Below are 63,504 nucleotides of genomic sequence, written 5' to 3' on the forward strand. Positions count from 1 at the left end.
AATGTACATTTGAAAAATCTCAACAGAACTTAAGTGATGCAGACTTAATACTACAACCATTACACACAAATTTAAGACATGGCATTAATTCACATAGTAGTAATTCACATGTTTGGGCCTGAACCCACAAGCTGGGAAACAACAACTTCAGCTATCAGACACATGAATAATAGTGGCTCTTACGGATCAGACGGTATCCCTTTTAAAGTTTTAAAAGACGCCCTTCAATGCACACATTACTTGCATCATAAACACCTCAATTGTAAGTGGAGTTTTCCCCACACCGTGGAAGCACTCCATTGTAATACCTATTTTTAAGTCTGGCAATGAAAACGAACCTATAGCGTCCCATCCCACCCATTCTTTCTAAAGTAACTGAAAAAAGAGTTGCATCTCAGCTTACTAAGTGAATGAGAAGGATAGTCTCCAAAATACGCATTTCCCCCTCGATTTGCAAGGTTTGCAGTGAGAACTGACGGAGGATGGCCGGAGCCAGAGCCGAGGCTGACTCTAGACGGGAGATGGCAGAGTGAACATGACCCCGAACTGTGGCGTTGAGGACTTCCTGATGGAGGTTAAGCTGACGTCTCTCTTCCGCCAGTAGAGTGTAGAGATGGGAGATTTTCCCGTGTATGACGTCTATCTGGGCCTGACTGGCCGTACCAGAAAGGAGGTGCAAGCGAGCCAATGAAATCAACGGCTCCTCGCCGCTGGGGAGTCCAAAACGGGCTCTCATCCCTACCACTCCTAGCCGACAGGAAGTTGTTGAGATCCTTGAACAATTTTGCAAATTCAGTGTGGAAGGAGTCTAGAGTCCGCCTCAGCAGCCCAACAGTAGGGACTGATTGATTCATATGGTCAATTGTGTGTGTGTGTATTTACCTAATTGTATTTACCTAGTTGTGACATACGGGAAAAAATCTACGCTCATGCTGTCCGGTCTCCATATCCTCTCTTATCCAACTTTTCCTTAATATCCTGAATGTTTCTTGCACAAACCACCTCCTCCTCCAGTCCGTTCCACAGCTTCTGTTTGGGAAGCTAAACTTTTTCACATCTCACCTACACGTGGTCGCCCTAAACTTCTTTCCATGTCCTCTCGTTTCTCTCTCGCTCCACACACACACACACACACACACACACACACACACACAGGTCCTCTCTGTCCACCCCGCTCGCCACCCTGTACACCGCTATCAGGTCTCCTCTCTCTCTTCTCCTCTATCTATATGTGTGTGTGTGTGTGTGTGTGTGTGAGAGAGAGAGAGAGAGAGAGAGAGAGAGATGGGGGGGGGATTTGACACCTCATTGACAAGAAGAGAGAGAGAGAGAGAGAGAGAGAGAGAGAGAGAGAGAGAGAGAGAGAGAGAGAGAGAGAGAGATGGGGGGGGATTTGACACCTCATTGACAAGAAGAGAGAGAGAGAGAGAGAGAGAGAGAGAGAGAGAGAGAGAGAGAGAGCAGCCTATTTCCTCTCTCTCTCTCTTTCTCTCTTTTGGGGGAAGGGACACACCCACACAGAAGCATGGAATAGACTGGAGGAGGAGGTGGTTTGTGCAAGAAACATTTTAAGGAAAGGTTGGATAAGCCTAGTGATTATTAGACAAAACTTTTGCAACCACACAGAACACACCCTTGCAACAACACCCCTATACACCTTTCCTTCCGCCCCCCATAGGTACATGCCGCCCATTGGGTAGCGGCAGCAGTGGAGAGCGGAGTCTGGAACAGCTGCAAGGTGTGGCAGAGATTGAGGTGGAAATGATGAAGCAGGAATCTTTATTGGCACACCTCCATACTCAGGTGTGTGTGTGTGTGTGTGTGTGTGTGTGTGTGTCCATAGATAGATAGATAATCTGTATATATTTATCTATGCTAAATGTAAGTCAAATGCTCTTTTATATTATTATCTGTCAATTGATATTTACTTCTCTCAATATTTTAATTATGTATATATATATTTAATGACGAGATTTTCTATTCTCTTTTTTTCTATTACTCTCTCGGTCCCACACGTCCTCTGCGTGTATCCAAACACACGAGAAATTAATCACAACAAGGAGAGGGTATTCCCCGGCTGCCTGGGACTGAACCCGCGACCAGCGTGACGGGAGAGCCACTCCTTGCCGAGTCGGCCAAAGAGGTGCCCCCCTGGCTAAGTGGGTTATGGGAGGCTCGTTCATCAGGCATAGTCGCCGCATGGGGAGAGAGACAGATTTATTTATCTATTTATTTATTCTCAGGTAACCGCCGGGCAGGTGTCTCGGAGCAAGGAGGAGCAGCTTTGGGAGTCTACAGCGGCACCCCACTCAACCCACCACCACCACCACCACCACCACCACCCATAATGTGACAGTTATTAGCACGGAGGAAGTGCCGACTAGTGAGACTGGTTGTGTTTCCGACACTGTGCCACTGTTGACGAGTGCAGTGCCGTGAGTGCCAGTGTTAGTGTGGCACCTCAGACGGAGGGTGATTCGGCACTCCAGGGTGATGTCAGAGTGCCAAGTGACGAGCCCAAAACCGAGGAGGAGAAGGAGGAGGAGGAAAACAAAGCTAGTCAAGTGATCAAACTGGAGGAAAAGGAAGAAGAGGAGGAGAAGAAAGAGGAGGAGGAGGAGAGAGAAACACAGGAACAAATAGATGGAGAGAGGAGAGAAGAAGGAAAAAGGAGGAGGAGGAAGAGGAGGAGGAGGAGGAAAAATTCACCAACTTCACCACCAAACTTTCCACCAATGAAAGAGGACCCCAAGATACTGTCATACAAATAGTGCCACAGGGGACAGCGGGGGTGGCACAGGGGGCCTCGGGGGTGCCGCAGGGGAGGGGAGAGCTGCCCCCGCCCCTCGACTCGGAGCCTTGACGACACTAGGCCTAAGGGTGAGTGCAGTAGTAGTAGTAGTAGTAGTAGTAGTAGTAGTAGTAATGGTAGTTCTTGCTTAGAATATAAATTCATTGATCTCTCTCCATATTTATTTATTTATTTTATCTATTAACATATGCACTGTCTTCATCTGTCTATCTATTAATCTATCATTTATCTATTGACCTATCCTCCCTCTCACACATGTATTTATCAGTTTATCTATCTATCTGCTTCTCCCCTTCTCTTTCTTTCCCACATGTATATATTAAAGCATGTATTATATTATCTATCAGCCTTTTCCCCCCTTCAAACATGTATTTCTGTATTTATCAGTTCATCTATCTATCTGTCCTTTCCCATCTGTCTTTCCTTCACGCATGTATTTCTCATTCATTCATGTCATGGATGCTTGCTCCTAGGAGCTCCCACCAGGGGATGGCCACGGCAGAAGAGCTTCCAACCTTCTCTATCCAGACACTCCCTCCTTGCCTGCTCAAGGATCTTTCCCCCCTCTCCCTAACGTACTCTTGCACCCTATCCCTCCATTTCACTGGAGGTCCAACATTCCTCAATGTATATTTCCCTGAGATTCATCAAAGACGCTCTGCCAGCAATTCTACCATATATCACATGCATCATAAATACATCTATTACAACAGGTATAATGCCTGGAAACATGCTATTGTCACACCAATATTTAAGAAAGGAAATCCAGAAGAAGTAGCTAACTACAGGCCAATTTCCTTGCTCCCAGTTGTATGGAAAATATTAGAAAAGATAGTCGCAACTCAATTGGCCCAATTTATGGAACGGCATTGCCTCTTTAGCAGTACTCAACATGGCTTCAGACCAAACTTATCTACTGAGACGGCACTCTTACAAGTTTCCAAAAAGATTTATGACACCACGGACAAAAGAGAAATATGTCTTTGAACTCTTTGCGACCTATCTAAAGCTTTTGACAGTGTCAGCCATAACATTCTACTTAGAAAATGTAACAAATTAGGAATAGATATATTTTGGTTTAAAGATTATTTGTGTAACAGGACTCAGTCTGTGTGAATCGGGGGAAATTTGTCCTCTACACTAGAAGTGCCTTTTGGAGTCCCGCAAGGATCTATTCTCGGCCCTCTGCTATTTAACGTCTTCGTAAATGACCCGCCACAAGAAATTAAAGAACGTTTTGTTATTCAATATGCTAACAACACACAATTCATTCATACTGGTAATACTGAAAATCTACCTGAACTAATTCTCAGAACAGAACAGACATTAGGAAAAATTAAAAACTATTTTAACAGGAATGGTCTCTTGCTGAACTCCAAAAAAACTCAATGTATATTTCTAGGCACAAGAGCTCTGATGTCACGAATACCGGATAACACCACTATCAAAGTAGGGGGTGCCTTAGTAAAACCTTGTCAAAATGTCAAAAACTTGGGGCTACATTTCGACAGTAACATGTTGTTTGATATGCACGTGACAGAAATCAGTAAAAAGGTATCTGGCATGCTTATGTACATCAGTCGTTTTCAAGACATGCTCAGCAGAAAAGCCAGGCTAATAGTGGTTCAGACACTTGCGTTAAGTCACCTTAACTATGGGATGACTGTTTGGGGCACCACAAATATCACACAGCTGAATAGAGTTCAGAAGCTACAGAAGGTTTGACCATGTCAGCCCACTCTTAAAAGAACTACAGTGGCCAAATGTTACGCAGAAGTGCATTTTTGAACAGTGCATCACAGTGTTCAAAGCACTGAAGAAGCATTTTCCTGAATGGCTATTCTCTTTTCCACAAGTAGGACAAATAGTTGACATAAACACAAGACAACAAAATCTCCTCTGTGTACCCAAAACACACAGTGACATTGGGTCCCGATCTATCACAGTCAGAGGGCCAAAACTATGGAATAACCTCCCCACAAAGGCAAAGAATTGTCACAGTCTGCATACCTTTAAGGTCAATCTGAAGAAACACCTCTCGCAAGATAGCTCAGGAAACTAATCAGACTGAATACTCTTATTACATTTTATCATATAATGTTCTGCATGATGTCCTAGATATTAGTCCACACTTTATCTTTAGCACCAATTATATACTACTTATATTTTAGGGATTATCTGTATATTTTATCGCACTCCATATACCGTGTTCAATAGTTTTAAGCCAGTAAAGAATAACCATTGTATAAATGGAAATAAAGTTTCTGATTCTCTCTCTCTCTCTCTCTCTCTCTCTCTCTCTCTCTCTCTCTCTCTCTCTCTCTCTCTCTCTCTCTCTCTCTCTCTCTCTCTCCCATAACTTACTCACTTGTGCCCATAAACTTACTCACCAATGCCCATAAACTTACTCATCTTGCCCCCAAAATCTTACTCACCAATGTCCATAACTTACTCACTTGTGCCCATTAACTTACTCACCAATGCCCATAAACTTACTCACCTGAGCCCATGAACTTACTCACCAATGCCCATAAACTTACTTGCGCCATAAACTTACTCACCTTTCCCCAAAAACTTACTCACCAATGCCCATAAACTTACTCACCTGAGCCCATGAACTTACTCACCTGCCCCCAAAACTTACTCACCGATGCCCATAAACTTACTTGTGCCCATAAACTTACTCACCTTGCCCCCAAAACTTACTCACCAATGCCCATAAACTTACTCACCTGAGCCCATGAACTTACTCACCTGCCTCCAAAACTTACTCAACAATGCCCATAAACTTACTCACCAATGCCCATAAACTTACTCACCTGAGCCCATGAACTTACTCACCTGCCCCCAAAACTTACTCACCAATGCCCATAACTTACTGGTGCCCGTAAACTGACTCACCTTGCCCTCAAAAATTACACACCAATGCCCATAAACTTACTCACCTGAGCCCATGAACCTACTCACCTTGCCCCCAAAACTTACTCACCAATGCCAATAAACTCACCTGAGCCCATGAACCTACTCACCTTGCCCCCAAAACTTACTCACTAATCCCCATAAACTTACTCACCTGAGCCCATGAACCTACTCACCTTGCCCCCAAAACTTACTCACCAATGCCCATAAACTCACCTGAGCCCATAAACTTACTCACCTTTCCCCCAAAACTTACTCACCAATGCCCATAAACTTACTCACCTGAGCCCATGAATTTGCTCACCTTACCCCAAAACTTACTCACCAATGCCCATAAACTTACTCACCTTGCCCTCAAAACTTACTCACCAATGCCCATAAACTTACTCACCAATGCCCATAAACTTACTCACCTGAGCCCATGAACTTACTCACCTGCCCCCCACTTACTACTCACCAATGCTCCCATAAACTTACTTAGCTCATAAATCCGCCTACTTTGCCCCAAACTTGCTCACCATGTCCATGTCCATACCTACCTGAGCCCATGAACTTACTCACCTTGCCCCCAAAACTTACTCACCAATGCCCATAAACTTACTCACCTTCCCCCAAAACTTACTCACCAATGCCCATAACTTACTTGTGCCCATAAGCTTACTCACCAAACCCCATACACTTACTCACTACCAGGGCAGCACATTTGAATCTTACCAGGGCACACACACACTAAGAATTATTTGTCCTGGTATAGTGTGGCTAATTCTTATGGCTCCGTGGTGTAGTGGTTAGCATGCCTACCTATGAATCTGCCGGGCAGGGTTGGAATCCCCCTCCCTGGACAGTCATATAATTGTAGCCCACTTATGATTTTTTTTTACTCTGATTGCCTCACCATATTTAAACATTTTGTGTTATATTGTCTGACTACATCATACTCTGATCTTAACACTTTAACCTTTTATCATGATAACGTTTTAGCTTTGTATGTTTAATACTTTTTACCTTATAACTCACGAATGTTGTCTAACTCAATTTTGATATAGGTATTTTCTTTTGTGTATTAACTTCATTTTAATGTTCTCGTAAGCGTAGGTCTCATGGAAAAGAATAACCATTGTAACAATAGAAATAAAGTTCCTCTCTCTCTCTCTCTCTCTCTCTCTCTCTGTTACGTACTTATTGAAGACATTGTGCATCGGTCTAAGGCATTCTCTCTCTCCCTTACTGTTCGTCTCCGCTCCTAAACACACAAACACACACACACACACACACACACACACACTCAAACACACACACACACACACACACACACACACACACACACACACACACACACAAACACACACACACACACACACACACACACACACACACACACACACACACACACACACACACACACACTCAAACACACACACAAACACATACACACACACACACACACACACACACACACACACACGTATTCTCCTCTTCCTTCTCCTCCTCCTCCCCATCATCGTCCCCTCTAAAGTTTCCTCCACCTCCTCCTCCCCCTCCTCCCCCGCCCCCTGCGCCATGTTTAAATGTTTAAAAGGCCTCGTCTAGCCACCATGTCCCCAGGTTTAAAGCCCCGGATACCCAGCGACCTTGAAAGTGTCCTAGAAAACGAAGCAAGGGAAGCCAAGCTGGAGGGGAAGACAAGAGTATGGAACGCCTTGTGATGGGACGGTTAATGTTCTCTGTTACTACAAGTATATAACAAGTATAGGAAGAGTGACCTGAAAGTTGCGTTACCTTCCAGCCACCGCCACCCAAGACCACGCCCGAGCCCAAGCCCCGACCGCCAGCCCGCCCCAAGGCTCCCTCCATGGCCTCCTGCAGGGCTTGGGGTGGTCAGGCTCCCCACAGTGCTGCCCCTCGCAGTGCCAGGGCAGTGCCACACCTGTAAGCTGCGGCGCCATGCCCGGTCTGAGGGCGCCGCTGGACTGTGAGTGTTGACCTCGTGTTTGACCTAATTTTGAAGCTACTAATTGACCATCGCAGGAATTATTACACGTTTCATTAGTCTTCATTAATGACTGAGTGCCTGAAGTGTCTGTTTTGGCTCTGGGTGCCGCACATAACCTATTCCCAAAGCTTAAAAAGGAGGTCAATCAGGCCTTCACGAGTGTTTTCCAGGTTCAAGGTGCAGAGGAAGGGTCAAACTGCATCTAGGGTCACTAATATACCCATGCTAGGAAATCACATCAACACAAACCAAATTACTACAGAATCACACCCAACACACACTGACTTGCTCCAGAATCACACCCAACACACACTGACTTGCTCCAGGATCACACCCAACACACACTGACTTGCTCCAGAATCACACCCAACACACACTGACTTGCCCCAGAATCACACCCAACACACACTGACTTGCTCCAGAATCACACCCAACACACACTGACTTGCTCCAGGATCACACCCAACACACACTGACTTGCTCCAGAATCACACCCAACACACACTGACTTGCCCCAGAATCACACCCAACACACACTGACTTGCTCCAGAATCACACCCAACACACACTGAATTGCCCCAGAATCACACCCAACACACACTGAATTGCCCCAGAATCACACCCAACACACACTGAATTACTCCAGAATCACACCCAACACACACTGAATTACTCCAGAATCACACCCAACACACTGACTTGCTCCAGAATCACACCCAACACACACTGAATTACTCCAGAATCACACCCAACACACTGACTTGCTCCAGAATCACACCCAACACACACTCAAACACACATGATTGCCAGTTAGCTTTGTGGACTGATTCTGGATAATGCGGCGGGCAGCTGTCAGTTGCATGAAAGGCATATTTGTGTTGGCTGTTCGGGGGACCGGGGAGCCGAGTGTGCAGGGGAGGGAAGTGAAGGAAGTGTAATTGTTACTGTTGGTGTGTTGTGACAAGTGAGTGTGTATTGCTTTTCTGAATGAGTCTACGTACTTGCTAAAGTCCTGCTCTTGCCTTTCCTCCAACACTGAGGGAATTTTAAAAAGATAGGTTAGTAAGCTTTGGTCTGCCAGCTGATCAGCTGCAGGAAAACCCTTTTTCAGGTTAACCCTTTGAATCTCACTTTGTATGTCTCTGGTAAAGCAAAGAAAGCAACAGGACTTAACAAGCATACACGTAGATGCCACTGAGCTGGTAATCTCACAAAAGCAAACTGCCGAGGCACTGACTGTGACTGACCAACTGGTGGAAAATACATGTACTGAGTTTAGTGAGTTCTCTTGTGCTAATGTTGCCAACTGTTTCAGATATCAATATTCAACAGAAAGGACATATTTTATGAAATTAATGGAATATTGAGTTCCATATAGTTTTTTTGGGGGGGTGGCTTCGTGGTGCAGTGGTTGGCACTGCCTCAAAGTATAGGCCTGGCTGTATGTATAGAGTTATGAGGGGGGAGAGAGAGAGAGAGAGAGGGAGGGTAGAGGAAGAAAAGTATGTAAAAAAACAAATATGAGAGAGAGAGTATCAATTAATTATCTTAATTATACAGCCCTTGATAGAGAGAGAGATTTCATAATATATTATCCCATGCTGTCTTTCCCGGTACAAGACTTTGAGAGTGGACACATATTTGCAGGTTGGTGTAGCAGTGCTGGGAGGTGCCATAACACAGGGCACTCCTCACCTCAACAACAGTCTCTTCACCGACAAGTAATTCTTCACCAACAAGCTTTTCAGCAGCTTGGAGAAATAGGTAAGCTTTCTCTACTCACTTCCTGCCCTGCCTTCATTACCCCCGCCAGAAGCCCCCAAAGGGTGAACCCGTTATATTGAGCTGTAAAATGTTCAGCAGCTCACTTAGTAACCCAGTGTGTTGTAAAATGTTCACTACCTCCCCTTGCTTAGAGGGAAAGGCCTTTTAACCCAGTGGTTGTAGCAGTGGGGATCATGTTTCTTAATGGTCCCCCAAGCGAGAAAAATGAGAAAAAATCACCCCTCACACAAACCATTTCATAATACATATCAAAGCATTTGTGATCAGTTTACACATCATCTATTTTGGGGGGTTTAAATCATGGCACAAATTTGGCCCGTTGCTGCTACACGGTAAAGCCACAAATTTGGCCCGTTGCTGCTACACGGTAAAGCCACAAATTTGGCCTGTCGCTGCTACACGGTAAAGCCACAAATTTGTCCCATTGCTGCTACACGGTAAAGCCACAAATTTGTTCCATTGCTGCTACACGGTAAAGCCACAAATTTGGCCCGTCGCTGCTACCGGGTAAGAAACATGATCCCCGCAGGGTTAAGCATAGGATGCATGATATATGTTTGCCAAAGTGCTTACTACACACTGGATACATATTATGCATGCAAAATTGGTTTTGCTTTATAATATAGTTAGATTAATTTGATTTATTTATTCAGCCCTTGACAGAGAGGAAAGTAATATTTCTTATTGTACAAGGGACTTACCACAGACATGTTGCTAACCTGATTTTGTATAAGTTTAAACCCAGGAATAAGTCACCTCCAATCCTGGCATCAAAGTTCCTTAAGCCCCTAACTCACTCACCGGTGCTAATGCAGGAGTCAAGTCATCATTATACAGTAAATATTGGTGGGAAAAGACTCCTAATATTGGCCGCATCATGTGTGGAAATACATATTAAAAGGAAGCCTAGCCAGCAGGGAGGGAGGAGGAGGCTCACTACATGGTTTGGTCTCAAAAGCTAACAGGCTATATTTTCACCTGCAAGGGTAGATATATATTTTTCTACTTACTTTTTGCCTTATTTTACAGCCTTTGACAGAGGAAAGTAACACACACAAACTGATCACAAATGCTTTGATATATAATATGAAATGGTTTGTGTGAGGGTGATTTTTTCTCATTTTTCTTGCTTGGAGGGACCATTAAGAAACATGATCCCTGCCACCACCGGGTTAAGTTAAAGTTTTCTAACGAAAGAATTGCTACATTACATTTGTAAGTCACTGACACAACAAAAACACTCACCACCATCACTTTGTTGATGCGTCATGGACAGCGATATTAGGTAGGGTTAGATACACGGGAGCCAAGGTTCAGAGGAGCTGCTTCGTGCAGACTCCTATGTTCTTATGTCACTGGACGAGGTGGAAGGATGCTTGGGTGCCATAGTAGGGGTCAAAATGCAGTGTGTGTATTCCAGAGAAACGTTCCACTCACAGTGCTGGCTAGCTTCAGACTGAGGAGAAAGACAGCGTCTCCGCCATAGCAGGGCACGATAACAGAAAACCTTATTCCCGATAACCGATAACTGATAATGAAAAACCTTAACAACACCCTGCGCCGTATCCGAGATCGCCGCGCGTGCCAAATTTCAAATGTCGCTATTGAATATAACAAGCTTTCAGCCATAAACTCAACATAATCATCATGTATTATATATGAAAACATGCAGAATTAAATGGTGCACATAAAGAAACTCACTACGGCCAGGCCAAAACAACACCCCGCACCGTATCCGAGATCGCCACGCGCGCTAAATTTCAAATGTCGCTATTGAATATAACAAGCTTTCAGCCTTAAACTCAACATAATCATCATGTATTATATATGAAAACATGCAGAATTACATGGTGCACATAAAGAAACTCACTACGGCCGGGCCAAAACAGCGCCCTCTGCTGTGTCCGAGATCTCCGCGCGCGCTAAATTTCAAATGTCGCTATTGAATATAACAAGCTTTCAGCCATAAACTCAACATAATCATCATGTATTATATATGAAAACATGCAGAATTACATGGTGCACATAAAGAAGTATAAATTAATTGATAATTTTGAGATGTAAGCATAAATATAGAGATAAATAACTCGTATATTGGCTAAAGCAAGCCAGTATGCGCGTCCTGGGATATGGTACGGGGCACACAAGGACACAGTATACTCGTGTTGAAGGGGTTAAACCCATTACTACGTGTCCTTCCCGGTTCTCTTACCAACAAAACCCTATGAATATCCCCCTTATTACAGGCCCTTCCTTCCCTCTAAGTGTGAAGTATGAGAAAAAAAATCATCACTCCCACAAACCATTTTTTTTTTTTTTTTTTTTTTTTTTTTTTTTTACATTGCAGCCTATTGCGCCGGTAGGCTTCCCGGTGGATCCTGATGGTCGGTCCAAGGCTTCTTTCCGGTAGGTCCTGATGGTCGGCCCAGCCCGTTCTGGCGCAGGCGAGTGTTTATAGTGGCGCCATCTTGCATTGGCTCATGCTGCCCTCCCAGAGCTCATCTTTTTTTTTTTTTTTTTTTTTTACAGCAAAGGAGACAGCTCAAGGGCACAAAAAAGTAAACATTAATAATAAAAAAAAAGCCCGCTACTCGCTGCTCCTAAAAAGAATCCAAAGAGGTGGCCGAAAGATAAGTCAGTTTCGGGAGGAGAGGTGTCCTGATACCCTCCTCTTGAAAGAGTTCAAGTCGTAGGCAGGAGGAAATACAGATGAAGGAAGATTGTTCCAGAGTTTACCAGCGTGAGGGATGAAAGAGTGAAGATGCTGGTTAACTCTTGCATAAGGGGTTTGGACAGTATAGGGATGAGCATGAGTAGAAAGTCGAGTGCAGCGGGGCCGCGGGAGGGGGGAGGCATGCAGTTAGCAAGTTCAGAAGAGCAGTCAGCGTGGAAATATCGATAGAAGATAGAAAGAGAGGCAACATTGCGGCGGAATTTAAGAGGTAGAAGACTATCAGTATGAGGAGGAGAGCTGATGAGACGAAGAGCCTTTGCCTCCACTCTGTCCAGAAGAGCTGTGTGAGTGGAGCCCCCCCACACATGAGATGCATTTGATGCATCAAATGCATGAGATGCATTTGATCCTAGAATCTAGAGTCCGGGTTGATAGGTGGTCTTCTGGACAGCATGTGGGTAGTTTTAAGCCACTGGCGGGCTGAAAATCCCAGCTTGGTGGCACCGGGCGGGATTGAACTCGCGACCGCCAGAACACGAGGCCGTTACTGAGACGACTCAGCCCCCGCCTCCCCAAGATATATATATATATATATATATATATATATATATATATATATATATATATATATATATATATATATATATATATATTATATATACACATCATCTCAGTTGTCATCACATTATGCAGCCTAGATTTTGTGTGTGTGTGTGTGAGAGAGAGAGAGCGAGAGAGAGAGAGAGAGAGAGAGTTAATGCTTTCACAGTTATTGAGAAAATTTCTAAAGCTGAGAAAGTAAAGAGATTATTTTTAAGATGAAAGAAAAGTGAGCAAGTATGGCACCAGAATTAAAGCTCTCTCTCTCTCTCTCTCTCTCTCTCTCTCTCTCTCTAACAATATCTATATATATTTTTTTTTACATTGAAAATAATTTATTATCTCAAAAAATCACAAATATTTTACAGCTGACTTATTTACTTACCCTGTTTACAGATGAAGAAGAGGAGGAAGAAGAGAGAAGATGAAGAGGAAGAAGAGGAGGAGGAGGATAAGGACTTGGTGAGTGTTCAAATCAATTCTCTTTCCATTGCAAACTTCTTCCTTCCTTCCTTCCTTCCTTCCCTCTTGGCTCTTAGACCACTGAATAAAGAAAGGAGACAGAAGAGATGGTTAGATTATGATAATGCATTGCAACACCCAAACTCACATGTAATATTTAAGTCTTTTGTTGAGGTTTGGGGCATTTCAGGGGTAGTTTTATGAGGCTGGTGGTGGTGTGACCCTTCCTCTGTGCTATGAAGCTAAAAACACACATTTGACATGTTTTTGTAGGAGTTTAGGGCATTTCAGGGGTAGTTTTATGAGGCTGGTGGTGTGACCCTTCCTCTGTGCTATGAAGCTAAAAAACACACATTTGACATGTTTTTTGTAGGAGTTTAGGGCATTTCCAGGGGTAGTTTTATGAGGCTGGTGGTGGTGTGACCCTTCCTCTGTGCTATGAAGCTAAAAAACACACATTTGACATTAGAGGGTAGCAGGACGCCTATCAGGTCAGGGGCAAGAACAAACACATGTTATCTAATAGGAGTGGCCATACAGGACGCGGGTAGCAGGTAAGCTTGGAGGGAACCCGCTACCTGCGTCCTGTATGGCCACTCCTATTAGATAACGTGTTTGTTCTTGCCTCTGACCCGCTAGGCGTCCCGCTACCCTCTACTGGGAACTCGCAGGGAGGGTTTAGCACCAGCGGCAAGTTACGCTAGTCCTCCCTGCAAGTATTTAGCAACCAAAGGGTTAATTTACAGTCCTTGATAGAGAGACTATAGAATATCTTATCCAGTGCTGTCTTTCCCAATACAAGACTTTGACAGTGGACACATATTTGCAGGGGGGCTTTGTGGTGCAGTGGTTAGCACACTCGGGTCACAACCGAGAGAGCCCGGGTTCGATTCCCAGGCGGAGTGGAAAAATTTGGGCGGCTTTTCCGATACCCTACATAGCCCCTGTCCACCCAGCAGTGTACCAGGTATTAATCAGGGGTTGTGTCCCGTCTCCTGGGGTCTGTTCCCTTCTATAATTCCTTCCCCCTCCTGTCTCTCTCCGGCATATGACCACAGATGTTGTGCTGCCCACAAAACCAAACTTTCCAAACTTAATAATTTGTGGGTTGTGTCATAACCTTGAAATAGTCATAGGTGGAGGGCATCATAGCTGAGGATCCCCTGTACAGTGCCTTGAATATGTAGCTTTCTGGATAATAGCAAAATTTGTCACTAAAGAAATAATCGCCTAAGCAGGGTTGGCAATGATTAAATCAAATTGATTTAATCAGATGATTAAATCTTTGATTTCTTTACTAAAAAATCATGATTGTTATTACCAAACAAAATCATGATTTTTTATTTTTTTTATTTTTTTTAGTAAAAGTATTCCATGAGTTAAATGGTGTGCTCCAAAGATGGTAAAGGAAAACAACGTATTCATTTGCAATGATTCATTTATTCTCTTCAAGGTATATACCACAAAACAACAAGAAGAATCCTACATTATTATAAATTTATAAGTAGGCTTTGACAATTGATATGAATTAATCCTTGAACTCACTATTTAAAGTTTTGAACTCTCGATATAAAGTTATTGTACTTGCTAAAGTCCTGCTCTTGCCTTTCCTCCAACACTGAGGGAATTTTAAAAAGATAGGTTAGTAAGCTTTGGTCTGCCAGCTGATCAGCTGCAGGAAAACCCTTTCAGGTTAACCCTTTGAATCTCACTTTGTATGTCTCTGGTAAAGCAAAGAAAGCAACAGGACTTAACAAGCATACACGTAGATGCCACTGAGCTGGTAATCTCACAAAAGCAAACTGCAGAGGCACTGACTGTGACTGACCAACTGGTGGAAAATACATGTACTGAGTTTAGTGAGTTCTCTTGTGCTAATGTTGCCAACTGTTTCAGATATCAATATTCAACAGAAAGGACATATTTTATGAAATTAATGGAATATTGAGTTCCATATAGTTTTTTTGGGGGGGTGGCTTCGTGGTGCAGTGGTTGGCACTGCCTCAAAGTATAGGCCTGGCTGTATGTATAGAGTTATGTGGGGAGAGAGAGAGAGAGAGGGAGGGTAGAGGAAGAAAAGTATGTAAAAAAACAAATATGAGAGAGAGAGTATCAATTAATTATCTTAATTATACAGCCCTTGATAGAGAGAGAGATTTCATAATATATTATCCCATGCCGTCTTTCCCGGTACAAGACTTTGAGAGTGGACACATATTTGCAGGTTGGTGTAGCAGTGCCAGGAGGTGCCATAACACAGGGCACTCCTCACCTCAACAACAGTCTCTTCACCGACAAGTAATTCTTCACCAACAAGCTTTTCAGCAGCTTGGAGAAATAGGTAAGCTTTCTCTACTCACTTCCTGCCCTGCCTTCATTACCCCCGCCAGAAGCCCCCAAAGGGTGAACCCGTTATATTGAGCTGTAAAATGTTCAGCAGCTCACTTAGTAACCCATTGTGTTGTAAAATGTTCAGTACATCCCCTTGCTTAGAGGGAAAGGCCTTTTAACCCAGTGGTTGTAGCAGTGGGGATCATGTTTCTTAATGGTCCCCCAAGCGAGAAAAATGAGAAAAAATCACCCCTCACACAAACCATTTCATAATACATATCAAAGCATTTGTGATCAGTTTACACATCATCTATTTTGGGGGGTTTAAATCATGGCACAAATTTGGCCCGTTGCTGCTACACGGTAAAGCCACAAATTTGGCCCGTTGCTGCTACACGGTAAAGCCACAAATTTGGCCTGTCGCTGCTACACGGTAAAGCCACAAATTTGTCCCATTGCTGCTACACGGTAAAGCCACAAATTTGTTCCATTGCTGCTACACGGTAAAGCCACAAATTTGGCCCGTTGCTGCTACACGGTAAAGCCACAAATTTGGCCCGTTGCTGCTACACGGTAAAGCCACAAATTTGGCCTGTCGCTGCTACACGGTAAAGCCACAAATTTGTTCCATTGCTGCTACACGGTAAAGCCACAAATTTGGCCCGTTGCTGCTACACGGTAAAGCCACAAATTTGTTCCATTGCTGCTACACGGTAAAGCCACAAATTTGGCCCGTCGCTTCTACCGGGTAAGAAACATGATCCCCGCAGGGTTAAGCATAGGGTGCATGATATATGTTTCCCAAAGTGCTTACTACACACTGGATACATATTATGCATGCAAGATTGGTTTTGCTTTATAATATAGTTAGATTAATTTGATTTATTTATTCAGCCCTTGACAGAGAGGAAAGTAATATTTCTTATTGTACAAGGGACTTACCACAGACATGTTGCTAACCTGATTTTGTATAAGTTTAAACCCAGGAATAAGTCACCTCCAATCCTGGCATCAAAGTTCCTTAAGCCCCTAACTCACTCACCGGTGCTAATGCAGGAGTCAAGTCATCATTATACAGTAAATATTGGTGTGAAAAAGACTCCTAATATTGGCCGCATCATGTGTGGAAATACATATTAAAAGGAAGCCTAGCCAGCAGGGAGGGAGGAGGAGCCTCACTACATGGTTTGGTCTCAAAAGCTAACAGGCTATATTTTCACCTGCAAGGGTAGATATATATTTTTCTACTTACTTTTTGCCTTATTTTACAGCCTTTGACAGAGAGGAAAGTAACACACACAAACTGATCACAAATGCTTTGATATATAATATGAAATGGTTTGTGTGAGGGGTGATTTTTTCTCATTTTTCTTGCTGGGAGGGACCATTAAGAAACATGATCCCTGCCACCACCGGGTTAAGTTAAAGTTTTCTAAAGAAAGAATTGCTACATTACATTTGTAAGTCACTGACACAACAAAAACACTCACCACCATCACTTTGTTGATGCGTCATGGACAGCGATATTAGGTAGGGTTAGATACACGGGAGCCAAGGTTCAGAGGAGCTGCTTCGTGCAGACTCCTATGTTCTTATGTCACTGGACGAGGTGGAAGGATGCTTGGGTGCCATAGTAGGGGTCAAAATGCAGTGTGTGTATTCCAGAGAAACGTTCCACTCACAGTGCTGGCTAGCTTCAGACTGAGGAGAAAGACAGCGTCTCCGCCATAGCAGGGCACGATAACAGAAAACCTTATTCCCGATAACCGATAACTGATAATGAAAAACCTTAACAACACCCTGCGCCGTATCCGAGATCGCCACGCGCGCTAAATTTCAAATGTCGCTATTGAATATGACAAGCTTTCAGCCATAAACTCAGCATAATCATCATTTTTATATATGAAAACATGCAGAATTAAATGGTACACATAAAGAAACTCACTACGGCCAGGCCAAAACAACACCTCGCACCGTATCCGAGATCGCCACGCGCGCTAAATTTCAAATGTCGCTATTGAATATAACAAGCTTTCAGCCTTAAACTCAACATAATCATCATGTATTATATATGAAAACATGCAGAATTACATGGTGCACATAAAGAAACTCACTACGGCCGGGCCAAAACAGCGCCCTCTGCTGTGTCCGAGATCGCCGCGCGCGCTAAATTTCAAATGTCGCTATTGAATATAACAAGCTTTCAGCCATAAACTCAACATAATCATCATGTATTATATATGAAAACATGGAGAATTACATGGTGCACATAAAGAAACTCACTACGGCCGGGCCAAAACAGCGCCCTCTGCTGTGTCCGAGATCGCCGCGAGCGCTAAATTTCAAATGTCGCTATTGAATATAACAAGCTTTCAGCCATAAACTCAACATAATCATCATGTATTATATATGAAAACATGCAGAATTAAATGGTGCACATAAAGAAACTCACTCCAGCCGGGCCAAAACAGCGCCCTGCGCCGTATCCGAGATCGCCAAGTGCGCCAAATTTCAAATGTCGCTATTGAATATAACAAGCTTTCAGCCATAAACTCAGCATAATCATCATGTATTATATATGAAAACATGCAGAATTAAATGGTACACATAAAGAAACTCACTGCGGCCGGGCGAAAACAACGCCCCGCACCGTATCCGAGATCGCCATTCGCGCTAAATTTCAAATGTCGCTATTGAATATAACAAGGTTTCAGCCATAAACTCAACATAGTCATCATGTATTATATATGAAAACATGCAGAATTACATGGTGCACATAAAGAAATTCACTACGGCCGGGCCAAAACAGTGCCCTGCGCCGTATCCGAGATCGCCACGCTCGCCAAATTTCAAATGTCGCTATTGAATATAACAAGCTTTCAGCCATAAACTCAGCATAATCATCATTTTTATATATGAAAACATGCAGAATTAAATGGTACACATAAAGAAACTCACTACGGCCAGGCCAAAACAACACCTCGCACCGTATCCGAGATCGCCGCGTGTGCCAAATTTCAAATGTCGCTATCGAATATAACAAGCTTTCAGCCATAAACTCAACATAATCATCATGTATTATATATGAAAACATGCAGAATTACATGGTGCACATAAAGAAACTCACTACGGCCGGGCCAAAACAGCGCCCTCTGCTGTGTCCGAGATTTGCAGCGCTAAATTTCAAATGTCGCTATTGAATATAACAAGCTTTCAGCCATAAACTCAACATAATCATCATGTAAGTCTAGGTGAGTAGGGTAGTAGTAGCCTAGTATAGTAAAATCACTGAGAGCTGATGCCTATATATATATATATATATATATATATATATATATATATATATATATATATATATATATATATATATATATATATATATATATATATATATATATATATATATATATATTTTTGGTGTGTTGTGTCTATCACACACACACACACACACACACACACACACACACACGTCAATATGGTCACTGGGCACAGCATGGTGAGCTCTCTTCCTCTCCTTGCCAGCCTCACTGGTTATTTGTTTTCCTGAGACAGATTTATTTACGATAATGACCATTTTTTAGTAAGTATTAAACTGTTTGCATGGAGAAAATAAGGAGAAAGAAAAGGTGTGAAATATGCACTTTAAATTTGGTATTGGCCAGCAGCCTCATCAGTGAGGAACAGGGAAAACTGACACGCTCTCCCTGTGGAAGGTGCTTCTCCTCAGCCAATCCATTTTAGTAGGACTGGGAATGAGGAGGCGCAACAGAGGTGAGCGGGGGAGGACAGGTCGACTGGTGTTCAGTAAAATTGTAAGATACGAATACCCTACGACGTGACGTGTTATATTAAGTGTTCGCAGTACTACATTATCAGCTGTAATTGCAGGAAGGTGGGTGGTGAGTTATGCGCATAGCTGGGCGTTATCGCGATACTTTATCGCTGATAACAAAATCGGGTTGTCGGCCATCCGCTGCTTATTTAAATATATATCGGTATCTTCGTTATTTTTGTAACCAAACTAGTGATAATCGCTACTTTTTTTCCGCCTCAGAAAAAAAAACACGTTGTCTCCTCCCTACTCGCATGCGTGGCCCGGGTGCCCGGTATTTTATGAAAAAACTTGGGGGTATGAATTATCTTTGGCGAAGAGATTTCGTACTTAGATCATCAACATTAAAATACTAGGTTATTTTTTTGTTAGACTCAAAAATCAATATGTCAAAGAGAAAAATCATTTAACTTTGCCCCCAAAATGATTATTCACTGCCTCAAACTTGATATTCCATATTCGTTTGTGAGCATGCCATGATATTGAAGGCACCCGGTGTTGTGTTATTTGGTGTCCCATCGTCAAAAGCTGGCGCTTGTGTTAACAAACACTGGTCTCTCGTGAACTGCGCATGTTCAGACCAGTAAGCATAGACCTGTACAGTATCACAAAGCTTTTTAACACATTAAGGGCAGTTGCTGGAAGGCTGAATCAGACATACAGTACAACCATCCTCGCTGTTTCTAGAACGACACTCTGTACATATAAATACAACTCGTACAGAGTGTCGATCTAGAAACATCGGGGATGGTGGTAGTGGTACTGTATGTCTGATTCAGCCTTCCAGCAACTCTAAATTACGGTTAAAAAGCTTTGTGAGACTGTTCAGGTCTACGCTTGGTGGTCTGAGCATGTGCAGTTCACGAGAGACCACTGTTTGTCGCTGGGGACGCCAACACAACACCGGTTCAGGCGTTTCTAGTATTACCGTCCATGTGTACGTGTCAACGTGTGGTTTTCAGATTTTGTAAGTTTTTAAAAATACAGATAATGAAAATATGAATTCATCTATGTTTTTTATTTGAAATATCAATATAGTATCGTTTTCGCCTATCGGACTTATCGCTAGCTAGTATCGGAATTGTGGATTAATATCGGGTATCGGTTATCGCCTCTACTTGTGTTTCCAGTTAACGAATATCGGTTATCACCGATAAGGTTTTCCATTATCAGTTATCGGTTATCGGGAATAAGGTTTTCTGTTATCGTGCCCTGCTATGGTTATGCGAGCCAGGGTGGGCACCTGCTGGAGGCTAGGTGGGCGCGGGGTGGATAGGTTTAGTAGGGTTGAGTAAACGTGAGAATTACAATAACATTAATCCTCATGATTCCCTGGTAGCACGTATATAATTTGTTTAATATTATTAGGTAGTATTAATGGTTTATATGGATCATGTGTCCCTCGTTCAGTAAAAATAGTAGTAGTTGCTAATAGGCACACCTAACATAACCAAAATATGGGCTACACACTTGGCGCAGGGACTGTTTTGGGGCGTCATTGAAGGTAACGGGCTCAAGAGTGGCCTGTCCAGATATTTTGTTTTTTATTTATTGATGATCCACGAGACATCCTAGAGTTAAATCAAAGTATGTGGTTATCTTTGTATTCATTCCTACACACTCTGGTAATATCTCTGTGGGGTCTGATTCACTTATTAGAGTGAAATTCTATTGTGGAAAACAGCCACAAATTCGTGTCACTGGTGAAAATGAAACTGATAATTTAAATTTTGCCACCATGAAATATATACAAATAGATAAATTTGAGTGACTTCACCTGCTTGATGTTTACACAGTTAATTGACACCAAACTTGATTTGCAGACACTACCAAACGAAGAAGAGGAGGAGGAGGAGGAAGAAGAAGAAGACGAGGAACACAGGAGGAGCCCATTGGTGAGTGTTAATTTATTTTTTTCTAAAATGGTTAACGAGCAATCAAGGAATTTTTATAATAAGGAGGGAAAGTGTGATGTTTTTTGTAGTTTTGTTAAGTTGTCGAGGGGGAGAAGGCCCCCATTAGATAGCTTACACTATAGCTGGTCTGTTTCGTTAGGGGGGTCCATGGGCGCAAAGGGGGGATTATATACATCCATTTAGACTTTGTGGATCATTTTAGTGGAGGTAATTCTCTCTCTCTCTCTCTCTCTCTCTCTCTCTCTCTCTCTCTCTCTCTCTCTCTCTCTCTCTCTCTCTCTCTCCATTATCTATCTTGGCCGCTTCCATTAAAATCTTTCTTATATTTTCTCCCTCTCAGCAGCAGCTTTCTCCCTCTCTGTTCCGTCCTTCTTGGCTCGGGGGCTCTTAAACAAGGCGTCACAGTGCAGGGAGGCGTTAACATGAGCCCAATCAGAGTGGGATGGACGCAGGAGAGGTTTGAATTTAATCTGGGTTTTGATGACACAATATTAACTATATCCTGGGATTGGTATTATAAGACACTTTTGCTTCTCATGTCAACTATGTTCTGTATTTCTGAAGGTCAAAGAGGGGGCAATCGGGTTCTAATGAGTGTTTCTTTAGGTTCAGGGTACAGAGGAAGGGTCAAACTACCACCTGGTCATAAAACTATACTCCTGGAAATGTCAAAGACTCCTAGGAAAGCCTTGCCAAATATGTGTTTCTTTATGTTCAGGGTACAGAGGAAGGGTCAAACTACCACCTGGTCATAAAACTATACTCCTGGAAATGTCAAAGACTCCTAGGAAAGCCTTGCCAAATATGTGTTTCTTTAGGTTCAGGGTACAGAGGAAGGGTCAAACTACCACCTGGTCATAAAACTATACTCCTGGAAATGTCAAAGACTCCTAGGAAAGCCTTGCCAAATATGTGTTTCTTTAGGTTCAGGGTACAGAGGAAGGGTCAAACTATTTTGCAATACTTATACATTTTTAACGGTGCTATGGGAGCCCCTTCCCCGCCTTAAATTTTCCGCCCGCTAAGTGCTCCAGCTCCAGCGCTAAGCGGCCCGGCGCCATTTTAAGTAGAAAACTTAACGATTCTGTGCCGTTAAGTGCACTTAGCGATGCTAAGAACGTTTGTGTATACCGCCCCAGGATCTTGACAGCAGGGCCGTGGCACCCTCAGAGGTTAACTGGCATGGTGGCGGCACGTGCCATCTTGGTAATGGCACAGATAATTCTCCTCTGTACCACGAGAGAGCAAGATGGATGCTGGAATACGAGAGCAGATTATAATACCAAATAGAATATGTAGCAGGTAGAGTTACATAGCAAATTATAATACCAGGTAGAGTTAGATAGCAGATGAAGAAGATATGACCTAAATTTTAGTGTACAAGTCTACTTTTTGAGCCTGAAAAAATCCCTCCATAACTATGGGTCCACTTCTATGGCTAGGATAAAATGTCAGCCTCAACCACAAGTATTTCCAGCCAAAACTTGTGTGCGCTGAACTTACTTGACCTTTTAAAGCACAGATTAATATATACGAATAATAATAACTGATAAAATGAATACTAATAAAAGTTCCGTCGAGTCCTACGAGTGTGTCTTACTATGCTATATGGCATGAAGCGGCAGTATCAGGGCACTATGGTATGGAGCTGTTGCCACTAATGTCTTAGCCTGGGTATTCTGAATCCTGGGAAGCTGGTTATGACTGCAGATTTTGTGACCTCCATCAGGCATATAGGTGACTCCCTCATTAGTTATTGTATGCTGCACTTGTATGACCCTGGTGGTAGAGAGACACCCTCCTTCTGTACCATAAACCTAAGAAACACACATTTGACGAGGCTTTCATGAAGGTTTGCAGCATTTCCAGAGGTAGTTTGATGACCCTGCTGGTAGTGTGACCCTGCTGCTGTACCATGAACCAAAAAACACACTTTTGAGAAGACTTTTGTTGGAGTTCTCGGTATTTCCAGGGGTAGTTTTATGACACTGGTGGTAGAGAGACCCTTGTTCTGTACCATGAACCTGTGAAACACTCATTTGAGAAGACTTTTGTTGGAGTTCTCGGTATTTCCAGGGGTAGTTTGATGACACCAGTGGTAGTTTTATTGATGTAGTGGTCAGTTCTGGTCCCTGCACAGGTTCTGCAATAAAAGTCCTGTGCCTTATTCCTTCAGAGCCATTGGTAGTGTCACCTTGAGAGGTTTATCCCGGTAGCAGCGGGGATCATGTTTCTTAATGGTCCCTCCAAGCGAGAAAAATGAGAAAAAATCACCCCTCACACAAACCATTTCATAATATATATCAAAGCATTTGTGATCAGATTATGTATCATCTGTTTTGGGGGGTTTAAATCATGGCACAAATTTTGCCCGTCGCTGCTACACGGTAAAGACACAAATTTGGCCCGTCGCTGCTACACAATAAGCCACAAATTTGGCCCGTCACTGCTACACAATAAGCCACAAATTTGGCCCGTCACTGCTACACAATAAGCCACAAATTTAGCCCGTCACTGCTACACAATAAGCCACAAATTTAGCCCGTCGCTGCTACACGATAAGCCACAAATTTGGCCCGTCACTGCTACACAATAAGCCACAAATTTGGCCCGTCGCTGCTACACGATAAGCCACAAATTTGGCCCGTCACTGCTACACAATAAGCCACAAATTTGGCCCGTCGCTGCTACACGATAAGCAGTGGTTAGCACACTCGGCTCACAACCAAGAGAGCCCGGGTTCGATTCCCGGGTGGAGTGGAAAAAATTAGGCGGCTTTTCTGATACCCTACGCCCCTGTCCCCTGCCCACTAAACAAAACTTTCCAAACTACGTGTTAGCCCTGTGTACCCAAGCTCAGTGAAGGAGAGAGGTGCCAGTGACTCAGGATCACAAGTGCACTGATGAGCCTTGACGAGATAATGCATTGCTCATATGCTGTGAATACATCGTTGACGTAAGCGTACTATACTAATTGATAATTCTTGAGCGTAAGGGTGCTTGTTCGTATGCAAGATGTCATTCTTGTGCTAACTAACTCAGCTCAGAGTCACTGACATTAGGTCCTCAATGCATTACAGAGATTATTGACAGTTATTATGAGACTGTGGTGTGGATGCAATTATTTTGTCAGCCATTCCACTCAGGACATTGATCGCTATTCTGAGACGCTTCCGACTAAATGCCAAAAAAGAGGAAAATGTGTTCTCAGGAGTTTTTAGAGTTATGGGTACAGAAGCCTTGTCAGACTCCCACCAGGGTCAAAACACTAGCCGTGGAAAGGCCCACAACTCCTACCAAAGCCATGTTAAGTGTGTGTGTGTGTGTGTGTGTGTGTGTGTGTGTGCTTGGGTGCAGAAACCCTTGATAACATGTAGGGATGTATCGGTATGGGTGGTATCGGCACATTTTAAGAGTACTAATGTACTTTCCTTTTTCTTCCCTTCTATGGGGGAACAATGAGTAGTGTTTTTTTTTATTAACATTTGATATTGCCTTTTAGCTGCTGGAATTATTGTATAAAAAAATTAATGCACAAGTATAGGTCAAATATTGGGGTATCGGTATCGGTAAAAATTTTGGTATTGGTACATCCTTAATAACATGGACCATTCTCAGGCAGTTTAAATGCTGGGGCTGACCTCATCCTTATTTAATTGAGTCAATGATAACTCTAGGTGGTGGTATAGAACCATAATTACCGGTAAAAGTATACAGAATTATAATATCTGGCAAAATTAATACGTAAAGCACATACTGCACCATAGCTATACGATATATGAGGATGATAGGTATCTATTTAATAATGAGTCTATGCACCCCTGCTGTGATTACACTGTTAAAAATCTGCTGCAAGGCTTTGAGGCCTGTCACTAGTGGAGCCTGTGGCCATATGTCTGCAGACCCATTCATACGTTAGAGACAGACACACCAGTCGGCTGTGCTATTTGACGATGACTGAGGCCTTCACCGTCAAGGATAATGATGACTTTGTGGCGGTCTTGTGGGGTCTGCATTGCCACCAACTTGGGCATGTCTTTGGCCAGTATAGTAAGACAGTTTTGCTTCTTACATCAGCTATTTCTAAGGGCCAAAGAGGGGATCAATTGGGTTGCAATGAGTGATTTGTGGGTTCATGCAACTGAAGAAGGGTTAGGCCAGCACCAGGGTTATAAAACTACCCCTGGAAATGCCCACAATTCCTAGGAAGGCCTTGCCAGATTTGTGTTACATCAGGGTCATGGTACAGAGGAAGGGTCACACTACCACCAGGGCCACAAAACTACCCCTGGAAATGCCCACAACTCCTAGGAAATCCTTGACAAATGTGTGTTTCTATAGGTTCATGGTACAGAGGAAAGGTCACACTACCACCAGGGCCACAAAACTGCTCCTGGAAATGTTCAAAACTCCTACGAAAACCTTGGCAAATCTGTGTTTTTAGGTTCATGATACAGAGGAAGGATCAAACTACCATCGAGGTCACAAATCTACCCCTGGAAATAAAGAAAAAACCCATGAAAGAACAGAATTAGGATCAAACGACTTCAGTATAACCATTTCAGATAGTCTGTTTGGGTGTTGGACTCCCTCCCTCTCCTATGTTATCTATAGGTAATACATGAGAGGGAAAAATAAGTGTTGGGCCTGTGCAAAGTATTACGAGTTAAACCCGAGAAGTTTTGGGTCCCTCCAAAGGTCGGTTTAGGGGCCGTTTTACAGGACCAACCCGAGAAGTTTTGGGTCCGTACAGAGTTATTCATCCCAAACTCTGTAGGGACCAGAAACTTCTCGGGTTAAAGGCTCCTCCATCAAAGCGAGAAAAATGAGAAAAAATCATCACTCACGCAAACCATTTCATAATATATATCAACGCATTTGTGATCAGTTTATGCCCGGTATCATAAGACACTTTTGCTTCCCACATCAGCTATTTCAAAAGGCCAAAGAGGGGGTCAGTCGGGTTCTAATGAGTGTTTCTTGAGGTTCACGGTGCGGAAGAATGGTTAAACTACCACCAGGGTCATAAAACTACTCCTGGATATACCCACAACTCCGAGGAAAGCCTTGTCAAATATATGTTCTTGGGCGGCGAAATGTCTTATAATGCGACCCTATGTATCATCTATTTTAGGGGGTTTATGTCATGGCAAAAATTTGGCCCGTCGCTGCTACACGGTAAAGTCATAAAATTGGCCCGTCGCTGATACCGGGTTAATTGTATTTTGACGCTCTGACCTCACACGGCACGGCTAGTCTAGTCTCGCATTGGCTGGGCTCCTGCGTGAGGACTAAGCCTGTATTGCACCCAGCAGCACATACATGGCAAGGCTTTCGGAGGAGTCTGGGGCATTTCCAGGGGTAGTTTAATGACCCTTCTGGTAATGTGACTTCTGTACCATGATCAGAAGAAATGCACATTTGAGAAGGCTTTCGGATGAGTTTTGCGCATTTCCAGGGGTAGTTTAATGACCCTGGTGGTAGTGTGACCCTTCTTCTGTACCATGAACCTGAAAAACACATATTTGAAAAGGCTTTCGGAGGAGTTGGGGCATTTCCAGGGGTAGTTTAATGACCCTGGTGGTAATGTGACCATTCTTCTGAACCAAGAACTTACCAAAACATTCAATAAGACCTAACTGACCTCATTTTTGGCCTTTGGAAATATCTGATGTTAAGGAGTGAGGCATCTAAGTATACCTACCTTAGTAACCTTTCTATAGCAGCTCCTAGGATGAAGATTATGTACGTCAGTAAGGGAGGAAAATACATTCGTTGAAGGAGATTTTATACCTTAGGGAAGTGTCTGAAGGAGTGAGCTACTTAACCCATTGTGGAGGTTAGCTTGAAGCGGTGGAGGACTTCCTCTCTCCCGTTGAGTGCCTCATGGTGTGCCTGGTAATTAAGATTATATAAATGTTCTTGTCTATCATATAGTATTTTGTTCATCCTCTCTCTCTCCTCAATAAATCCTCTCTCTCTCCTCAATAAATCTCCTCTCTCTCTCCTCAATAAATCTCCTCTCTCTCCTCAATAAATCCTCTCCCTCCTCAATAAATCCTCTCCCTTCTCAATAAATCTCTCTCTCTCCTCAATAAATCTCTCTCTCTCTCTCTCTCTCTCTCTCTCTCTCTCTCTCTCTCTCTCTCAATCTCAGTAAATCTCTCTCTCTCTCCTCAATAAATCCTCTCTCTCTCCTCAATAAATCTTCTCTCTCCTCAATAAATCTCCTCTCTCCTCAATAAATCTCCTCTCTCTCCACAATAAATCCTCTCCCTTCTCAATAAATCCTCTCTCTCTCTCTCTCTCTCCTCAATAAATCTCCTCTCTCTCTCCTCAATAAATCTCCTCTCTCTCTCTCTCTCTCTCTCTCTCTCTCTCTCTCTCTCTCTCTCTCTCTCCTCAATAAATCCTCTCTCAATAAGTCTCCTCTCTCTCTCAATAAATCTCCTCTCTCTCTCAATAAATCTCCTCTCTACATACGAGCAATCCGTACCTAGCCAATGCGTAATGTTTATATACGAGGCGGCCTGCCGAGAGGGTTTAAGTGACCTTTTCTTCAGTAAATTAAGGGTTGGATCAGTTTTCCTCCCAGAACACATTGCAAGACTCCCGACCCTTGCTTATAACATATACAAGGTCCCACGTGCCCATCTCGGCTGGACGCTGGGCAGTTTTTGTAATGTTGGCTTCGGCTTCTCAGATTTTGATGCGTTTTGTTAGATTTCTCCATCGTTTCTATACGTATAGGTGTTGTACCTCAGTGTCTTTCTTAATGATTATTTTGTCTGTATATCATTCCATGTTATTTCTGTCATTCTGTTCCTCCTCAGTGCGTAATATACGAGACTTCCAGCCAAGATCGGGTTTAAGTGACCTGTTCTCGAGTATATTAGGGTTGGATTCCTTCCCCCAGAACACTTATAAGACTCCCAACCCCTTGCTTTTTACCATATACAAGGTCTCTTATGCCTATCTTAGCTGGACGTCTTGTAGTTTATGTAAAATTTGCTTCGGCTGTCACAGATTTCACCTCTGTTCTCTTTCTGTGTGTTGTTCAGGCTTCTCTTGCCGACATTTGTTTAATTTCATTTGGCGTTTTGGTAATTGTTTATACGTCTACGCTCCTCTCATTACCACTCCTCTCTTCTGCTCTCTCTCCAAGCTCCTCCTCTCAACTTTTCCTTTTCATTCTTCTTTTAACTCATTTTCTCCCTCATTTTGACTCATCTTTTACTCTCCCTTCTTTTACTCATCTCCTCTTTCCATTCCTCTTCTTCTATTTATTGGCAACTTATTGCATAGTATTGCAATATATATATATATATATATATATATATATATATATATATATATATATATATATATATATATATATATATATTGCCAACTTATTGCAGGATATACTTAGTGCATATTATTGAAATATATATATATATATATATATATATATATTGCCAACTTATTGCAGGATATACTTATTGCATAGTATTGCAATATATATATTGCCAACTTATTGCAGGATATACTTATTGCATAGTATTGCAATATATATATTGCCAACTTATTGCAGGATATACTTATTGCATAGTATTGCAATATATATATATATATATATATATATATATATATATATATATATATATATATATATATATATATATATATATATATATATATATATATATATATATATTGCCAACTTATTGCAGGATATACTTATTGCATAGTATTGCAACATATATGCAAAAAGTGAGCCATATAATTTTTCTAAAATAAATACAAAATTATTTTTTTGTCAATCATTTATTAAATAAATAGAGCACATTTCCTTCACTAAGAGGCTGATTCTGCAGGAACTTGACATCTTGGTGTTCTTTCTTCTTCCAGAGTGTGCGGTGTCCCGCAGGCAGACCGAGATGTCCGTTCAATTCTGCCGAAGGAAAGAAGTCGTGTTAGTCAACTCTGATGACTTGTACTTTTCTCTGCAAGGGACTGTTCTGTAAGCCAGTCACAGAAGATGTGAACTGTATCTGTACTATGAAGTCTTATAAATAAAGTTAAGAGCTACACCTATGACTTTATCTTGCCCCAAACCCATTTAGCTAATATCCCCGGACACTTTTTTAGGTATAATTGACTTAAGCTAATTCTATATATATTAAAGGGAGGAACCAATTTTCATACAGAAAAAAAACTTATAATATAAAAAGAATTATATATGAATTGGAAGCAAGATATAAGAGAAGACAACGAAGGGAACTAACAAGAGGAGAGATTGTATACATAAAGAGCTCAAAAGTCATTGAAAAAGCAATGGAAATTAAGAGACAATAAGAACATATGGAATAAAAGACGTGGAAACAAGAAGAAAATAAGACAGACATGAGATTATTACTATGACATAAATACCTTAGACAAAGAGAAAGCAGATAACATATCACAGACTAAAATATTTGAGGCGTACGGCAGAGAAGTGAGGTGACATTAGGAATGGCGACCCTTGTGTAAATTGTACGAAGGGTCTCTTTCGCCTTGCAATTAGTATCATAACATAGCAATTTAACTCTAATTTGCACTGGGAAAGACAGACTCTACCCCTCCAAGGATGAACGAGGGACGAATCAAAATGGAAGCTCAACTTTTATGGGGCAGACGGAGGGTCCCTTTCCCTTGTAACGTACATCATGACGAGCAATATGGCAATAATTATGTTCTAGTTAGCAAGGGGGGAAAGGAAGAACAAGATATAGTTACTTGCAAGGGAAAATAAACCTTGCATAGGATGAGCGGAGGGCTGGAAGTCTCGTAATCTGTTCTCAGTGTGTGAACGTACTCTAGTATACGTAAGAATAGGTCATCACCGTGCCTTAGGATTTCTCTGCCGTAAGCCTCGTTTATACGTTAAGAGATGAGGAGGAAGGGAAACAAGCAAATAATGGAACTCTATATATACGATACAGTGAAAAGGATTTACCGAGAAGGATGTACGTATGAGAGGAGGAAAGTGAGGAGGAGAAGAGAGAGATTAAGGTAAGTAAAGGGAAGTAAAACTGACGATGATATATATATATAAATAAAACTAAATAAAGAAGGAATGATTAGAACTGAGAGAGAGAGAGAGAAAGGTACATCACAGAGGAGGAAAGTCTGGAATTTGAGGAAGACAAGGAGGAAGGAACGCCAGCCATGGAGTCTACCAGCGTCAAGGAGCCGATTCAAGGTACGTCTCAAACTTCCCTTCCTAAGATCTATGAAGCAGACCCTTCCGCCCCTCACGTCAGCTACTTGCAAAGGTCAATAAGGAGATCAATCAAGTTCTCACGAGTCTTGTTTTAAGATTCATGGTAAGGAGAAAGTTAAAACTACCACCTATAGAAACACACATTTGTCAAGGATTTCCTAGGAGTTGTGGGCATTTCCAGGGGTAGTTTTGTGGCCCTGGTGGTAGTGTGACCCTTCCTCTGTACCATGACCCTGAAGAAACACACATCTGGCAAGGCCTTCCTAGGAATTGTGGACATTTCCAGGGGTAGTTTTATAACCCTGGTGCTGGCCTAACCCTTCTTCAGTTGCATGAACCCCACAAAACACTCATTGCAACCCAACTGATCCCCTCTTTAGCCCTTAGAAATAACTGATGTAAGAAGCAAAACTGTCTTACTATACTGGCCAAAGACATGCCCAAGTTGGTGGCACTGCAGACCCCACAAGACCGCCACAAAGTCATCATTATCCTTGACGGTGAAGGCCTCAGTCATCGTCAAATAGCATAGCCGACTGGTGTGTCTGTCTCTAACGTATGAATGGGTCTGCAGACAACATGTGGTCACAGGCTCCACTAGTGACAGGCCTCAAAGCCTTGCAGCAGATTTTTAACAGTGTAATCACAGCAGGGGTGCATAGACTTATTATTAAATAGATACCTATCATCCTCATATATCGTATAGCTATGGTGCAGTATGTGCTTTACGTATTAATTTTGGCAGATATTATAATTCTGTATAATTTTACCGGTAATTATGCTTCTATACCACCACCTAGAGTTATCATTGACTCAATTAAATAAGGATGAGGTCAGCCCCAGCATTTAAACTGCCTGAGAATGGTCCATGTTATTAAGGATGTACCAATACCAAAATTTTTACCGATACCGATACCCCAATATTTGACCTATACCTGTGCATTAATTTTTTTATACAATAATTCCAGCAGCTAAAAGGCAATATCAAATGTTAATAAAAAAAAACACTACTCGTTGTTCCCCCATAGAAGGGAAGAAAAAGGAAAGTACATTAGTACTCTTAAAATGTGCCGATACCACCCATACCGATACATCCCTACATGTTATCAAGGGTTTCTGCACCCAAGCACACACACACACACACACACACACACACACACACACACACACACTTAACATGGCTTTGGTAGGAGTTGTGGGCCTTTCCACGGCTAGTGTTTTGACCCTGGTGGGAGTCTGACAAGGCTTCTGTACCCATAACTCTAAAAACTCCTGAGAACACATTTTCCTCTTTTTTGGCATTTAGTCGGAAGCGTCTCAGAATAGCGATCAATGTCCTGAGTGGAATGGCTGACAAAATAATTGCATCCACACCACAGTCTCATAATAACTGTCAATAATCTCTGTAATGCATTGAGGACCTAATGTCAGTGACTCTGAGCTGAGTTAGTTAGCACCAGAATGACATCTTGCATACGAACAAGCACCCTTACGGTCAAGAATTATCAATTAGTATAGTACGCTTACATCAACAATGTATTCACAGCATATGAGCAATGCATTATCTTGTCAAGGCTCATCAGTGCACTTGTGATCCTGAGTCACTGGCACCTCTCTCCTTCACTGAGAGCTTGCACACAGGCCAATACGTAGTTGGTTTGTTTTGTTTAGTGGGTGGGGACAGGGGGCGTAGGGTAATCGAAAAGCTTTTTTTTTAACTCCAATTGAATCGAAACTGCCCGCTCTCTCGGTTGTGAGCCGTGTGTGCTAAATCCACTATCGTGTAGCGATAGCAAAGGCTTGTGATCCTGAGTCTGGGCCAAATTTGTGGCTTTACCGTGTAGCAGCGACGGGCCAAATTTGTGCCATGATTTAAACCCCCCAAAACAGATGATACATAATCTGATCACAAATGCTTTGATGTATATTATGAAATGGTTTGTGTGAGGGGTGATTTTTTCTCATTTTTCTCGCTTGGAGGGACCATTAAGAAACATGATCCCCGCTGCTACCACCACACCGGGTTAAACCTCTCAAGGTGACACTACCAATGGCTCTGAAGGAATAAGGCACAGGACTTTTATTGCAGAACCTGTACAGGGACCAGAACTGACCACTACATCAATAAAACTACCACTGGTGTCATCAAACTACCCCTGGAAATACCGAGAACTCCAACAAAAGTCTTCTCAAAAGTGTGTTTTTTGGTTCATGGTACAGAAGCAGGGTCACACTACCAGCAGGGTCATCAAACTACCCCTGGAAATGGTGAGAACTCCAACAAAAGTCTTCTCAAAAGTGTGTTTTTTGGTTCATGGTACAGAAGCAGGGTCACACTACCAGCAGGGTCATCAAACTACCTCTGTACCCTGAACCTAAAGAAACACATATTTGGCAAGGCTTTCCTAGGAGTCTTTGACATTTCCAGGAGTATAGTTTTATGACCAGGTGGTAGTTTGACCCTTCCTCTGTACCCTGAACCTAAAGAAACACATATTTGGCAAGGCTTTCCTAGGAGTCTTTGACATTTCCAGGAGTATAGTTTTATGACCAGGTGGTAGTTTGACCCTTCCTCTGTACCCTGAACCTAAAGAAACACATATTTGGCAAGGCTTTCCGAGGAGTCTTTGACATTTCCAGGAGTATAGTTTTATGACCAGGTGGTAGTTTGACCCTTCCTCTGTACCCTGAACCTAAAGAAACACATATTTGGCAAGGCTTTCCTAGGAGTCTTTGACATTTCCAGGAGTATAGTTTTATGACCAGGTGGTAGTTTGACCCTTCCTCTGTACCCTGAACATGAAGAAACACATATTTGGCAAGGCTTTCCTAGGAGTCTTTGACATTTCCAGGAGTATAGTTTTATGACCAGGTGGTAGTTTGACCCTTCCTCTGTACCCTGAACCTAAAGAAACACTCATTAGAACCCGATTGCCCCCTCTTTGACCTTCAGAAATACAGAACATAGTTGACATGAGAAGCAAAGGTGTCTTATAATACCAATCCCAGGATATAGTTAATATTGTGTCATCAAAACCCAGATTAAATTCAAACCTCTCCTGCGTCCATCCCACTCTGATTGGGCTCATGTTAACGCCGCCCTGCACTGTGACGCCTTGTTTAAGAGCCCCCGAGCCAAGAAGGACGGAACAGAGAGGGAGAAAGCTGTTGCTGAGGGAGAAAATATAAGAAAGATTTTAATGGAAGCGACCAAGATAGATAATGGAGAGAGAGAGAGAGAGAGAGAGAGAGAGAGAGAGAGAGAGAGAGAGAGAGAGAGAGAGAGAGAGAGAGAATTACCTCCACTAAAGATGATCCAAAAAGTCTAAATGGATGTATATAACCCCCCTTTGCAGCCATGGACCCCCCTAACTAAACCAGCCCAACAATACCGTAAGCTACCTCATGGGGGCCTTTGCCCATTCAACCCCCTAATAGGGGGCTGTGCGCCCATGGACCCCCCTAATGAAACAGACCAGCTATAGTGTAAGCTATCTAATGGGGGCCTTCTCCCCCTCGACAACTTAACAAAACTACAATAAAAAAATCACACTTTCCCTCCTTATTATAAAAATTCCTTGATTGCTCGTTAACCACTTTAGAAAAAAATAAATTAACACTCACCAATGGGCTCCTCCTGTGTTCCTCGTCTTCTTCTTCCTCCTCCTCCTCTTCTTCGTTTGGTAGTGTCTGCAAATCAAGTTGGGTGTCAAATAACTGTGTAAACATTAACATACTTTTTTTTTACAGTAAACAATTCAAGAAAAAAAGAACCAATAATGAAAAAAAGCCCGTCACTCCAAAAAAATATCATTATAAATTGTGCGCAACAACTTCAGCGTGCGATGGTGTACCCAGTGCAGTCCAGCCCAGTATCACAAGTCTACAACAAAATGACCTGACCTGTCTCCCAAAACCTAGTCCTGATTTGAGTATGTAATGACCTAGCCACCATAGTAACCTGTCCCAAACATTCATAACAGCTTTTCAAACGAGCAGAGTGCGTCGTCATTACGTTCAAGGCTTTATTCAGAAGGTAATTCCTGGTACAGTGAGCAGTATAATCTGACTTACAGTGGACTACTCTGGGGATAGAAAGCAAAGATCCGCACTCGTGGCTTACCCGAACAGGTCCCAACGTTACGTACCACATACCCGTAGCCCAGGGGCGGATACGGGGTGACCTCATTCCTCACATGCAAGCAGAAAGTGAATTTTAGTGCAGGCCACTATCATCAGGAAATAAGGGAAGACTTCCTTGCCTTTGTGCACGCCAGGCCTCACCGGTAAAGGTTTAGCCTGGCTCCTTTTGCGCACCGTTGAAGACCTCGGATTGGACATGGCCAAGTGCAGGGGACTTGGTTTCGATGGAGCAAGTGCCATGATGGGAAAATTCAAAGGGTGTGCCGCAGTACTCATGAAGAAGTACACCCTGGCCAAGCCAATCCACTGCTCTGACCACCGGCAGAATCTAGTACTGACGAAGCCGTGTGACGTCAAAGAAGTGAAGATCGCTCTTCAAACACTGACCGAGGTGTGCAACTTCATTCATTCTTCAAATATGCACTGTCTCCGCTTCACAGAGGTTGTCAAGCTTACCTCGGCCAAGCGCGAAGAGCTTGTTCCCCTGTGCCCCACCAGGTGGATTGAGAGGCATGACGCAGTGCTGGTTTTTGTTGAATTTCTGCCTGTCATTGATGTTTTTCTCGAGGAAGAACTTGACGCCACCGCTGGGCTCCTTCTCATCGCCATACATGTTCCCCGCTTTCTCGTTAAACTGGTTGTAGTGGAGTGTACATTGGCGCATACTCTCAAGCCAAGCCGAACTCTTCAGAGAAAAGATGGCGACCTGGTGTCAGCCTATGCCCGATTCGTGGCATCGAGACCATTTTTGGCAAGTTCAGAGCAGATGTGGAGAATCATTTCCACGACGTGTTCATGAAAGCGGAAGAGCTTTTGGTAGAGGTGGGGTCATCGCATGACACCATCCCTGTGCCACGACTCTGTGGACGACAGACCCAGCGATCAAATGTTCCGTGCGAGAATGCTGAGGAGTGCTACCGCCGGGCGGTGTACATTCCATTCGTGGACCACGTCTTGGCTGAGTTGAAGAGTCGGTTCGGCGACTACACAGTGCCTGTCGCACTTCGATCAGCTCAAGCAACTCCTCAATGGCCTCGAAACGGATGTTGCAGCTGTGCTTCAAGCGGTGAAGCTCTACGAGCTCGACATGGAATCCCTGACACTCGTGAAGGCACTGGGCATTATCCGTTTTGGTCTTCCAAACTATCAAAGAAGCCCAGGCACACGCCAGCACCAGCGTGTTCCCCAATCTCGCCATTCTCTTGAAAACTCTGTTGACGCTTCCAGTCTCCAACGCAGAAGCCGAGAGGTCTTTCTCAGCATTGAAAAGGCTTAAAACCTATTTGAGGAGTACCGTTGGCCAAGAGCGCCTGAACGGACTTGCCCTCCTCTATGTCCACTATGATATCCCCCTCATTTCAGTCAAGAGAGTGATAAGCAAATTCGGCGAAAAAAAACGGCAACTACTCTTTGCTTAGTGAGGCACTTGTTGAATACTTGGGAATTTATTGTAAATATATTTCTGTACCGTCCTGAAACCCTCACTTAAGGGTAAGGTCAGGATAAGTTAAGGTAAGGTTAGGATATTAAGGTAAGGTCAGGATAGGTCAGATTCAGGTTACCTTGGAGTGAATTACGTTTAGGGGATTATTTTAAGGCAAGTTTAGGGTAATTCAACTGTAGTTTTAGGTAAGATGAGTGAATTACATTAGTTTAGGGTCATTCAAGACAGAGGAAGGTTACTTTAGGGTGAATTAGATTAAATTCAGGCTGCTTATGTGTCGCGGTTTAGATTCGCGACGTTATTTTTTATATTATTTGCTATAGGGAAGCTGCTGACGCGTTTTCCTAGTTCGTCACGTGACCTAGGCGCGGGGCGGGTCACGATGACTCAGCCTGTTCGTTGCCTAGGCGACGAGCGTAGTGATGCCAAGGCGTGCATTTTCGTTGTGGGTCGCCCGCTGTGTTTTACCTGCGCTTACGCACTTTCAGGAGTCGCCACTCCACTCTGCAGGTGCGTAGTAGTGTGTGCATTACTGCAGCTAGTTACGCCTCTGTTGATGAGGAAGTCTTGTATTGTCTTTGTGCTTCCCGCCATGGGGGCTGTTGCCGCCCGCGGCCTGTGTTGCTAGCCCGCGATTGTTGCTTTCCTCTACGTGTCTGTACGTAGCTTGCTCCGCTGTTTATATTGCGGTGCCATGCACTTGCAAGTTATAGCTGCGCGTCAGGAAAGTGTAACGATATCTGCCTATGGCAGTATTGCTCAGAGTGCTGTCAGCACCCTCTGTTGTATTTTTCCGCGCCAGCAGCGTTTTGCATCTCGGCCGGGCGAGTTGGGGCCGTCAGGTCACTCGCCGCGGCTCGGGACTCTTCTCCCCCTGACCGCCGTCTGGTGAGGTCACGGGGCGACGTTCCTCTACTCTCGCCTCCTCTTGGCACCACGCGGTTTTCCTCCTGCTGGAGTGTGGGGATCCTGGGCTTCGCCACTTCGGGATACAGCCCACACCGGGTCTCAGTTTGGGTGTGTCGAGTCCGCGGCGGCCTCTTCCTGAAAGCCGCATCTACCGCCGACATCACGCGCCTGATGAGAGGACCCACGGCAGGAAGGACAAGCTGCAGCCACCTCGAGCAAGGCTGTGCAACAAACCTCTACTCTTCTCCCTCCGCACCAAGTTAAGTAGCTAGTTGTTAGTGTAGCCAGGGCAGGTTAGTCTGGTGCGAGCACGAGTAACGCTAGGCTCAGCTGAGTGTGTATGTGAGATTTGTCTGTGTTTTCTTTGTGTGTAATAAAGTTAGTGCATAGTTGTACACGAGCTTTATTAGTAACCCTTTTGCCTGTGCGTATGTGCCTTCCAGCCCCATAAGGAGAGTAAATAAGAACCCCACGGGAGATTTGAGCAGGTAAGTCGTGTTAGTACTCCCAAGTCAGGGTGTGTACACCGTTGTCTCCTGGCGTGCCGCGGGAATCAACCCTTGTCGGCTAGCTACCGCCTTGTGAGCACACTCCTGTTATAAAATCATTATTTTACCCCGTGACATTATGACAGACTTTCGGCACTTAGGGATCCTTTGTTTTGATCGTTACCAATGGCGCCGATCGATGCTATAGTTTTCCATGTGAAACTGGCCTATGGGGTGGTGGCGGCTGCAGAGGAAGCGAGAGGTGTTGAGAGTGTGTGGCTTATATATTGCTCCACATAATTAATGGAAGCTGAGATTCCGGTGATGTGGACTCCAGCAGCCATTATACCTCCATGAGAGGAACCAACAGACAGAGAGAAGAAACAACTGTGGAAAGGAGAGGAGGAAGAGGAAGGGGATCAGAGAATGAAGGGAGGATTAGGCAGAGAACAGATGTAATTAAGAGGAGGTAGTATAACGATAAAGGGAGGAGGAGAAACAGGAAAGAATTATTATTGACACTCACCAACTGATTCCTCTGTATCCTCTTCCTCCTCCTCTTCTTCTTCTGGCAGTATCTGCAGATCAAGTGAGGGATTAATAGGCTGTATAAACATTAACATGCTTTTGGAAATAATAAATTCTCTTCACTGTCTAAATTCAACACAACAATAGTTCGCATGCATAAAGTTCATACACAATTGTTTGTAAGCAAATGTTTGTAAGGGATAAAGTTCGTCTGAAAAAAGTACGTACGCTGAAGTTTGTATGGTATAAAGTATGTATGTAAATTATTCGTAACGACAAAAGTTCGTATGGAAAAGTTTTGTATGAAATTGTTCGTAAGCAAAAAGTTTGTACGCAAATTTGCATCAGGGATTAAGTTCATCTGACAAAAATACTTAAGTAAAAGTTCGTTCGCTAAAGTTCGTATGCAGATATTCATATGGTATAAAGTACGTATGTAAAATATTCGTAACGACAAAAGTTAGTATAGAAAAAAAAATCATGTGCAATTATCCGTACGCAAATGTTCGTCAGGGATAAAATTCTTGTGTGTAAAGTAGTACGGACGGAAAAGTTTGTGAGCATGTTTGTATGGCAATAAGGCCGCTTTCACAGTCGTTTTGTTTGTTTTGATCGTTACCTACGGCGCCGATCGACGCTATAGTTTTCCATGTGAAACTGGCCTATGGGGTAGTGGCGGCTGCAGAGGAAGCAAGGTGTTGAGAGTGTGTGGTAAGGTGCGGGGCTGGGCTAACCCTGCAGCCGCCACTTCCCCATCGGCCAGTTTAGAGTGGAAATTCTAAAGCGGCGATCATTGGTAACGATCAAAACAAACAAAACGACTGTGAAAGGGGCCCTGAGTCGCTATGGATACTTGCGACACGAAGCTTTTCTATACGAATTTTTGTCCGAAACCCATGAAAAATGGGGGTGTCGCTAAGAGCCGACCCTGCTGACAACCACCATCACCTCCGCTACCGACAACCAACATCATAACCTTGCACTCTGCCGCCACCGCCCTCGTTAACGCAAAATAATACACACTGACAAGATGAGCCACTGCCTCCAGGAATTATTTCAAGACTAAAGATCTTGTCGCCCAGTACCTTAAAAAGTTTCTTACTGGACCACTGTTTTTCACCACGGGGAGACCTTTTGGTCCCCCAGTTATGTTAAAAAAATGCACACACACATTTCTCTCTCTCCCTCTCTGTACAAACTATTTCCATGCGTACTTTGGTCCTAGAATCAAACGAACTTTACCGTACGAATTATTGCCATACAAAGTTTTTTTCTATTCCATACGAACTTTATCTCTGACGGATATTTGCGTATGAACAGTTGCGTACGAACATTTGCATACGAACGTTTTCCATACAAACTTTTACGTGTACGAACGTCTTTCTACCGAACATTTGCACGACGAACATTTAAGCTTACGATTTTTTTCCTTTACGATTTTTTCCCATTATGAACTTTTGACATGACGAACTTTATACTCTACGTACTTATGGCAAACGAACTTTATCCTTCGAATTATTGCCAGATGAAGTTTTTCTATACGAACTTTTGTCCGGAACCCGTGTCAGACACAGGAGTAATGCTTCCCTTTTTTGGGGAGGCATAACAGCTCAAGTATTAATGGTGACAGCTACTGAAGGGAAGATAGATAGATAGATAGATAAAGGGTGACAGATAAATATAAATAGATAGCTTTTTTGGGTGTTTGCAGGGGTCACTGTCCCTTTGTGGAACAGAGGAAGGGTCACACCACCACCAGGCTCATAAGACTACCCCTGGAAATGGCCTAAATTCCTACAAAAAATGTGTCACGTGTGTTTTTAGCTTCACGGCACGGAGGAAGGGTCACACTACCACCTGGGTCATAAAACTACCCCTGAAAATGCCCTAAACTCAAAGGAACACAAAGGAACACAAAGGAAGAACAAACAACAGCAGACCTGCTGGTCCTTACGAGGCTGTTTGTGACAAGCTACACTAACTATCTAATCAAAGGTGGAAGATGAAGGACAGCAAAGGCGAAGGCTCCTCCCCACCCCCCATCCCTCCAGCCAAAGCTGGCAGGAAAGGAAAGAGAACCATGCAGCATGGAAAAACTGCATGGAAATTATGTAGGAAAGAGGAAAGAACTACCATTACTGCTACCACAAACCGGGCGATAAAAGCGGACAAAGACACCAGTATTTGAAAGAACTTAACGTTATTACGACAATGAGTAATATCTTAGTTGCTGGTTGGATTCAAAATACTTGTCTAATCTATTCTTGAAGGCCGTAACTGTTGTACTATCAACGGCATCACAGGGAAGAGAGTTCCAAACATTAACAACTCGATTGAAGAAGAAGTGTTTAGCTTCATGCGTCGAGAATCTTTTACCACTTATCTTCAAATTGTGATTTCTTCTTGTTCTATTTGATCGATCAATTGTGAAGTAATCTTCCGCATTAATATCACTGAATCCTTTAAACATTTTAAACACTTCTATTAGATCGCCTCGCATTCTTCGTTTTGATAGGCTGAATAAATTTACTTTTAAGCCTTTGTTCATATGACAAATTTCTCAACCTAGGAATCATCTTTGTTACTCTTCGTTGGACCCGTTCCAACTTTACTATGTCTTTTCTGTAGTAGGGAGACCAAAACTGTACACAGTACTCTAGACGGGGTCGAACCAACGAATTATATAGTTTTAATATTACTTTTTCCGATTTATTATTAAAGACTCGTCCGATGAAGCCAACCAATTTGTTTGCAGTTTTAGCTACCTCTGAACAATGCTGACCGGGCTTTAAATCGCTTGATATAGTGATTCCAAGATCCTTTTCTTTACTTACTGCAGAAAGTTGTTGGCCATTCATTACGTACCGAACGCGATTGTTATTTTTTCCGATGTGCAACACTTTACATTTGTCAACGTTAAATTTCATTTGCCATTGACTGGCCCAACGTGCAAGTCGATCTCAATCTGATTGTTATGCTTCTTCGTCGAGTGTCGCAGTTACTTTACTAGCAATTTTTGTGTCATCAGCAAATTTTGATACTTTGCAAGTGAGCCCATCATCGATATCATTAACATAAATTAAGCAGAGCATGGGGCCAAGCACTGATCCTTGAGGTATGCCGCTTCTGACGTCGAGCCAGTTAGATGTAACACCATTTAGAACTACTCTCTGTTTCCGCTCAGAGAGCCAGTCCACAAGCCAATTGTGAATGTTACCCGAGATACCGTGCGCCAATAGTTTGCTGAGCAATCGTTGGTGGGGGACCTTATCAAATGCCTTTTGAAAATCCAGATACATGATATCTACTGATCTGCTTTCATCGAACACCTCAAAAATATAATGAAAAAATCAAGTAAGTTAGTTAAACACGAACGTTTACTACGGAAGCCATGTTGCGAATTATTTATCATATTATTTTCTTCGAAAAATTTCACCATATTGTCGCGAATGATAGTCTCCATTAACTTACAAACAATCGATGTCAGGCTAATTGGTCGATAGTTTCCTGGATGAGACTTGTCCCCCTTTTTGAAAATTGGTGTGACATTTGCAAGTTTCCAATCTGATGGAACTTTTCCAGCTGTTAAAGATTTATTGAATATGATGGAATAGATGGGAATAGAATGGAATGGAAGGGAAGAGAAGGGACAGGAAGGGATGGGAATGGAAGGAAGGAAGGGATGGGAATGGAAGGGATGGGAAGGAAAGGACTGGATGGGATGGGATGAGAAGGTAAGGGATGGGAAGGAAGGAAGGGTTGGGAAGTGAAGAGAAGGATGGGAAGAGAAGGGATGGGAAGGGAAGAGAAGGGATGGGAAGGGAAGGGTAGGGAAGGTATGGGAAGGAAAGGGAAGGGATGGAAATTGAAGGGTTGGGAAAGGACGCGAAACGAAGGGAAAGGATTGGATGGGATGGGATGAGAAGGTAAGGGATGGGAAGGAAGGAAGGGATGGGAAGGGATGAGAAGGATGGGAAGGGAAGAGAAGGGATGGGAAGGGAAGAGAAGGGATGGGATGGGAAGGGAAGAGAGGGTTAGGGAAGGGGAGGGGAGGGAAGGGAAGGGAAGGGAAGGGAAGGGAAGTTAAGGGAAGAGAAAGGTTAGGAAGGGGAAGGGATGGAAGGGGAAGAGAAGGGATAGGAAGGGAAGGGATGGAAAGGAAGGCATGGGAAGGGATGGGATGGGAAGAAATGGAGTATGATATTCCCAAACACACACACACACACATATACACTCACTCACCCACCCAGATACATACATATTCAAAGTGTGTGTGTGTGTGTGTGTGTGTGTTATGCTCCTGAGACTTCCATATAGTTGTGTGTCACTTTCATGAGGTGCTTTTCCTACTAGTGTTTTTAGGGCGAGTCCATTCAAGGCACCTGTGTACCACCCCATACAAGCTCGAAGTCTTGACAAATGTGTGTTTCTTTAGCTTCATGGTACAGAGGAAGGGTCACACTACCACCAGGGTCATACAGATTGCGTCAATTGACTTTTCGCGGGCGCAGGTACGAAACTCCAATTGGCGCGAATCGGATATGCCCTTCTTACACGGCTACGAAAATGGGGCCAAGAAAAATTAATTAGCTGGCAACTCATGTCAATGCTTCCTTCATATGGGGTGCTATGACTCATCACCCTCAGTGACTTGTGTAACCGTTTTGTGTGCAGTCACCGTTTTTTTCCACCGCTGGCTTTGTTATTTTTTCGCTCGGGATATTATGTGTTAATTGCATCCTTATCGTTATGTCTAGAAAGTACACATCTCATGACGATATCGTGCGTGTGATAGAGGACCATAAATTAGGTTTGAAAACAAGTGAAATTAGTCAGAACACTGGTATTCTGCCGAGAACCGTGCAGAACATAGTGAGAAGATTCAAGGATGGCGGAGGCGTGAAGGTACCGGCACACGGACACGGGGGAGGCAGGGCTCGCAGCACTGTCCCTCGGACTTTGAACCTGCTAAAGAGGGAGATTGACTGTAACCCGACCCTCACTGCAAGAAAACTGAAGGAACAACATCCCAGCCTCCTCGGTGGCGCGTCCGTTAGAACTGTTCAGCGGGTGCTGCACGTTGACCTTGGCTACAGAAAAGTGCGGGCGCGGAAAAAGCCCCTGATAAATGACTCACAGAGGAAGAGGAGGGTATTGTTCGCTAAGGAACATAAAGACTGGAACTTGGAGAGCTGGAAGAGGGTGCTGTGGTCTGATGAAGCCACATTCCGTGTGAGTGACACATCAGGACAGAGAGTGTGGCGCGCGGGACTCAGACCCCTTGGCTGTGAACCGCATCGCTGCTGCTGTACGACACCCTCAGCATTTAATGGTGTGGGGCAGCTTTGCCTATGGTGGCTTAGGGGACTTAGTGATCTTACCGCAAAATGAGACTGTGACTAAAGAATCCTATTACATCATTCTGAACGAGCATTTGGAGTCATCTTTTGAGAAGAGCGGCACAGACATTCTCCAGCAGGACGGCGCGCCACCACACACGGCAAAACTGATCAAACACTGGCTATCTGACTGTGGTATTAATTTTATCACGGACTGGCCAGCGAACTCTCCAGATCTTTCACCGATCGAAAACCTTTGAGCCATAATCAAAGCCAGGTTGAGGGAAAAAGACACGTCATCTTTGCCCAAGCTGGAGGTAGAGCTGCGCAGGGCCTGGGAGTCGCTTGATCCTGACCATCTGAAGAGCCTCGCAGAATCTCTTCCCAAGCGCCTAAAAGAAGTTCTCAAGAGGAATGGCAACCCTACCAAGTATTAGTTACACAATTGGTGAGTATTTTGTGCAAAATCAAATGTCTTTATTAATTTATTTACCGGTTAAAACAAGGTATGTATACAAGGAACGCGTATTTACTTATGAAAACAAGCGGTACGAAAAGTCAATTGACGCAGACTGTAAACTACCCAAGGAGATGCCCCAAACTCCTATGAAAGTCTTGACAAATGTGTGTTTCTTTAGGTTCATGGTACAGAGGAAGGGTCACACTACCTCCAGGGTCATAAAACTACCCAAGGAGATGCCCCAAACTCCTATGAAAGTCTTGACAAATGTGTGTTTCTTTAGCTTCATGGTACAGAGGAAGGGTCACACTACCACCAGGGTCATAAAACTACCCCAGGAAATGCCCACAACTCCTACGAAAGCCTTGTCAAATATGTGTTCTTGGGCGGCGAAATGTCTCATAATACGACCCTAAGAGCCACCTTGCCACCAGGGTCTGACCACCAACTGACTCCAAACCAACCCACTCCTCTCTTTGAACCCAGTCATGATTAGGACCACCCTATATATGGCAGGGACTTCACTATTCTGTACAACCGCTCCCACAACATGTCACGCTTGATGGCAGAGTCCCTTTTCATATGACAACTCTGCCCCGCACTGTGACCTGACATTGTACCGAGGGCAGCTGTGTGGCAGGAACTAACAGGAAGGAGAGAAGACTGAGAGCTGGAAATGGAAATAAAAAAGACCGAGAATTTTGCACAAAAGGAACAATTGCAGGAAGAAAATTGGTGCAAGAAGATGAACAAGGAAAATAGTTATAAAGTTAACAACACTCACCATTTGATTCCTGTGTGTCCCCTTCATCCTCCTCCTCCTCCTCCTCTTGTTCTTCCTCCTCTTCTTCTTATGTCTGCAAATTAAGTTAGGAATGAGAACTGTATAAACACTGAGTCTTTTTGGGAATAATAACCCAGCAAACCATCCCCGGCGGCCCGCCGCAGGCTTTAGAGAGGCCGAGGGCGGCCAAGTGCGGGCAAGTCTTGCCTCTCAAAGCCCTGCGATGACCCGCTGGGGACTCTGTCTTAAAACTGAGGGGAACATAACGAGTTCGGTCCATTAAAATATTTCGGCTACCAAGACATTTCTGTGTCCTTACATCATAAATATATATCCCATTTCACATGTTATATGCAATTAAACTTTCTTGTGTTTGGTTGTAGATAAAAATGATAACTGTAAATGCGCCGAATGGTTGTTAGACAAACTCAACCGTACATTTTAGCATGGTAAATATTAGCACGCACTTATGTTCTTAAACGAATAAAAATATCGAGTGTTTTATTATACATTCTGGTGATTAACGAAACTATTTTTGATTCAACGATCATGTATTGAGAAAAAAAAAACAAGGTATGCGCTGTTGCCGTACTTTGTTGAGTAGTACCAATAATCTGTGGTATAAATCCTCGTGCCTAGAAAGGTAAAAATGTTTTTGAAGTTACATTTTACGTTTAGAATTATTGTTTGAACGTTTATGCAATGTTAAGTGAGCCAAGTGGAAAGACAAGACACTCTCATATCTGGTGTTTGGCACCACCGCATAGAGAAGCGCGGGAAAACTCACAGCAGCCCGCAGCCTCTCCTGCTTTGTCCTGCACGGTGCTTAGACTGTTCTTCGCTTCACATCATTCTTTTCTCCCTAAAAGGCAAGTATCCTGTAATATAGTTAATGTCGATGTAGCTTAAGCGCACAGTGGTAAATTTGCTGTTCGTGAGGCTTAGCTGGCACGTATATAGTGGTGCCATGGAGGGAGAGTTATCTTACTGGACGAAATGAAGGAGAATTCAGCAGCAGGTGTCAGTTCATTTAGAATCTTTGCGTAAAGCAAGAGAAATCCCAGATATTGAACGACCAGCACATGCAGAGTATAGTGGTTTTGCCCTACAGCACACAGAATTCCACAGTTTGTCATGATAGTGAAATAAATCAGAAAACTTGTGGGGCAGTCTGTGAGGAGGAACAGGTTCAGGAACGGGTAAGCTGGTATGAACATCACCCATTTCAACAACCGTGTTCATCGGGAAGTGATTCTGATGTTACAAATTCAGCTTATGAAACTAAAGGTCATGATTATTATCAAATGTCATCTAAGCTTGCTAAATGGGCTGTTGATTTCAAAATCTCACACAATGCCATCAACAGTCTCATGGAAATATTACTGAAGTATCATCCTAGTCTTCCAAAGGATGCAAGAACTCTGCTAAGTACTCCACGGTATTATGACATTAAGCAGGTTGCAGGAGGATCTTATCATTATTTTGGTGTGGAAGCCTTGCTTGTAAAAGTTTTGTCCCATAAGTTAACAACAAGAACACTGAAAGATGGTGAACATATAGTTCTTCAAATTAACATAGATGGTCTGCCTTTATTTAAGAGTTCAAACAGCCAGTTTTGGCCCATATTAGCAAGAGTTAGTCACCCAGTAGAGAGTGAACCATTCATCATTGCATTATATTGTGGCAGCCATAAACCAGGGAATGTTTCAGAATATCTGCTAGATTTTGTTACTGAGATGAATATTATCAATGAAAATGGCATAGTAATTGATGGTAAAAAACTTCAAGTTCAGGTATCATCCTTTGTTTGTGATGCACCTGCAAGATCATTCGTCAAACAAGTTAAAGGACATAATGCATACTATGGTTGTGAAAATGCACCCAGAGAGGTGTGTGGAAGGGCAAAGTAACATTTCCATCCCTTGATGCCTCACTCCGCACTGATGATGACTTCAAAAGCTTGGCTGATGAAGAACATCATTATGCTAGATCACCTTTAATAGAGCTTGGAATTGGGATGGTTAGTCAGTTTCCTTATGATTATATGCACCTTGTGTGCTTAGGAGTGACAAGAAAACTTATTGGGCTGTGGATTAGAGGACCTGTGGGTAAGAACTGTAGAGTTGGAAGTAATGTAATACAAAGAATATCAGATGACTTACTAAAGTACTGGAAATTTCTGCCTTCAGAATTTCCCAGAAAATGCAGATCACTTGCAGAGGTAGACAGATGGAAAGCAACTGAATACCGGCAGTTTCTGCTATACAGTGGACCAATTGCATTAAAAGACAAATTGGCTGATGATAAATATCAAAACTTTTTAGATCTTTTTGTTGGCATTTACTGTCTTGCAAGTCCATTCTATTACACTACACATTGCCAATATGCCCATGAATTATTGTGTACCTTTGTGCAAGACTTTGGCAGGATATATGGTTCAGATATGTTAGTTTATAATGTTCATGGGCTGTCACATTTAGCTGGTGATGTTGCAAATTTTGGTCCATTGGATAGGTTCTCAGCCTTTCCATTTGAAAATTTCCTTGGAAAGTTGAAAGCCAAGCTGCGGAAACCCAACTTTCCCGTCCAACAAGTGATCTGTAGACTTCATGAGGAAATGAATGCTCTTTTGTCAACAGAACCCAAAAAGCATGTAGATGTAGAGGTACCCAAGCACATGCATAATAATGGACCATTGCCAGGATCTGATGATAATTTTTCTCAGTTCAAGAAGGTCACTTACAAGAAACTCCAGTTCTCAATAGATTCTGGAGATAACTGTGTGAAGGTTGGGTCAAATATAGGTCTGATAAAGAACATTTTGGTTAGAAAGGATGGAGGTGAAGTGATGGTACTCTTTGAATCTTTTAGTAATATATCCACCTTCTTTACAAGCCCACTAAGTTCATCAGATTTGGGTGTTTACAAGGTATCACATCTTAGAGGAAGGCTTGATATTATTCCACTGTCAGAAATAATGTGCAAATATGTAATGCTGCCTTATAAGAATGATTTCTTTGTTGTAATTCCAGTGATTCACCAGTTTAATAGACCATGAGTGATGCAGAAGTTGGGGCTATGGTACTGGATGTGTTAGTGTCTGCTTTTTTCTTTATTTACTTAGGGTTGCATTTTGCTTTAAAGACACTTTCGTGGTTTTGTCTTGTTTTTTCCAACAGATGGGTGAAATATTTGTTTTGGTGGAATTCCTTAAGACAAATGATGTGGCTGTAATCCCTTCATCATGGCTAGTTAGCAAAGACAAAGCACTGTGGCCTCCATACCTTTCCTCAACACGAATAAACAATGCTGTCCGCAACAGAGATTCACCATGTACAGAATGGACGAAGTATTCTGTTAAAATCATGTATGAATCAGGTACAGTATATATACATTTTTTGTTTCACAAAGGTTTTGCTATATTTTATTCAGAGATTGCTAAGAATAGGAGTAGTTACAGTAACTGGAATTACATAATTCCAGTTATGTACTTCATTTTCTGCTACTCTTACTAGCCATTTCTGGACTCATTTAATATTATCAGTCATACTTCACAGAACACTGCGGCATCCAGTCCACCCACTGTTGGTTCATCACCTGGGACCTGTGTGTGTCCTTGTCTGTTGTGTTCGTCATCTGGGATGTCTGTGGTTGTTTGTGTCTGTTGTGTCTAATTGTGCCTTTGTTGTGAGTACCCTGTTGTGTTGTATTCACTTATTTCAACACGTATCTGTGTCTTTTTCACTTCTTTCATTACATACTTTTTAGGAAAATTAGAAATAAACAAATTACCTATGAATATAGTATGTGCTTAATTCTTTCATTGTGGCAGATTTCTCAAAAACTTCATGAACTAACCTGGTACTAGCATAAGGCAAGTAAAAGGAATGATCCTGTATGGTAACCAATGATAATAAATGAGTAATATTTACTAAATTTATCCACAGATACATATGAGAGAGCAAGAGCAAAGTTGTCAACCGCTATGTATCATTCTGACCTACTGACGGAGGATTCTGAGGATGATATCATTAGCCGTTGTTCAAAAAGGAAGAGGAGGTGGGTGTGTTTCCATTCTTTTTTTCTTCTATGAAAAAAAAAAAATCCTGTGAAGAGAGAGGGAGGGAGTGTGTATATTTACCTAGTTGGGATATGTGGGGAGGAAAGCTGAGCTCATGCTGTCCTGTCTCTGTATCTACATATGTGTTTGTGTGTGTGTGTGCTTGCATATACCTAGTTTACTTGTGCTCATACATATACATGTGAATGTTCCAGATTGCGTTTATTATATATTTCCATATCTTTTTCCAGATCTCCCAGCAGATACACTGACCATGAAAGTTCTGAAGAGGACTGCTTTAGTTCAAGGGCTAAGACAAAAGCTTCCAGCAGTATCAGGGATGTGGAGGTAAAATCCAAAGACCAGATTGCAAGACCAGTTCCACCTAGGCCATCTGTACCGAGCTGTATTGTGTCACAGCCACAGCTACCACCACCTGAGAGTCTGGATGTAAATGGTAATGCAGTTTCTTCTTTTGAAGTCACTTAACACTGTGATAGGGAAGTTGTTACATTTGACTTGAAATGCAGTTCAAGTATACTCCAGTTTTGGGCCGTAACTACTATTGTGCTGGTATTGTTATATGTTAATATCTTGGTATGACAGGTTATTATGTGCTCATAAGTGATATGTTCTAAAAAATTACAGCCCGAGATGCAAGAATCTTTATGGTGTTGGAAGAACTACGTGCTATACTGCATTCCCACTCCACCAAGCTGAATACTCTCCTCAGACACCACAGTGTGCAAGAACAAGATCAAGCAGTACCAGAGGGCATTCACTTCCCTGTGAAGGATATGAATGAAATGGAAGCCCTAGAAAGCAAACTGATGGATCCTGACCTAGAGAAGAAAGTTGTAAGTTATGTGATCATTTACTATTGATGTTGCTGAAACCTTCAAATTTCAGTAGAAACAGGTGTAGGTTTTTGTAAATTAAAGTCAAACTTTTTATTTACTGATCATTTTTGACAAACCTGGCAACACTTGATATTAGAACCACAGTATCATTTTTGGCTAGCCTGAATTCAAAGAGAATGTGGCTGTACTGTTTTTCATGCACCCTTCACTTGTTTACTACTGCAACGTTACTGCTCTTTCAGATTGCAAGTCTGTATGTAATAGGTGGATCAGGTCTTCCAGACACAGTGAGGCGCATTCTGCGATACACTGTGAGCAACTCCTTGGCCATCCACTTCAATTGGTGTGGCAAAGGAATGAAACGGAGCTTTTGCACAATGAAGCTGAAGGATACAATAATTAGTAAGTGGCTTATGATGCAGTCACAGGCTAACAGTTATCTCACCTAGAACAAGTAAACAATGAAAGGGTCCATTGGTATACAAGACTGTAATGTAATGTGTTGTATTGTTTATCTTCATTTGGGTTACTACGTGACCAGACACAAATCCCTAAGGTAAAAGCAATGGCTAGAACTACCCTACATATCCTTGTCTGCCAAGTGTGATGGGAGAAAAGTGTTTCCATGCAGTTACAAATATGCAGTAATGCTTAGTATACATTCCTATAGTATTTTTTTCTGTGCTATGCATAGACTTAGTAAATTTGCTTGCTTTGATATTCAGTCATATTCTTAATTAACTCATCCACATAAATTTTTTCTGCATTGTATTTCCAGTCTAAAACAGAATATTAGGCAAAACAGTGTTACACCTAGTATACTCCAGATGTTCAGATTAGTACACATCACTTAACTCATGTGGTGCTTGATTGAATAGTCGAGAATTTAATTGTTTCTATTGGATAATCTGCTTTTGACATCTATTCATGTATTTTAATTTTGACTGTACATTAAAGTTTTGTGACTACAATACTAGCTTACCATGTAGCTATCAACTTTTAACCACTACCCCATATGAATTGAGTTACTCATGTCTAACTACTTACATTTCAGATTTGAGTATATTGAAGTTTACTGAGTTAAAGGCAGATTTCCTATTGACAGAAAGTGTCCGCAAGAATGCAGAGCACAAGAGTGCAACAGCTGCCTCAATTGAAAAAGTAATGAAGGAGTGGTTTCGAACAGCCAGAGATCGAGATGGAGGCCGTCGGAGGAGAGATGTAAGAACTTGTGAGAGCAGTGATACTGCCTAGACTTTCTGGCATTGCATATTCAAAGTTCTCTCTCTCTTGCTCTCTCTTTGTGCATTAATGCATCATAAAATACTCAGTTTACTGGTACCATTCCAGGCTTTCATGCCACAGTGACACCACACATTCCAGTCTCCCTCCATGTATCCTGAAGCTCTCATCCCACTTCTCCATTCACCTTAACATGCACCTGTATCCCTTTGATGTGCTTTCACACCTCTTAATGATCTACCTGCTCCATATGCACACCTCCCGTCACATTCCACATAGCCCACAGTCAGTCCTGTTAGATGCATTTTCCTCATTTATAAATGCCTGTACCTTAATTTCATTCTTTTGGCTGTAATGTTTCATCTGTACATTAGTAGTTAATTGAAATGTTGTGGACAGCATTGCTGTAATGGAAGCCACTTTTATTTTATTTTATTTTTTTTTATTTTATTTTTTTTTTTTCTGTAGGATGTAGGGATAGGATTATTATGATATTAATTATGTAAATACTCAGTTTAGGAATAGAGCTCAGGATAGCTAATGGTAATTTTGTACTTAACACTGATGCAAAGATTAGGCATTTGTTATTGCTTGTTTCAAGGGTGCTCGCAGTGTTTTCATGTTGCTGACTAATGATTAATACTTGTGGTGCTGAGAATTATATTGGTGAAAGAATACTAATTGTTCAGTTCTTAAAGAAATCTTTTTTTGTAGCTACACACAATGTATTACCAAAGTGTGTGTGTGTGTGTGTGTGTGTGTTTTAGCTGTTCAGTATTAAATTGTTTTAAGTTCTCTGACAGTTGATTCATAAACTATACTTTAAACAGAGTTAATCATTGGTAAGATTTAAAGTAAAGATGTGAAAGACTATATCCTCAGGCTGAAAATAGTAAATACATAAGTAATATCAGGTGCTATCACTAAGGCATAAAGAGTAAGAATGTGTACCATCATATTGTTGTAGTTGTAAGGAATGATGACAAGGGCCAGGAATCCCTCCCCTTATTATTATTATTTTTATTATTATTATTTTTTTTTTAACAAAAAATATTGATTGATTTACTTTTTAGGAGAATTATCTTATTTCATTTTCCACTGTCTTGCTTGGAAATTACCTTGCTGAACAGGATAAATTAAGTTCCTTGAAAAGTCTTAAATGTTGTGATTTTAGATTATTTTTCTTTAGTTTCTAAGGTAAAATTACAGCTATACAACTGTTAAATCTGGTAATGATAAAGTATAAGTGTCTTCTCTTGCTTACTAATGGCATCAACCCAATTGTAAACCCTATTGTGATAGCTGAAGATCTTGTCAAAATAAACTTAAGTCCACTGAATGTATCTTTCATTTATTCATCAGGTGTATTCATGTAAAATACATTGGATTACTATATATAAATGGGCGGTTAATGGCAGGCATAACTATGTAGGCCCGCTGTTAGCGGGCCGACGTAGAACCTATGAGCACGGGTGACGGCGGCCCCACGTAATCTGCCACTGTAGGGCCGCCGGTACAACATACGTTTAGCCTACGGAGGGCCGCCGTCTTCTGGCTTGCTGGGAAATTCCTTCAAGAATTTTAATGTTTATTTTTATGAGAGAGAGAGAGAGAGAGAGAGAGAGAGAGAGAGAGAGAGAGAGAGAGAGAGAGAGAGAGAGAGAGAGAGAGAGAGTGCATTACCTATAGGAACAGTAGTAAAGGTTTAGCATGAGGGCAAGGAGGAGGTGGCGGCCAGTGGTCCACCCTGACCCTCAAAGCTAACAGGGAAACAAGACAAAGGAAATATTACCTGAGAACCTAACCTCCCTTGTTTATGGCCTCCTGTGACCTACAAAGACTTATTCTATTACAGGGTTTAGACAAGAATTGCTCCGCTCTTTATAATGATTCTAGGACCACAGTACGTATGGAAATAGTTCGCATGCATAAAATTCGTATGCAATTTTTTGTAAGCAAATGTTTGTAAGGGATAAAGTTCGTTTGAAAAAAGTACGTATGCAATTCAATATTATAATAAATAAATAAATAAAAATCACGGGCCGGGGCCAGCCGAAAATTTAGCAGAAGTAAGTATGGGGCCATCCAGTCCCCATTAAAGCTAATGATACATATATGGAAAAAATTAACATCTATATATAGTGAGAGTTATCACCTTCATATCACAGGTAAAACTCCAGAAATACACCCACCAACTACCAGTGACAATGGAGCAGTGCAAAGCCTGCCCCATTTTTACCAAGGCAACCTGACCAAATCTAACCTAACCATTGAGTAAATAGAACATTAAATGGTAAAAAGCGCTCAAAATAACGGAAAAGATGAATAAAAAGATGAATTAATCTAACCTAACCACATCTGATTTCTGGAATAACACCCAAATAGTTAGGGATAAATGTATAAATAATTAGGCTACCCTTTCTTCAATAATCCCTTAATGATAACAGAAATACTCTAATCTATCACTGCCGCTGCCGATGTCAATGGAGGTGGAATTGGTGGAGTGGACAACATGGCGGCTGACCCCAATCACTGCTGAGGGTCTAACACCATCATCACCACCACCACCATCAACACTGCCATCACCATCACTACCACCACCATCACTGCCATCACCATCACCACCACCACCATCACTGCCATCACCATCACTACCACCACCATCACTGCCATCACCACCATCACCACCGCCGTCATCACCACCACCACCATCACCACCGCCGTCATCACCACCACCACCACCGTCATCACCACCGCTGTCATCACCACCGCCGTCATCACCACCGCCGTCATCACAACCGCCGTCATCACCACCACCATCACCACCAACACCTGTCACCACTGCCGTCATCACCACCGCCGTTATCACCACCACCACCATCACCACCGCCGTCATCACCACCACCACCATCACCACCGCCGTCATCATCACCACCAACACCTGTCACCACTGCCGTCATCACCACCGCCGTTATCACCACCACCACCATCACCACCGCCGTCATCACCACCACCACCACCACCATCACCACCGCCGTCATCACCACCGCCGTCATCACCACCACCACCATCACCACCGCCGCCATCACCACCAACACCTGTCACCAACACCATCACCACCGCCGTTATCACCACCACCACCATCACCACCGCCGTCATCACCACCACCACCATCACCACCGCCGTCATCACCACCACCACCATCACCACCGCCGTCATCACCACCACCACCACCACCATCACCACCGCCGTCATCACCACCGCCATCATCACCACCACCACCATCACCGCCGCCGTCGTCATCACCACCAACACCTGTCACCACTGCCGTCATCACCACCGCCGTTATCACCACCACCACCATCACCACCGCCGTCATCACCACCACCACCATCACCACCGCCGTCATCATCACCACCAACACCTGTCACCACTGCCGTCATCACCACCGCCGTTATCACCACCACCACCATCACCACCGCCGTCATCATCACCACCCAACACCTGTCGCCACCACCGCCGTCACCACCACCATCACCGCCGCCATCACCACCACCATCACATGAAACGGATTTTCCAATTTTCCCCTCTTTCCACGCCCTGATTTCCTGTCCCTGCACACCAAAATAAGGGCAAAGGATCCACCTACCTTCCCACAGCATGGCGCTTCCGGGCACTTTATAATAACCTAAAAAAACAAGAAAAATACAGCGCTGTCTCGGCAGCCTTCCCAGACGACAGGGAAGATGGCGGCCGTGACGTCATCATAGTGTTGGAACTTTACTACACGACAACCTTAGAACTTGACGACGGATAAATAGAGCAAGTTCACGGGTAAAAACACGCTCAAAATAACAGATAAGGGGAGACGAATAAGATCAGGGTATGCTATTAAGTATTAACGAAAGGAGAAAACGATACACGAAGGGAAAGTTTGCATCAGTAAAGTCTTCAGAACACTTGAACTCGGGGCATAATAACGTGTTTAAGTGTGCAGGCTGACGTGGGTAAGTGTGGAAAAGTGTACAAAAGTGTGCAGAAGGATATGAGAAGCGAGACAGAGCGGGGAAGGTCAAAATATTAATAGTTTTCTCTTCCTTCTCTCTCTCTCTCTCTCTCTCTCTGTCTGTCTGTCTGTCTGTCTGTCTATCTATCTATCTATCCGTTTATCTGTTTGTCTGTCTCTATCTCTCTGCCTATCTATCTATCTATCTATCCATCTATCACTGTGCAATAACCTCAGTATCTATCGGTCTATTAATATTTGTTATCATGCACTAACCTGTGTCTATCTGTCTATATCTATCTATCCGTTTATCTGTTTGTTTATCTCTCTCCATCTCTCTGCCTATCCATCTATCACTGTGAACCAGTCAGCCAGTTAACCACGTTGTCAGTCAGTCAGTCAACCAGTCAGCCAGTTAACCACGTTGTCAGTCAGTCAGTCAACCAGTCAGCCAGTTAACCACGTCGTCAGTCAGTCAGTCAACCAGTCAGCCAGTTAACCACGTCGTCAGTCAGTCAGTCAACCAGTCAGCCAGTTAACCACGTTGTCAGTCAGTCAGTCAACCAGTCAGCCAGTTAACCACGTCGTCAGTCAGTCAGTCAACCAGTCAGCCAGTTAACCACGTCAAGTCAGTCAGTCAGTCAGTCAGTCAACCAGTCAGCCAGTTAACCACGTCAAGTCAGTCAGTCAGTCAACCAGTCAGCCAGTTAACCACGTCAAGTCAGTCAGTCAGTCAGTCAGTCAACCAGTCAGCCAGTTAACCACGTCAAGTCAGTCAGTCAGTCAACCAGTCAGCCAGTTAACCACGTCGTCAGTCAGTCAGTCAACCAGTCAGCTGCAGTTAACCACGTCGTCAGTCAGTCAGTCAACCAGTCAGCCAGTTAACCACGTCAAGTCAGTCAGTCAGTCAACCAGTCAGCCAGTTAACCACGTCAAGTCAGTCAGTCAGTCAACCAGTCAGCCAGTTAACCACGTCAAGTCAGTCAGTCAGTCAACCAGTCAGCCAGTTAACCACGTCAAGTCAGTCAGTCAGTCAGTCAACCAGTCAGCCAGTTAACCACGTCAAGTCAGTCAGTCAGTCAACCAGTCAGCCAGTTAACCACGTCAATAAAATAATAAAGTCAGTCAGTCAGTCAACCAGTCAGCCAGTTAACCACGTCAAGTCAGTCAGTCAGTCAACCAGTCAGCCAGTTAACCACGTCAAGTCAGTCAGTCAGTCAGTCAGTCAACCAGTCAGCCAGTTAACCACGTCAAGTCAGTCAGTCAGTCAACCAGTCAGCCAGTTAACCACGTCAAGTCAGTCAGTCAGTCAACCAGTCAGCCAGTTAACCACGTCAAGTCAGTCAGTCAGTCAGTCAGTCAACCAGTCAGCCAGTTAACCACGTCAAGTCAGTCAGTCAGTCAGTCAGTCAGTCAACCAGTTAACCACGTCAAGTCAGTCAGTCAGTCAGTCAGTCAGTCAACCAGTCAGCCAGTTAACCACGTCAAGTCAGTCAGTCAGTCAGTCAGTCAACCAGTCAGCCAGTTAACCACGTCAAGTCAGTCAGTCAGTCAGTCAGTCAGTCAACCAGTTAACCACGTCAAGTCAGTCAAGTCAGTCAGTCAGTCAGTCAGTCAACCAGTCAGCCAGTTAACCACGTCAAGTCAGTCAGTCAGTCAGTCAGTCAGTCAGCCAGTTAACCACGTCAAGTCAGTCAAGTCAGTCAGTCAGTCAGTCAGTCAGTCAACCAGTCAGCCAGTTAACCACGTCAAGTCAGTCAGTCAGTCAAATCAGTCAGTCAGTCAAGTCAGTCAGTCAGTCAGGTCAGTCAGTTAGCCAACCACGTCAAGTCAGTCAGTCAGCCAACCAGTTATAACCGCGTCAAGTCAGTCAGTCAGTCAGTCAGTTCTAAATTATCAGAAATATTTTGAGAGCATGAAGTTCATTATTACATATTATTATTATTATATTACATATTAGTAGTAGTAGTAGTAGTAGTAGTAGTAATAGTATAGTATTTTTATAGTAGTAGTAGTAGTAGTAGTAGTAGTAGTAGTAGTAATAGTAGTAGTAGTAGTAGTAGTAGTAGTAGTAGTAGTAGTAGTAGTAGTAGTAGTAGTAGTAGTAGTAGTAGTAGTAGTAGTAGTAGTACTAGTAGTAGTAGTACTAGTAGTAGTAGTAGTAGTAGTAGTAGTAGTAGTAGTAGTAGTAGTAGTAGTAGTAGTAGTAGTAGTAGTAGTAGTAGTAGTAGTAGTAGTAGTAGTATAAGTAGTATAATATAATATATATATATATCTTCAAAATTATCGCCAAAATTACCCTCCGTACATTTTTTCTGGGTTTCCGTTAAACAAACTATACTGTTGCCCTTGACTAATTCCTCCACTTCCTTCCCCTTATTTTAGTTAAGCCTGCACATTCAAAACTTTCACTGCTGCCAATACTTCCCCTCCCCTTTTCTTCCCCATCTCATTCCCTACCCTGATGCTCCGCCTCCCTCACAACCCTGCCTTTCTTTATTATCCATTTGCCTCCCTCCCTTCTTTTCCCTTGTAGCTCTTCCCTTAACACTGCATCTTCCTCTCTCTCTTTCTTTGTTTTATCTCGGCAATACACCATTTTGGGTCTGGTCTGGTCTGGAACCCTTCTTCTGCGTCCGTCTTGTGCTGCCGGCTGAGTACAACATGTCGGCGCCTATAAAACAAGAAATGCCAGACAACAGGATGGAGCCGGGAGGCCGAGGTGCTGGCATTACTAGAGCGTCTTCCATTTAGCGTAACCCGTTTCTGGGTCGTGATCTGTAGAGTCCCTTGATAGATAGAGTCCCGACAGCCTAAGATTTGGACGCCATTATTGGCCCTGTTTTCGCCGCTAGTGCCAGTGTTTGAAAAGCGCGGCGAAAACACAGGGCCAATAATGGCGTCCAAATCTTAGGTTGTCGGGGCTCTATGAGGGACTCTACAGATCACGACCCAGAAACGGGTTACGCTAAATGGAAGACGCTATAGAAGAAGCCTAGATGCTTGTGGGAGCCACAAGATAAGCTGTACGAGAAGCTGATCGAGTCTGCGCAAAACAACTTTTAAGAGAGTGTCAGCAACATTACGAGAAATGTTTGTCTCTTTGCGAGATATCGAAGGAGGTAATTAAGGAACGATTTTTCGTGTGTTATATAATCACACGATGCAATGCCTGGGATGGCATGCTCCTCCCTTCTCCTTTCTTGTTAAACGCAACAATGAACAATCAATCAATTTATACTACTTAAGATAAAACTCGTTTACTTCAAGTATTTCTACAATATTAGACTAATGGACCAAACTCATTGTGGTTTTGAGATATGGCAGTAGTAGCCTTTTGGGGTGTCCTTGCGTACGCCAGTCCTCGTCGACAGGCAGACTTGCTCGGCTAGATCGATTTCGATCGCCAATAGAGTCGGTCTGTCGGCACGTCCTGCCTCTAGCAATGGCCGGTGCTCCCCCGTGCAAGGAGGGAGCAATGTTTTCCCTCCTGACGGCCGCCGTCTTCGGACAAGGGCCCGTTGTCCCCTAGTGATACTAGGCGACAAATCTTTGAAGAAGTATCGGAGACGCCGTTGCAAAGACAAAGGCAAGAACATCATCATCATCATCATCATCAGGATCTACATGTAAACAATCAGGCCGCGTGTGACACCCTCAGCCCCACGCTGGCCAGGCGCGGCGCCCCACACACCAGAACACTTCCTGCCACGGCTACACTCCCCCACACCAGCCGCAAGGCAGCCCCAGCCAGGCTCCACACCCTCAGGTCAGCCTGTGACACCCTCAGGTCAGTGCCACGCAGCCTTCCCAGACTGGCCTGGACCTCACAGAAATGGCACTTTGAACCACGAGCCTCCCCCATTTTCCCACCACATCCATCACACATTCATATCTCCCATCATAATAAGTTTCCTTTCTTTCTCAAAACTGTTCAAACATGCATTCACTTCCTCCCCAAAAGCTTCCCTTTCTCTCAGTCCTTTTTTACTCCTCACATTTACTGGTGCATAAATACACACGAATTCTAGTCAGGACGGCCCCAAACCACGACGGCCCTCCGCGACGGCCCCCCAGGACGGCCCCCCAGGACGGCCCCAAATTCTAGTCAGGACGGCCCTCAACCACAACGGCCCTCTACGACGGCCTCCCAGGACGGCCCTTTGTTAGACAAACAATGGGGAGCTTTCTAAGGTAGTGGTTTCTAAGTAGTGAAATAAGTAAAAAGTCCATACGCGTTTCTTATTCCTTTTTCGCCTTCGATACTCCAAAACAGGGTATTAAACAGTCGATGCAAGGTTCCATTTATTTGTATAAACATAGGATTTAAAAAACAGTTAAATTTAAATATCCAATGAAAGCAGTAGCCTAAAACTAAAATATTCTTTTTACATCAAAAGTAGGCTCACATATGATTTATATAATTCTTTCAGTTTCATACATAGGCCTAATCACAAACTGGGAGCAGTTAACCTGGAACACTTCTTGAGTAAGGATGATGTTGTCAGGGTTCCCTCTTCGTACTGCCTTCAGTAGCTGAAAATTCGTCCTTGGGTGGTCTGAGCACGTTTGCGGTGATACTTTTTCAGTTTCTTCTCCTTCACAAGCTGGACCTGAAGAGGAACAAGGCAGCTCTCTGCATGAAGGAGGGGGATCAGTTTGTAGAGCTGGTGGGCTTGATTGTGGGCTTTCTCATTGATGCGACGGTGGTAACCCTCTGCATCATTATTTGTTCTTGTTGATTGGTTGAAGATGCACCATGAAGTTGGCGGCCACAGGTCTCCTTCAATCCACGTGTCTCGGATGTAGTCTAGAAGTGGAGCTACGGCTGGTGTCGATGGTTCATTGCTGAGCTGGTTGAAGGCTGCACGAATGTGTTCAACAGGAAGACATGGGAGAGCGAAGAGTTTCCTGACAAACTTCTGCATTGGACCGTTTTCACGGTATGCAACCGCCAGACCAAGGTCTTGAACCTTCCTAAAGATACACTGTGCCCAATGAAATAGGCATCCCTGGATGGTGGTGTTTGGCAAGATGTAATGGAAGGCTCTCCAAATGGCTTGCTCGAAATCAGCAACAACCTTCTTGACGTGATTGTTTGGAACCATGAAGGATAGAGTCCAAGACAGCCTTGTAATCCCTTTTCCTACGGCGTGACATCAGCACAAATATAAGTGGGACTTGCTTCATGTCACTGTCATCTCCTTTGATGAAAGCATGAATGGAGAATAGCTGGTGGAATGGGGCGGCGACGATCTTGAAGGTGGCATCAACATACCACGTCTTGGCACGTTCCAGGATGTCAAGTTGTGCTTGTGTTGCAAAATCAAATGTCTTGCCCCATCCATTGCGATATCATTGCGGAGATAATCTTGTGGTATGAAGTTAACAGCTACTTCGAAGTGCAGATCTTGTGGATCTGTAGGCCGCAATGCTTGGCGTAGTCTGTTGGCCCGTCTCACAAGGAGGCCCGGTGCAGGACGACTTGGCTCTGGATCAGTAGGTTGTAACTGGCTGGTCATCACTTCTTCAACAATGGCACTGGCAGAACGGAACACATCTTCAGACGCCTTACGCTTGACATCAGCCACAATCTCGTAGTTCTTCTGCTTCCCTGGGTCTGCCTGATGAGCGTGGTCATGGAGCCCTGGAGTAAAAGTGTTGCCCTTTTGTAAGACAGTGGCCTTGCACGTAAAGGTGCGATTCCGGATGCTGCAACGCCAAGTAGTTTTGCCAGGATGTCCATTCTTGTTAGCTTTGATGTTGTACGAATAACCATTGCTGTCAACCAAGAGAGGTTTTCCTTTGAGTGTGCCGGCTGGTATGATCTGGTAAGTTGTGACGTGTGGCTCATCGCTGGCCGAGATGTCTGCAATAGGAAGATCTGGTAATGCATCCTCTACAATATCTTGAGGAATTTGAAAACTGTGTGTTATGTGGAAAGTGCCGTCATCACTGTTGCTGGAGTTGCTTAGATGAATGGCAGCATGCGAAGCAGACTCCATGGCAGTGTTCTGTGCAGGTTGCAGGTCGGGCAGCTGATGGTCACTTGTGTCGTCTTGAGTTATCAGGCTGTTTTCGCTTGTGTGTGCTTTCACCAACTGGCAAGGTAAAGTCTTCCAGCTGAGACAAAGAATCTGCAGGACACTTACACTTGCAACAATGCCACTGTATGTTGAGGTCACCCTTCTTCATTAGTTGGTATTGAGCATAACTAACTCCACTGTTACACAATATGTGTTGCCACTGGGAGCAGTTATCACAACACAAGGCATGCTGTCGGTTTGTAACCACTCTGTCACAGCAGACACAGTAGGCAGGGGTGTCCTTACTTTGTGAAGGTCTTACTGGAGGCATGCTGATCAATGCTGTCTGAGCAGTAGTGGATCGATCTGATTAGATGGATTCAACTCCTGTCAATTTATACCTGGAAGCCTTGTGTTGATTATACTACTGGCAACACTTTCAATTAGGTGTGAAGCAGATTCAGTGTGTTCGGAAACACTGTGGGTGGTATTCCTAGTCGTTTACCATACTTATGTATGGTAAGCGTGACTGTTACAGCAGAAAATGTGCACAAATTCAAGGAAAAATTGTTATCTTTTTTTTTTGTGATGATAATAATAATAATAATAATAATAATAATAATAATAATAATAATAATAATATTATTATTATTATAACAATAATATTACTATTATTATTATTATTGTTATTGTTATTACACACACCCACACCCAGACACACATGCACACATGCTTGTCGCCTTATCTCCCATCCCATCCCTCCTCCCTCCCTTCCTCCCAGACTCTCCCTCCCAGTCCTTCCCTCCTCCCTCCCTGCTATCTCCCTCTTTCCTTTCCTCCAACTCCACCCTTTACACACACACACACACACACACACACACACACACACACTGAAACAAGTTTCATTAAAATATTGGTGGATGTATAACAAGTAGGGATTTTTACATGTATTTCTAGTTATCAATGAAGATTGATATCCTCACTATTGACGACAGTTGGTGACAAGTGTTGAATTGTTAAATCATGAGGGAGGTGACAGTAGTTGATGGTAGTTGACGGCAGTTGACGGTAGTTGACGGTAATTAGCACATAAATGCAATTAGAGCTAAGGCCAAAAAATTGCCAAGTGTGAACCGTGGAAAATGGAGATCAAAATGGGGCCGTCATGGTTTGAGGCCGTCAGGGGGGGCCGTCGTGGTGGGCCGTCGTGGTCTGGGGCCGTCCTGACCTGACACCAATACACACCCATGCATACTTTTCTAAACCTACTTTTCCTTTCAGCCACACAATTCTTGATCCCTTCCAACCATAATCAGTCTCCACACTCTTTCAGACATCACAACACTCCCTTACTCCTGCCTCCATCCATCCCCGTCCATACACCCCCCAGGCACACCCTCCCCTGCCATCACTCACACCAGTTCCTCAACTATGTGTTTCAGTCACTCCCAACACATCCACTCTACCATTTACAAAATTTTCAGTCATCACTCTCCTCTTTTTCACCACCTAAACCATTAACCCGGTAGCAGCGGGGATCATGTTTCTTAATGGTCCCTCTAAGCAAGAAAAATGGGAAAAAATCATCACTCTTACAAACCACTTCATAATATATATTGAAGCATTTCTGATCAGTTTATGTGTCATCTATTTTGGGAGGGTTTATATCATGGCACAAATCTGGCCCGTCGCTGCTACACGGTAAAGCCACAAATTTGGCCCGTCGCTGCTACACGGTAAAGCCACAAATTTGGCCCGTCGCTGCTACACGGTAAAGCCACAAATTTGGCCCGTCGCTGCTACACGGTAAAGCCACAAATTTGGCCCGTCGCTGCTACACGGTAAAGCCACAAATTTGGCCCGTCGCTGCTACCGGGTTAATAGACACCAGTCTCATGCATTCCTTTCTCTTCGGCCGTCGCTCATGCCTCTAAAAAATCTTTTTTTTTTTTTTTAAATAATATATCCAACAGTAACATAGTGAGATTAATGTAGAATGCGCTTAGAAATTTATTGTTTGAAGAACTTGACAAATTTGCATTCCCTTGAGCAAGCATTATAGTGAAATCATGAATATTGATTGAGTCAAATTGTTGTGAAAAAAATGTGTGTGTGTGTGTGTGTGTGTGTGTGTGTGTGTGTGTATTTAGTTAGTTGTTGTATTTACCTTGTTGTAGTTTTACAGGCCTGGCTTTACACTGGTGTGGTCCCATATCCGTATCTACATTTATTCAACTTTTCCTTAAAGCTTTGCACACTTCTCGCCAATACTACATCCTCACTTAGTCTGTTCCAAACCTCTATATTTCTTTGCGGGAAGCTATGTTTATTTATGTCTTTGTGTGTGTGTGTGTGTGTGTCATGCATGATGTATGTGCACCAGCTGGCTCTCAGTTTACAAAATGATCATTGTGTCTGGCTGAAGACATTTCCAGCACAACAGTTTCTTATATTATTATTTTAGATAAACATTTGTATATATTGAACAAAGCCACTTGAACAGCATAGTGGATGTAAGTGTATATATGCAAAACTTATATGATGGTCATGCATCAAATCAGTTTCATAAAAATTATCAAAATTAACGACACGTAGCCTACAGTGTCTGGACTCAGCTTAAGCATGTCCGTAGTGTTCAGCGTCTCGT

At 43.1% G+C, this 63,504-nt stretch overlaps 1 protein-coding gene and 4 long non-coding RNA genes across 15 annotated transcripts; 2 read left to right on the forward strand and 3 right to left on the reverse strand.

The window, feature by feature from the left end:
- The first annotated feature begins 1,829 nt into the window (after positions 1-1,829).
- On the forward strand, positions 1,830-29,375 carry LOC126990249 (uncharacterized). 3 transcript variants are annotated; one of them, XR_007744165.1, is made up of 6 exons: positions 1,830-2,143; positions 2,244-2,880; positions 7,518-7,703; positions 15,470-15,586; positions 21,232-21,303; positions 29,215-29,375. It is a non-coding gene; the product is annotated as an uncharacterized LOC126990249 (long non-coding RNA). The 3 variants fall into 3 exon arrangements; XR_007744164.1 differs by lacking the exon at positions 15,470-15,586 and adding an exon at positions 9,372-9,488 and having other exon boundaries at positions 1,831-2,143; positions 7,337-7,703; XR_007744163.1 differs by lacking the exon at positions 15,470-15,586 and adding an exon at positions 9,372-9,488 and having other exon boundaries at positions 1,834-2,143.
- On the reverse strand, positions 5,074-6,895 carry LOC126990251 (uncharacterized). Its single transcript, XR_007744168.1, has 2 exons — positions 6,371-6,895; positions 5,074-5,535 (listed from the first exon to the last, which is right to left on the reverse strand). It is a non-coding gene; the product is annotated as an uncharacterized LOC126990251 (long non-coding RNA).
- LOC126990252 (uncharacterized) lies at positions 21,537-25,383 on the reverse strand. The gene is made up of 2 exons (XR_007744169.1): positions 22,070-25,383; positions 21,537-21,963 (listed from the first exon to the last, which is right to left on the reverse strand). It is a non-coding gene; the product is annotated as an uncharacterized LOC126990252 (long non-coding RNA).
- Positions 29,376-34,101: 4,726 nt separating the features above from the next.
- Positions 34,102-54,585, reverse strand: LOC126990250 (uncharacterized). 2 transcript variants are annotated; one of them, XR_007744167.1, is made up of 5 exons: positions 54,475-54,585; positions 45,451-45,525; positions 44,664-44,736; positions 38,079-38,130; positions 34,102-34,258 (listed from the first exon to the last, which is right to left on the reverse strand). It is a non-coding gene; the product is annotated as an uncharacterized LOC126990250 (long non-coding RNA). The 2 variants fall into 2 exon arrangements; XR_007744166.1 differs by lacking the exon at positions 45,451-45,525 and having other exon boundaries at positions 34,104-34,258; positions 54,475-54,582.
- Positions 46,554-52,483, forward strand: LOC126990248 (uncharacterized). 8 transcript variants are annotated; one of them, XR_007744162.1, is made up of 6 exons: positions 46,554-48,350; positions 48,611-48,726; positions 48,975-49,180; positions 49,372-49,580; positions 49,826-49,985; positions 50,638-52,483. XR_007744162.1 is itself a non-coding variant. In XM_050848798.1 (6 exons), the coding sequence occupies exons 1-6, from the start codon at positions 47,843-47,845 to the stop codon at positions 50,835-50,837; spliced, it is 1,086 nt and encodes a 361-aa protein (XP_050704755.1). In that variant the 5' UTR covers positions 46,565-47,842; the 3' UTR covers positions 50,838-52,483. The 8 variants fall into 8 exon arrangements, 2 of the variants coding, with proteins under 2 accessions (XP_050704755.1, XP_050704757.1); XR_007744160.1 differs by having other exon boundaries at positions 48,611-48,722; XM_050848798.1 differs by having other exon boundaries at positions 46,565-48,041; positions 48,611-48,722.
- Positions 54,586-63,504: the final 8,919 nt, after the last annotated feature.

Source organism: Eriocheir sinensis, unplaced genomic scaffold, assembly GCF_024679095.1.
Source record: "Eriocheir sinensis breed Jianghai 21 unplaced genomic scaffold, ASM2467909v1 Scaffold1508, whole genome shotgun sequence".
Lineage (NCBI taxonomy): Eukaryota > Metazoa > Arthropoda > Malacostraca > Decapoda > Varunidae > Eriocheir > Eriocheir sinensis.

Coding starts and splice junctions, on each gene's coding strand:
- LOC126990248 (XM_050848798.1), top strand. CDS start 47,843: ATGGGTGAAATATTTGTTTTGGTGGAATTCCTTAAGACAAATGATGTG. Junction 48,042..48,610: donor TAAAATCATGTATGAATCAG/GTACAGTATATA, acceptor ATTTATCCACAG/ATACATATGAGAGAGCAAGA. Junction 48,723..48,974: donor TGTTCAAAAAGGAAGAGGAG/GTGGGTGTGTTT, acceptor ATCTTTTTCCAG/ATCTCCCAGCAGATACACTG.